Source organism: Lynx rufus, unplaced genomic scaffold (assembly GCF_022079265.1).
Source record: "Lynx rufus isolate CCGP_SWC_20201006 ecotype Redwood Valley unplaced genomic scaffold, mLynRuf1.p SCAF_7, whole genome shotgun sequence".
In the NCBI taxonomy this organism is placed as follows: Eukaryota; Metazoa; Chordata; class Mammalia; order Carnivora; family Felidae; genus Lynx; species Lynx rufus.
The window spans coordinates 58,763,413-58,835,501 of record NW_025814889.1 but is presented as its reverse complement, the minus strand read 5'-3'; the positions used below and the strand labels follow the sequence as shown (position 1 = coordinate 58,835,501).

General features: G+C 36.8%; 1 protein-coding gene across 1 annotated transcript; it reads left to right on the top strand.

The window, feature by feature from the left end:
- The first annotated feature begins 26,305 nt into the window (after window positions 1-26,305).
- On the top strand, window positions 26,306-54,576 carry LMNTD1 (lamin tail domain containing 1). The gene is made up of 8 exons (XM_047067068.1): window positions 26,306-26,409; window positions 29,885-30,114; window positions 32,768-32,966; window positions 43,082-43,268; window positions 43,814-43,933; window positions 45,856-46,070; window positions 46,640-46,811; window positions 54,487-54,576. Exons 1-8 carry the CDS (start codon window positions 26,321-26,323, stop codon window positions 54,574-54,576), a joined length of 1,302 nt encoding a protein of 433 aa, XP_046923024.1. The 5' UTR covers window positions 26,306-26,320.
- Window positions 54,577-72,089: the final 17,513 nt, after the last annotated feature.

The following is a 72,089-nucleotide window of genomic DNA, read 5'->3' as shown; positions in this document are numbered from 1 at the left end:
TCTCATCTACTAGTGTCGCTGTTTTCCTAACCTTTAGGCATCCAAATCCTCAAACTAACTCTGCTTGCCCAAAGGCTACCATCGCAGTATTTCACTCAAACCTGCCCTTTGTAGGTGCCTAGATCACCTTTCTTCCTCCTGTCTGGTGTCATTTAAACTCCCATTTAAGCAACAGCACATTTTAGGGATTTAGGTTTATCCACAGTAGTATTAAAAATGGTCAGCCAGGGGGCGCCTGGGTGGCGCAGTCGGTTAAGCGTCCGACTTCAGCCAGGTCACGATCTCGCGGTCCGTGAGTTCGAGCCCCGCGTCAGGCTCTGGGCTGATGGCTCAGAGCCTGGAGCCTGTTTCCGATTCTGTGTCTCCCTCTCTCTCTGCCCCTCCCCCGTTCATGCTCTGTCTCTCTCTGTCCCAAAAATAAATAAAAAAAAAAACACTGAAAAAAAAATTAAAAAAAAAAAAAATGGTCAGCCAGTCTTCCCAAGGTGTGTCCAAGGTGTGTCCAAGGTGTGTCTGTGCACTTGTGTGTGTATGTGCATGTGCACACATGCACGCATGTGTGCCCCATAATGTCTGCATGCATGAATGACCTGTTTCCTATTGTGCTCTGTGAGATCAAGTAGGTGAGGTGGACAACTAGACAAGTGAACAGAGCAAGAATCCTCGCCTCAGTGTGAAGCTGAGACACTAGCAGATACAAGGAGTCAGTATATTGGGACTAGAGAAATAGGTTCTCACCATCTCCTCCTTAACCCTAACTTTCTCCTCCCAGGAGTTTGCTAAGACATGTTGATGAGACCAGCACAGACCCTGAAATGCCCTACCCTCTCAGAATCTGTTTTCAGAATGCAGAAGCTGCTTCCTAACTGGTCTCTGGAAGAGAGGCAATTGGCCTTGGTCAAAATGTCAAGGAGACCAAGGTTTGTTTTTTCTATCTCCCTCACTGAGTTATTTGCAGACCTTCTCCATACTTGATGGAAAAAACATATTACATTAATTTTAAGATGGTAATTTTTCACAATTTAACACCTCCGTATCATCAATGGCATCCTATGGCATTGGTGTTGCTTGGATTTAATTTCTTATATAAACATTTATTTCCAACAATTACCGAGAACTACTATTGGCCTGGTACCACTTTAAATTAAACTTTATTCTTGAGGTTTTTACATCACACTAGTGGTGTGAATTCAGACCTCATATCTATATAATGAATGTGGTTCAAAATCTCAGGGGAGATTTTTCTTTTCTTTCTCCTCCCAGTACTAAGGTTAAGAAGTACAAGTAGTCCCTTAGGAATCCCAGCTTTATGCCAGGGTATCTTATTAGATTCCCTATCTTGGACTGTTTTTCTTCATATTTGATAAAATAATAGTGTATCTTATAGCCAAAAGAATATAAGAAATTTGGTATTGGAATTGAAAAGGTTCACCAGGGACAAAAATTCTTCACAGTTTATTACTTCTGCACAGCAGCACTGCCTTCTTCAGGTCTTTACTTGTCTTTGAGAGCCTGCCAACACCTCTCAACAAGACCTAGGTAATCACCCTCCAGCTGAATGATTCACTATGCAATTTGTAGGTATAATGGGATTTGTTAATTTGTAATTTCATCAAGATGTAATTTGTGGGTAAAGATTGTGATAAAGCCATAATTACCACTGTGGTGATTTTGTTCATTGCTTTTGCAAATACTTATTAATGTATCTATCTTGTACCCTGAGGAAGGAACAAAGATTCCCAAGAAATGGTCCCTGACCTCAAGGATCTTAGAGTCTATTTTGATTGAATAAAGCATGTGCAAAATAACTGTAATGTAATGTGGAAAGTAATGCTGTGGGATGAAAAGTATGCCCTGTGGATATTCAGGAGAGAAAGGAATTATTTCTAGTTTGAGAAGAACAAAAATACTTTACAGAAGAGATGGGTAATAATATTAACAATAAAAATAATAATTACCATTTAAAATGATTTACTCATGTTATTTTATTTAACCCTGTATAAAATAGATATTAATTATACTTTATTGCTGAGAAAACTTGTTCTGAAAATGAATACATTTTTAGACATAGAAGCAGTATTGGGAAGGGTGTTACTTACTAGTGGGAATAGTCAGAAGAAAGGCATGAATGGGAAAGCAAGACACACATACAGAGATACTACATAGATTAACTTGGTTGGAGCATTGGGTGGGTAAAAGAAAGTAATAAGAGAAGTAAAACTGAATATTTTGTTTTAGTTAGGTAATGGAGGAATAGATGGGAGTTGTCATGGAGATAGAATAAAATAACTTGGCAGACAGTTTATTACAGAATAACAGAGGAGGAAGATTGATCAAAGATGAAGAAGTGATTTGGGGATTAAATGTCTGAGAGAACCTGTCAGAATGGCTAAAATTAATAACACAAGAAACAGGTGTTAGTGAGGATGTGGAGAAAGAGGAACCCTCTTGCACTGTTAGTGGGAATGCAAACTGGTACAGTCACTCTGGAAAACAGTATGGAGGTTTCTAAAAAAGTTAAAAATAGAACTACCCTACAATCCAGCAATTGCACTACCAGTTATTTACCCAAAGGATACAATGATACAGACGCAAAAGGGTACATGCACCCCAGTGTTTATAGAAGCATTATCAACAACAGCGAAACTATGGAAAGAGCCCAAATCCCCACTGACTGATGAATGGATAAAGAAGATGTGAGATATATACACAATGAAATATTGTTCGGCCATCTAAAAGAATGAAATCTTGCCATTTGCAAAAATGTGGATGGAACTACAGTGTATTATACCAAGTGAAGTAAGTCAGGGAAAGACAAATACCATATGATTTCACTCATATGTGGAATTTAAGAAACAAAACAGATGAACATATGAGAGTGGGGAAAAAAGAAAAAAGAGAGAGGGAAACAAACCATAAGAGACCCTCTTTTAATTTTTTTAATGTTTATTATTTTTGAGAAAGAGAGAGAGGACAAGCACAAGCAGGTGGAAAGCAGAGAGGGAGACACAGAATCTGAAGCAGGTTCCAGGCTCTGAGCTGTCAGCACAGAGCCCGGCGTAGGGCTCGAATTCACAAACCATGAGGTCATGACCTGAGCCCAAGGAAATCAGAAGCTTAACTGACTGAACCACCCAGGCGCCCCCCCCGTCCCCCACCAATAAGAGACTCTTAAAGATAGAGAACAAACTGACAGTTGATGAAGGGAGGTGGGTGGGGGATGGGCTAGATGGGTGATGGGTTTTAGGAGGACACTTGTTATGAGCACTAGATGCTGTAAGTGACGGATCACTGAATTCTGCTTCTAAAACCAATATTGCATTGTATGTTAACTAACTAGAATTTATTTTTTTAATGTTTATTTATTTTTTGAGAAGGAGTGCAAGTGGAAGAGGAACAGAGAAAGAGGGGGACAGGGGTTCCGAAGCGGGCTCTGCATTGACAGCTTCAATGCTGAGCCCAATGCAGGGCTTGAACTAATGAGCCAGGAGATCATGACCTGAGCTGAAGTTTGCCACTCAACTGACTGAGCCACCCAGGCACCCCAACTAATTAGAAGTTTGATAAAAATTTGAAAAATAAATGAATGGGAGAGAGTGATACTAGAAGAAGAAACAGTAAACACAAGAGAATATGGTTCATTGAGGCTCTAACCTAACAAGCTTAATTATAAATGTCCTAACACTCCCTTGCAAGTAGAGAAAAGGCTTGGGGGAAGGACCAAGAAAAGTATGATATGTAATCAATGGTGGTAGGTTTATAAAGTTCTGAACATCAAGGATAGTCTCCCTGAATGGATAATCTTAGATGAAGGTGTGTAAACTCAAATCCAATTTAAGGAGGTCCAATGTTGTACCAGATGTGAGCCTCCTAGCATGGACCATGGTGACTCAAGAAGTAAGGGGAGACTAACTGTCACCAGGGAAGACCTTTCAAGGCCAAATGAGAGAAATTGAAAGCAAAATTGAGCCACAAGGAAAAGGATTTACTTAGGCTAAAAGGGTTTGTTTATCCCAGTTCTGTCCTACCGCTAGTTACCAATTTCCTAGGGCACAAGGTTGACTTTTGAAAAGGATACTTTCCATTCCACCCCTTGATAAACAGGCAGAAAAATTGGGCATCACCAACCCAGGCAAAAGGTCTATCCAAGAGTTTTCTGGGTGGGGTTTTGTGTTCTTTCAGTGAAAGAATAAAATGTTATGCTATCAGCCAGTTTAGGGCTCTGTTCATTTTACAGCATTATATGCATAATCTAAAAGTAAAAAACCACCCAATTGACAGACAACAGATTGGTGGCTGCCAAAAGCAGGGAGTGGGGGGTGGTTGAAAAGGTTGAAGGGGGTCAAAAGGTACAAACTTGTGCTTATAGGATACATAAGTCTTGGAGATGCAATATACAGCATGGTGACTTAATAAAAAAGGAAGGAAGAAGGAAGGAAAGAGGGAAGGAAGGAAGGAAGGAAGGAAGGAAGGAAGGAAGGAAGGGAAGGAGGGAGGGAGGGAGGGAGGAAGGAAGGAAGGAAGGAAGGAAGGAAGGAAGGAAGGAAAGGTGGATTATGCTAGCACAGTAGCTCTAAGTTGAGAAGTTTTTCTTTTTAATTATCAAATTTTTGAAATTTGTCTTTAGAAATAGGTCTACCACCACTAATTTTTTATTGTCACACTGTTTCTATTTTATGAAATTTGGATTCCTAAGGTCCTGGATTAAGTCCTCACTGCCATATACTAGCTTTACCTTTTCCATTAAGCACAAGCTGTATGATTTTGATAAGTTACTTAATCATACATTTTTCATGAGCAAACGAACTATTTCTCTTTGTTTACTTTGTGATCTTTTCTCCCAGGAGAATGTCTGTTTAGGTTAGTTGTCATCACTCAATGTGGAACACTCCTTCTGCAAAGAATGTCCCACCAAAACATTTTCAGAGGTACTAATCAGTGTGAATGTGGTTTTTACAAAATAAATGATTATGAGTCTAGAATAGTAACACCACCTTATGCTACTTGTATACTTGTATATTTCTTCAAACATTTAAAAAGACCTTTCATAGACATTTTCTCATTTAATTTGCATAACATACTCTGTAAAAGTAGGAAGAGAAGAGTGAAGTAGCTATAAATGAGCAAGATAATGAAGACAAAGAAATATCACCAAGTAGCAAGATAAATTTGAATCTCACCTTAAATTTGTCATGTAACTTACAGGCTATAGGATTAATTCTTTTGTCTAACCCCGATACTGAAAGAAAAATGGTGGGGTGTGTGTGTATGTGTGTGTGTGTGTGTGTGTGTGTGTGTGTGTTTACTAACTAAAGACACCAAGATAATAAACAGTGAAGTCAAAAGGCATACAAATATTTTGTTTAAACAATATGAGGATAAGTTTTTACTAATGGCTGTCCAGGTAATTTGTACTAACTCTCCTACTAAAAACAACTAGGAAAGCTGGGAAAATGTATCAGAACTAAAGACACCAGAAAACTCTCAAGGCATTCAATTATCCTGATTCCCATGATCCAGAAGAACAAAAGGACCCAGAAGGATAATGCATCTTTACTGTCAAATTTGCCCTAAAGTTGTCAGGTTATTTTAGGAAGAGTTTGCTGACAGTATGAACAGAGAGTTTACAGATTTGAGAATTTAGAGGACAGAAGTTGGAGTAAGAGGCCCAACAAAGAGAGAAGTCCTGGTAACATCTTCCTCCAGACTTTGAGTTTGAACCTTGAAAGTCATACCTTAGGAGTAAGGATAAACCAGAAACAGACTGACTTTCACAGGAACTGAAACCAGCCTCAAATGATCTCAATCCCTGATTGAACTAATTAAGTTAATATGGACTTCCTAGTGTCCCTAGTCACTTAATATAAATTTCTGAAGGAATATAATGTCACTTTAGACCTAAGTTACATCTCATAATTTTTTCATTAACTGTGTTTGGTGCTCCATCAGGAATACTCAGAAATATGAGGAAACAAGACAGGTACCTGAGTGCACACAGAAGTAACACATATAAGGAATTCATACAACACAGTAGCAAAATAATAATAATCATCATCATCCAATTAAAAACAGGTCAAAGAACCTGAACAGACATTTTCCCAAAGAAGACATACAAATGGCCAACAGGTACCTGAAAAGATGCTCCACATCATTAATCATCAGAGAAAGGCACATCAAAACCACAGTGAGCTATCACTTCACACTTGCTAGAAAGGCTTTTATGAAAAAGACAAGCTAACAAGTGTTGATGAGGGTATAGAGAGAAGGGAACCCCTGTGCACTGTTGGTGGGATTGTAAAATACAGGCATAACCTGCAATCAAAATGATAAATTTTAATATTACTCTCTGTAATTTTTATAATATATAGGAAAAAATCAGTATGGATATAAATGACTTGAATAATAATTATTACAATTAAACTAATTGAGACCTATAAAGCACTGCAACTGAAAAAAAAAATCAGAGTATGCATTCTTTTCAAAAATACATAAAAGTTTTACAGAAATGGACCATATGCTGGCCATGAGGTAAACTCGATAAATTCGGGACTTAAATTATTCAGAATATGTTCTCTGACCACAAAGAAATTGGCTAAAAATCACTAAAAAGGGAAAAAAAAACCTAGAACATCTTCATATGTTTGGAAATTAAGCTATAGTTTTTTTTTTAATTAAGTTTTTAGGGGCATCTGGGTGGCTCAGTCGGTTGAGTGTCCAACTTTGGCCCAGGTCATGATCTCCCCATTCATGAGCTCGATGTTCACGAGCATCAGGCTCTGTGCTGACAGCTCAGAGCCTGGAGCCTGCTTCAGATTCTGTGTCTTTCTCCCTCTCTGCCCCTCCCCCACTCATGTTCTCTCTCTCTCTCTCTCTCTCTCTCTCTCTCAAAAATAAATAAAGACACTTAAAAATTATTTTTAAAAAATTAAGTTTTTAAAATATGATCAAATAAGTTATAAAAATATTACATACTAAATTTTAAAAAAAGGTAAAACCATGGTTAGTGGGAAATATATAGCCTTAACTGCCTATATGAGAAAATAAAAATGGCCTGCAAGGCAATTATCTAAGCATCTGCCTCAAGTACTCATAACTGAGCAACAAACTGAACACAAAGAAAGTTTAAAAAAGTGTATAAGAAAAGGAAAATATGTCATTAATCATGTAATAAAGAAGATCAAAAAATCAATAGATGGTTCTTTAAAAGAATTGATAAAATTAATTTAGAAAAAAAGAGACAAATGACTAGTATCAGTGATGAAAATGGAGATGACACCACAGATTCCACCAACATTAAAAAGATATTAAAAGGATATTTTGAAAAAAATTTGGTAAAAGTATGGGTTACCAAAAACCAACATAAAAAAATAGAAAATATGATCAGTCCTATAACTACTAAAGAAATTGAATTTTAAAACTTCTCAGAAAGTGAAGTCTATAACCAGAATGTTTCATCAGTAAATTGTACCTTGGATATAAGGAAGTAATAATGCCAATCTTACACAAATTCTTCCAAATGATGGAAAAAGATGTTTGCCAACTGCTTAATGAGACCAGCATAATGTTTATACCAAAACCTGACAAAAATATTACCAGAAAGGAAGATTACAGGTAATCTAGTATTTCCAAATTGATCTGCAGATTCAGTATAACACCAATAAAAGTCTAAACTGTTTTTTTAATTAAGGCGATTCTAAAAATTCATATGGAAATCAAAGAACCTAGAATAGTAATAATAACATTGAAAAGAACAAATTTGGAAGACCTATACTATACTATACTACACTATACTATACAGTTACATTAATTAAGACAGCATGGTAATAGCACAAGGATAGACAGACTAATAGAACAGAACAGAGACCCAACAATATGGTCACATGATTTACAACTAAGGCATCATTATCTTTCAATACTGTCTTTTCAGTAAATACAGCAGGATCTATTGGATAGCCATGTGAAAAAAGAACTAAACCTTGAATCTTTTGGCATACCATAAGCAAAAATTAATTTAAGGTAAATTATAAATGTGAAAGAGAAAAAAGTATAACTTGTAAGAGAAAAAATAGTCCAATATTTTTATGACCTTGAGATAGATAAACATCTTAAATAGGACACAAAATCATTAAGTTAAAAAAGTTTATAAATTAAACTTCATTAAAATTAACAAACTCTAATGGGGCGCGTGGTTGGCTCCATCGCTTAAACGTCCGATTTTGGCTCAGGTCATGATCTCTTTGTTCCTGAGTTCAAGCCCCAAATCGGGCTCTGTGCTGACAGCTCAGAGCCTGGAGCCTGCTGCTTCAGATTCTGTGTCTCCCTCTCTCTGCCCCTCCCCCGCTCACACTCTGTCTCTATCTCTCTCAAAAATAAATAAACGTTAAAAAATTTTGTTTAAAAATTACAAAGTCTACTTAAAATGTACCATCTGGCGAGTTGTAAGACAAAGTACAGTTTAAGAGAATGCATTTATAATACATAAATCCAGCAAAGAACTTTGATCTGGAATATATAAAGAATTTCTATTAAAAAAAAAACAACCCCTTTCCAACATACACGCACACACATACACACAAATATAAGCAAGAAATTCCTGAAGTGTCCTATAATTAATCTAATTATTGAACCATTAGGAACAAATAAATGCCTGCATTATGCATTCTCCTTGGTCTAGGTGTAAGGCCTTCCACAGCCTGGTCTCCCGTCTCCCTGGTTCTACTTCACACTGCACATCCAGCCTATCTCTCTGTCTCAGCCATTGATATGCCTATGCCATGTCTACCCCTGCATTTTGAGGCTTGCCAGAAAAGGACATTCCACACTGTCTAGCAACAGCAAACAATTATGGCATATTTGTTAAATGAATGCATGCCTGAAATAATAAGTTAATAAATGTCTTCCTTCCTGTTCTCTGACTTTTGAAATCCTATCTTTTGAGGTTCACCTTATCTCACCTCTTCTGTGAGGTGACAAAACAACAGCACAAGTAATTCTGTGCTGAGTTCTTGTAGCTCTTAACAAACGATTCCTTTGATTCATATCATTTTCTGTTACGCATTGTGTTTTTTTCTTATTCAGATACTACTGTCCCATCAAAAGACTAAACTCCAGAACAGCAAGGAACATGTTTGACATCTGTTTATATTATTACAGAGTCCAATTGCCTTGTAAACAGTGGTGCTCAATATTTTTCAGAGAATAGTGTGGTGTAATGGTGAAGAAAGTAATCCCTAAAGTGATACCAGACCTTAACTCTGGCCCTTGCTCTGCTACTTTATAGCTGTGTTACTCTGGGCAATTACCTGACTGCTATAGGCATCAACATGCTAATCTGTGAAAGGCAGATAATAATGCATCCTTAAAAGGGTGACATGAGATCATATACGTAGAGTACTTAACACAAATAGAAAACATGGTAAATAATAGCTGATAGTAGCAGTAGTAGTATTCACTATTGATTATGGCTGACTTTGAATTGTAAGAGGATACACTAAAAAAACTAAGGGGAAACAAGTGTGAACAAAGAACAACAACAAAACTAAGACTATGTTGTAACACTTACCGTATAAGAAGTGGCTGTGTGTTGGGGCGCCTGAGTGGCTCAGTGGGTTAAACGTCCGAGTTCAGTTCAGGTCATGATCTCTCAGTTTGTGGGTTTGAGCCCCATGTTGGGCTCTGTGCTGACAGCTCAGAGCCTGGAGCCTGCTTCAGATTCTGTGTCTCCCTCTCTGCTCCTCCCCCACTCATGCTCTGTCTCTCTCTCAAAAATGAATAAATGTTAAAAAAAAATTAAAAAAAAAAAGAGGTGGCTGGCTGTGTGGGGACTCTCTTCACAGTAACTCTGAGACTCAAAAGATTACTAAATGTATCATGTCACCACAGAATGGTGCTTCAGAATCTTGGCTCTGTAGTCAGATGGACGTGGGTCTATTTCCAGATCCCACCACTTAATGATTGTGTAACTGCAGGCAGGTTGCTTTATCTCTCTGGACCTCAGTTTTCTCATGAGCCTGATAATAGAACCTGTAGCATTTACTTATTGTGAGGATGAATTGAGAGAATCCACAGGAAGTCCTTGTACTTCACCTTGACACCTGATACGCACTGATTAGCCATTATCTACTGAAAGCTCACTTTTCCTCAGGGCTATGTCCCACAGTACCCCTGTTATATCACTGAAATGGGACCATTCCATTTATGTTCAACATCATTCTGTTTTTCTAGGAAGCCATATCTCAAAAGATCATTATGAGACCAGCTTTTTAAGAGTTATATACGCTAACCCTATAAATTCTTTTTTTGTAACTTAAATCCAAGTTGGTTAACATATAGTGTAATAATGATTTCAGGAATGGAATGTAGTGATTCATCACTTACATATAACACCCAGTGCTCATCCCAACAAGTGTTCTCCTTAATGTCTCTTGCCCATTTAGCCCATCCCCCCACCCAATACCCCATCAACAACCCTCAGTTTGTTCTCTGTATTTAAGAGTCTCTTATGATTTGTCTCCCTCTGTTTTTATATTATTTTCCCTTATGTTCATCCCTTATGTTCCCTTCCCTTATGTTCATCTGTTTTGTATCTCAAATTCCACATGAGTGAAATCATATGAAATCATATGCTTAGCCTGGGAAGATGGCGGCCTAGGAGGATGCTGGGCTCACCGCGCGTCCTGCTGATCACTTAGATTCCACCTACACCTGCCTAAATAACCCAGAAAACCGCCAGAGGATTAGCAGAACGGAGTCACCGGACCCAAGTGCAGACGAGAGGCCCACGGAAGAGGGTAGGAAGGGCGGCCAGGCGGTGCGCGCTCCACGGACTGGCGGGAGGGAGCCGGGGCGGAGGGGCGGCTCGCCAGCCAAGCAGAGCCCCCCGAGTCCGGCTTGCAAAAGCGGAGGGGCCTGACGGACTGTGTTCCGACAGCAAGCGCGACTTAGCGTCTGGGAGGTCATAAATTAACAGCTCTGCTCGGAAAGCGGGAAGGCTGGAGGACAAAGGGAGGGTGAGCTGCGGAGCCCCCGGACGACAGAGCTCAGTTTGGCGGGGAACAAAGGCGCTCGCCAGCGCCATCTCCCCCGCCCATCCCCCAGCCAAAATCCCAAAGGGAACCGGTTCCTGCCAGGGAACTTGCTCGCTCCGCGCAAACACCCAACTCTGTGCTTCTGCGGAGCCAAACCTCCGGCAGCGGATCTGACTCCCTCCGGCTGCCAAAGGGCCCCTCCTGAAGTGGATCACCTAAGGAGAAGCGAGCTAAGCCTGCCCCCCCTGCCGCCGTGCACCTTGCCTTCCCACCCCAGCTAATACGCCAGATCCCCAGCATCACAAGCCTGGCAGTGTGCAAGTAGCCCAGACGGGCCACGCCACCCCACAGTGAATCCCGCCCCTAGGAGAGGGGAAGAGAAGGCACACACCAGTCTGACTGTGGCCCCAGAGGTGGGCTGGGGGCACACATCAGGTCGGACTGCGGCCCCGCCCACCAACTCCAGTTATACACCACAGCACAGGGGAAGTGCCCTGCAGGCCCTCACCACACCAGGGACTATCCAAAATGACCAAGCGGAAGAATTCCCCTCAGAAGAATCTCCAGGAAATAACAACAGCTAATGAGCTGATCAAAAAGGATTTAAATAATATAACAGAAAGTGAATTTAGAATAATAGTCATAAAATTAATCGCTGGGCTGGAAAACAGCATACAGGACAGCAGAGAATCTCTTGCTACAGACATCAAGGGACTAAGGAACAGTCACGAGGAGCTGAAAAACGCTTTAAAGGAAATGCAAAACAAAATGCAAACCACCACGGCTCGGATGGAAGAGGCAGAGGAGAGAATAGGTGAACTAGAAGATAAAGTTATGGAAAAAGAGGAAGCTGAGAAAAAGAGAGATAAAAAAATCCAGGAGTATGAGGGGAAAATTAGAGAACTAAGTGATACACTAAAAAGAAATAATATACGCATAATTGGTATCCCAGAGGAGGAAGAGAGAGGGAAAGGTGCTGAAGGGGTACTTGAAGAAATAATAGCTGAGAACTTCCCTGAACTGGGGAAGGAAAAAGGCATTGAAATCCAAGAGGCACAGAGAACTCCCTTCAGACGTAACTTGAATCGATCTTCTGCACGACATATCATAGTGAAACTGGCAAAATACAAGGATAAAGAGAAAGTTCTGAAAGCAGCAAGGGGTAAACGTGCCCTCACATATAAAGGGAGACCTATAAGACTCGTGACTGATCTCTCTTTTGAAACTTGGCAGGCCAGAAAGAATTGGCACGAGATTTTCAGGGTGCTAGACAGCAAAAATATGCAGCCGAGAATCCTTTATCCAGCAAGTCTGTCATTTAGAATAGAAGGAGAGATAAAGGTCTTCCCAAACAAACAAAAACTGAAGGAATTTGTCACCACTAAACCAGCCCTACAAGAGATCCTAAGGGGGACCCTGTGAGACAAAGTACCAGAGACATCACTACAAGCATAAAACATACAGACATCACAATGACTCTAAACCCGTATCTTTCTATAATAACACTGAATGTAAATGGATTAAATGCGCCAACCAAAAGACATAGGGTATCAGAATGGATAAAAAAACAAGACCCATCTATTTGCTGTCTACAAGAGACTCATTTTAGACCTGAGGACACCTTTAGATTGAGAGTGAGGGGATGGAGAACTATTTATCATGCTACTGGAAGCCAAAAGAAAGCTGGAGTAGCCATACTTATATCAGACAAACTAGACTTTAAATTAAAGGCTGTAACAAGAGATGAAGAAGGACATTATATAATAGTTACAGGGTCTATCCATCAGGAAGAGCTAACAATTATAAATGTCTATGCGCCGAATACCGGAGCCCCCAAATATATAAAACAATTACTCATAAACATAAGCAACCTTATTGATAAGAATGTGGTAAGTGCTGGGGACTTTAACACCCCACTTACAGAAATGGATAGGTCATCTAGACACACGGTCAATAAAGAAACAAGGGCCCTGAATGAGACACTGGATCAGATGGACTTGACAGATATATTTAGAACTCTGCATCCCAAAGCAACAGAATATACTTTCTTCTCGAGTGCACATGGAACATTCTCCAAGATAGATCATATACTGGGTCACAAAACAGCCCTTCATAAGTTTACAAGAATTGAAATTATACCATGCATACTTTCAGACCACAATGCTATGAAGCTTGAAATCAACCACAGGAAAAAGTCTGGAGAACCTCCAAAAGCATGGAGGTTAAAGAACACCCTACTAACGAATGAGTGGGTCAACCAGGCAATTAGAGAAGAAATCAAAAAATATATGGAAACAAACGAAAATGAAAATACAACAATCCAAACGCTTTGGGACGCAGCGAAGGCAGTCCTGAGAGGAAAATACATTGCAATCCAGGCCTATCTCAAGAAACAAGAAAAATCCCCAATACAAAATCTAACAGCACACCTAAAGGAACTAGAAGCAGAACAGCAAAGGCAGCCTAAACCCAGCAGAAGAAGAGAAATAATAAAGATCAGAGCAGAAATAAACAATATAGAATCTAAAAAAACTGTAGAGCAGATCAACGAAACCAAGAGTTGGTTTTTTGAAAAAATAAACAAAATTGACAAACCTCTAGCCAGGCTTCTCAAAAAGAAAAGGGAGATGACCCAAATAGATAAAATCATGAATGAAAATGGAATTATGACAACCAATCCCTCAGAGATACAAACAATTATCAGGGAATACTATGAAAAATTATATGCCAACAAATTGGACAACCTGGAAGAAATGGACAAATTCCTGAACACCCACGCTCTTCCAAAACTCAATCAGGAGGAAATAGAAAGCTTGAACAGACCCATAACCAGCGAAGAAATTGAATCGGTTATCAAAAATCTCCCAACAAATAAGAGTCCAGGACCAGATGGCTTCCCAGGGGAGTTCTACCAGACGTTTAAAGCAGAGATAATACCTATCCTTCTCAAGCTATTCCAAGAAATAGAAAGGGAAGGAAAACTTCCAGACTCATTCTATGAAGCCAGTATTACTTTGATTCCTAAACCAGACAGAGACCCAGTAAAAAAAGAGAACTACAGGCCAATATCCCTGATGAATATGGATGCCAAAATTCTCAATAAGATACTAGCAAATCGAATTCAACAGCATATAAAAAGAATTATTCACCATGATCAAGTGGGATTCATTCCTGGGATGCAGGGCTGGTTCAACATTCGCAAATCAATCAACGTGATACATCACATTAACAAAAAAAAAGAGAAGAACCATATGATCCTGTCAATCGATGCAGAAAAGGCCTTTGACAAAATCCAGCACCCTTTCTTAATAAAAACCCTTGAGAAAGTCGGGATAGAAGGAACATACTTAAAGATCATAAAAGCCATTTATGAAAAGCCCACAGCTAACATCATCCTCAACGGGGAAAAACTGAGAGCTTTTTCCCTGAGATCAGGAACACGACAGGGATGCCCACTCTCACCGTTGTTGTTTAACATAGTGCTGGAAGTTCTAGCATCAGCAATCAGACAACAAAAGGAAATCAAAGGCATCAAAATTGGCAAAGATGAAGTCAAGCTTTCGCTTTTTGCAGATGACATGATATTATACATGGAAAATCCGATAGACTCCACCAAAAGTCTGCTAGAACTGATACATGAATTCAGCAAAGTTGCAGGATACAAAATCAATGTACAGAAATCAGTTGCATTCTTATACACTAACAAGGAAGCAACAGAAAGACAAATAAAGAAACTGATCCCATTCACAATTGCACCAAGAAGCATAAAATACCTAGGAATAAATCTAACCAAAGATGTAAAGGATCTGTATGCTGAAAACTATAGAAAGCTTATGAAGGTAATTGAAGAAGATTTAAAGAAATGGAAAGACATTCCCTGCTCATGGATTGGAAAAATAAATATTGTCAAAATGTCAATACTACCCAAAGCTATCTACACATTCAATGCAATCCCAATCAAAATTGCACCAGCATTCTTCTCGAAACTAGAACAAGCAATCCTAAAATTCATATGGAACCACAAAAGGCCCCGAATAGCCAAAGGAATTTTGAAGAAGAAGACCAAAGCAGGAGGCATCACAATCCCAGACTTCAGCCTCTACTACAAAGCTGTCATCATCAAGACAGCATGGTATTGGCACAAAAACAGACACACAGACCAATGGAATAGAATAGAAACCCCAGAACTAGACCCACAAACGTATGGCCAACTCATCTTTGACAAAGCAGGAAAGAACATCCAATGGAAAAAAGACAGCCTCTTTAACAAATGGTGCTGGGAGAACTGGACAGCAACATGCAGAAGGTTGAAACTAGACCACTTTCTCACACCATTTACAAAAATAAACTCAAAATGGATAAAGGACCTAAATGTGAGACAGGAAACCATCAAAACCTTAGAGGAGAAAGCAGGAAAAGACCTCTCTGACCTCAGCCGTAGCAATTTCTTACTCGACACATCCCCAAAGGCAAGGGAATTAAAAGCAAAAGTGAATTACTGGGACCTTATGAAGATAAAAAGCTTCTGCACAGCAAAGGAAACAACCAACAAAACTAAAAGGCAACCAACGGAATGGGAAAAGATATTTGCAAATGACATATCGGACAAAGGGCTAGTATCTAAAATCTATAAAGAGCTCACCAAACTCCACACCCGAAAAACAAATAACCCAGTGAAGAAATGGGCAGAAAACATGAATAGACACTTCTCCAAAGAAGACATCCAGATGGCCAACAGGCACATGAAAAGATGTTCAGCGTCGCTCCTTATCAGGGAAATACAAATCAAAACCACACTCAGGTATCACCTCACGCCAGTCAGAGTGGCCAAAATGAACAAATCAGGAGACTATAGATGCTGGAGAGGATGTGGAGAAACGGGAACCCTCTTGCACTGTTGGTGGGAATGCAAATTGGTGCAGCCGCTCTGGAAAGCAGTGTGGAGGTTCCTCAGAAAATTAAAAATAGACCTACCCTATGACCCAGCAATAGCACTGCTAGGAATTTACCCAAGGGATACAGGAGTACTGATGCATAGGGGCACTTGTACCCCAATGTTCATAGCAGCACTCTCAACAATAGCCAAATTATGGAAAGAGCCTAAATGTCCATCAACTGATGAATGGATAAAGAAATTGTGGTTTATATACACAATGGAATACTACGTGGCAATGAGAAAAAATGAAATATGGCCTTTTGTAGCAACGTGGATGGAACTGGAGAGTGTGATGCTAAGTGAAATAAGCCATACAGAGAAAGACAGATACCATATGGTTTCACTCTTATGTGGATCCTGAGAAACTTAACAGGAACCCATGGGGGAGGGGAAGGAAAAAAAAAAAAAAGGACGTTAGAGTGGGAGAGAGCCAAAGCATAAGAGACTGTTAAAAACTGAGAACAAACTGAGGGTTGATGGGGGGTGGGAGGGAGGGGCGGGTGGGTGATGGGTATTGAGGAGGGCACCTTTTGGGATGAGCACTGGGTATTGTATGGAAACCAATTTGTCAATAAATTTCATATATAAAAAAAAAAGAAAAAAAAAGAAATCATATGCTTAGCATAATGCACTCCAGTTCAATCCAAGTTATTGCAAATGGCAAGATTGTGTTATTTTTGATTGCTGAGTAATATTCCATTGTATACATATACCACATCTTCTTTATCCATCATCAGTCGATGGACATTTGCTAAGCCTACAAATTCTGATTATAATCATTTGACTTGATTTGGAGTTCTTGAGGATGGTATGTAACTGTGATTTTTAAACTTTTCTCCTGATAGAACACCAGTGAAAAGGTTACCACTATAAAATTAGAATTTTTGCTCAAATTGTAGTAAAACTAGTAAATGGAGGGGCACCTGGGTGCCTCAGTTCATTGACTGTCCATCTTTTGAGAACTCCATTTGCAAACAGTGCATGGATTTTCTCATTCCATCTCAGGTGTCTGGATTCTCACCTCTTTCTAACATACAGGGTCTCAAAGAAATGACACAGTAAAATTTCAGACACAGTATTATTATCCACCCCAGTGGCTTTTCTGTTGCTAGTCAAAGTCACAGGTATCCTCTTATAAAAGATAACTCAAATCTCAGGGTCATCAATAGTATTAGAAACATCCTGATTTCTTCTTTATATTCAGGCTTCTAATAGCTCTCTTTCATACTCTTTTAATCCAGTGCTTATCACACAGTGTTCCTATGGGGTACGAGTGTTCCATAAGCTGTAGAGAGAGAGCATTTGACTGTAATATTTTTTTTTATATATTTGACTGTAATATTGAATAATGATTGCCTTTACCCTGCTTGCAGAGGGGGAAAAAAAGTTAATGGATAACATTCACTCAATTCAAATTGTTTTCCAATGATTTTTTACAAGTCTTTGGTTCCAGATACCACTTTTCTGCTAAAGTTTGCCAATAGATGACAGAAGAAAATGAAATTGCAAATTCATATTGATAGAAAAACTCAAAACCAACCATTTGTTCTTGGTTCAACAGTTTGTTCGGTGTTTTAAGACGTGTAAGCTGGTGGTTGTGAGGTTATATGTTATACAAATAATATACGATGGATTTCTTTTTGCTAGTAAAAATATATTAAAATAATGTGTAGATGAAATAAAAATATTGATTTATATTTTTTTTAATATTTTGCAAAGAACATGGTGCTCTGCAAATAAGAATATGATCTGGTCTCTGCCCCCTAAACAAGTCTGAGATAACCTGTCTTAGAATAATAAGCATTATATTCCTTTAAAGAAAATGGATAGAAACTATTGATGGATAAAGACTAAACCTAAAATACATGTACCCTATGTGTGAAATAACTATGCAGTTATTTGTGAGCCAGTGCTAAAACTGATAGGAATGTCTGAGGGTTGAAACCATTGCTTGATACTTAATACCACATAGGCAGATCTAAGATCTTAGTGTTGTTTCCGAATAGAATTTTGTGACAGGAAAGACCCGTGAAGGTATTTGGACAAACTATCTGAAACTGGAACCTCCCCCAAATGGTTCTTTATCCTTTCTGTGAACATCTCCAGTAGGATCTTAACATGACCCTGACTGCAAGGTAAAATAATAGTATCTATGTTTGCAGCTCTGTTACTTATATGTGGATCTTGGGAAGGAGATGAATCAACCTAGTTCATTTTTACACTAGGAAGATGCTTTGCAATAGGAATTTATACTATATTTATGTAGGTGCAAATGTGAAACTGTATTCCTATATATACGAACTCTTGAATCTTAGCTAGTGAAATATGTCATATTTTAAATTGTAATCCTCAACTGCATATTACTGCATATGAATATTCCCACCCATGGCCTGAGAGGGGATGGAAATTCTCTTTATATATACAGTCTGCATTCACACAAGACATTTTATTTATATTACCAATTTAATAAAATCCCCTACTGTGTAAATGTTCTCCATATGTGGAAACAGAGGACTAGAATGCATAAAGCCAGTTCTTTGTGTTTTTCAGCTTTTAAAAAATTATGTGCATGTAATGTTTCCCTGGTTTTTTTAAATTGCTGAATATGGTATTTTGGCTCTTTTAATTTTTCTTAATTAAGGTAAAAGCTCACAAAGTAAAAAAAAAAAGTTTTCATTATCCTGTTTTACCCTATATCTGTCTCATGGGGAGTACTTCAATTTCTCATGCAAAATTCTAGCAGTTTTCCAACAAAGGATAAGACCAAAGAGAGAATTGACACAGGTTCTGGAAGCCAGGGGAGAGAGTCATTGGAGATCAAAGCAGAGAGAAGAGCTGGTTCAGGAGTAAGTGGTCAGGCAGTTACCATGGAAGGAGTTAGGAAGATTTTGGATAAGAATTACAACAGAGAAACAGGGGGTACAGTGAAGGAGTCTTTGTAACAAATAAATGTGAGACCATATTCTGGCTCTGCCATCTATTGGTGGTATAACCTTGGAAGAGGTATTCATCTCTCTGAACTTCTACCCCCTCATTTGAGAAAACGGAGCAATTCCTATCTTCCAGAGCTGTGATGAAAGGATCTGTGTAAAGACTATTGTACTTCATAAACAGCAGGTGCTTCTGCTTTTCCCCTTCAGCTCTTGCTTGACCCTATCCTTCCTGAGCTAGAGACAGCTAGAGACATGATGATGATACCATCAATGTTTAAAGTCTACAGATCCCAAAATGAAACGTGTGTTCTAGCCTTTTTACTCTAGAAAAATCCAAACATTTAAAGAAGAAATAGACATAATGTATAACAAACCTCCTTGTATTCATTACTGAGCTTCAACAGTTACAAATCATGCCCATCTTTTTCATCTCCATCTCCATTCACTTCTTATGATCTGTATTATTTTGAAGCAAATCTAGACATCATATAACTTTATGTAAAAAGCTTCAGTATGTATTTCTAAACAGTAAGGATTATTCTTAACGAATACAATCATAATGCCAAACACACCTAAAATATTTAACTTTTATTCCTTAATATTATTAAATACCACGTTGATTTTGTTGTTATTGCTATTATTGTTTTTTCTACCGTTATTATGTATTTTCAGGTACATTATATAAACCACATGAATACACCATGTGGTATTACCATTGATGGTATAATTTTTCCAAACTGACAAACAACTCTTTGAAAAGTTCTGAACAAACCAATACACTCTTCCTCAATGTAAACAAATAGTTACTTCGTGGAGATTTTAGTATATATTTAAAGTTTGCAAAAATATTTTGTATTTATAGGTAATATGGAATTGGGCTTTGCACTCAGATAATTATAAACTAGTTTTCATCTTTGTCTGGAAAATTATGTAGTATGTGGGAAAATTATTTGCAATATTTAAGAAAGTCTCTGGCTCGTATCCCCACCAATCTTTATGACTACTGTCACCGTTCTTTCACATTTGCAAAATGCCCTCTATGGTTCACTTCATACCCTGTTGAAAACCACTTACTTAGTTTGAGCTTAGTTTTAGTTGCATATATGCTATAACTTTGGGAAAATAAATAAGGAAGATCCTGTATGGGGAATGACTAGTGGAACATTCGCAAACTTAAAGCTTTTCAAAATTTTTCTCAGTTGATGAAATTTTGTTTCTCCAAACTATGTTGCAGAATGTGAATAGGTTCTCTGATAAAACAAGTGAGATCATAATGACTTCATGGTAATATATGTAGTTCAAGTACAGAAAATTTTAACAACTAAGAAACCAGTCAGGTAGAATTAGGGAAACTGGGATAGTGGTAAGAAATAATAAATTCATTTTTACGTATTTCCTAAGAATAAGTATAAATTTATAAATCTCTTTATGCTATGTTTACATAATTGGCCCACAACCCTAATAAGGAATTATGCTTCATCTCCAAGACAGAGAAAATACAGTCAAATGTTTACCCTCCTCTAGCTTACTTGCTTCACTATAACTTCAAGTAGTATATTTCTTGTCATTTCTTTTTTTACTCATTTTTTAAATTCAATTATAATTAATATACAGTGTTATATTAATTTTAGGTGTACAATATAGTGATTCAACAATTCTATACAGTACTCAGTGCTCATCATGATAAGTGCACTCTTAATCCCCTTCACCTATTTCACCCATCCCCCCACCCACCTGTCCTCTGACAACCACCAGTTTGTTCTCTATATTTAAGAATCTTTTTTTTTGTTTTTCCCTTTTTTTCTTGTTTTTTTTCTTAAATTACACATATGAGTAAAATTATATGGTACTTGTCTTTCTCTGACTTATTTTACTTAGTATTGTATCCTCGAGATCCATCCATGTTGTTGCATATTGTAAGAGTTCACTATTTTTATGGCTGAGTAATATTCCATTGTGGATATACCACCTCCTCTTTACCCATTCATCTATTGATGGAACTTGGGTTGTTCCCATAACTTGGCTACTGTAAATAATGCTGTAGTAAACAAGAGGGTGCATATATCTTCATTCATTGTTTAGTACCATGTTGTTTAGCTTCCATGTATTTGTGTTCTTCCAGATTTGTATGTGTATGATAGATTTCTAATTTCATACCATTATGATCAGAAAAGATTCATGATATATCAGTCTTTTTGAATTTTTGAGACTTGTTTTGTGACACAACATGTGTTCTGAAGAATATTCCATGTTCATTTGAAAAAAGAAATGTTTATTATGCTATTTTTGGATGGAATGTTCTGAATGTATCTGTTAGAGCCATCTGGTCCAGTGTGTCATTCAAAGCCACAGTTTCTTTGTTGATTTTTCTGTCTAGATGATATATCCATCAATTTAAGTGGATGTTAAAGTCCTTTACTATTATTGTATTACTATAGATCACTTCCTTTATGTCTGTTAATAGGTGCTTTATGTAATTGGGGGCTCCATGTTGGGTGCATAAATATTTACAATTGCTATATCTTCGTGTTGGATTGTTCTCTTTATCATTAAATAGTATCCTTCTTTGTCTGTTGTTACAATCTTTATTTTAAAGTCTGTTTTGTCCAATATAACTATTTTTACCCAGGCTTTCTTTTCACTTCTATTTGAATGATAATGCTTTTTCCATTCCTTCACTTTCAGCCTGCTTGCATCTTTAGGCTAGAAGTGAGTCTCTTTCCGTAATTTGGCTATTGTTGATAGTGCTGCTATAAACAGTGGGATGCCTGTGCCCCTTCAAGACAGCATTTTTGTATGTGTATTGACTGATAAATGGATTAAAAAGATATGAGATATATATACATATATACATACACACACAACGTAATATTATTCAGCAATCAGAATGAATGAAATCTTGCCATTTGCAACAATGTGGATGGAACTAGAGTGTATTATGCCAAGCAAATAAGTCAGAGAAAGACAAATATCATATGATTTCATTCATATGTGGAGTTTAAGAAACAAACTAGATGAACATAGGGAAAGGGAAAAAAATGTAAGATAAAAACAGAGAGGGAGGCAAACCATAAGAGACTCTTAAATACAGAGAACAAACTGAAGGTTTCTGGAGGGGAGGTGGTTGGGAGGATGGGCTAAATGGGTGACAGACATTAAGGAAGGCATTAATTGAGATGAGCACTTGGGTATTATATGTAAGAGATGAATCACTGTGCTGTACTCCTGACACAAATACTTCACTGTATGTTAATTAACTTGAATTTAAATAAATAAATTAGAAAAAAGAAGTGAGTCTCTTAAAAGCAGCATATAGATGGGTCTTGCTTTTTTATCCATTTGGTCATCCCATGTTTTGATATGAGCATTTAATCCATTTACATTCAAAGTAATTATTGATAGGTATGTAGTTATTGCCATTTTGTTACTTGTTTTATGGTTTTTTGTTGGTTTGTTGGTTTGTTTTGTAGTTCTTCTCCCTTTCCTCTCTTGCTCTCTTCCCTTTTGGTTTGTTTTCTTTAGTGATATACTTGGAATCCTTCCCCTTTATTCTTTGCATATCTCTTACAGTTTTCTATTTGTGATTATCATTAGGTTGATATATAAGATCCTATGCATATGGCAGTCTATTTTAGGATGATGGTCATTTAAGTTTGAACCCATTCTAAAAGCACTGAATTTTTACTGTCCCCTCCCACGTTTTATGTATGTAATGTCATACTTTACATCCTTTTATTTTGCTTATCCTTTAACTGATTTTTTATATATATGATTTTACTGCTTTTTTGATTTAGCTACATTGGCTTTATAAGTAATTAATCTACTGCTTATTATGTTTGTGTGTACCCGTGAAACCTTTTCATTTTGTAACTTTTTTATTCTTGATTATGGCCATTTTCTTTCCAGTCAAAAATTCCCTTTAACATTTTTTGTAAGGCTGATATAGTGATGAACCCCTTTAAATTTTATAGGGGTTCTGTAATTAAATTTAAATTTAAATAGTCTAGGAAACTATTTTATTTCTCCTTCTGTTCTGAAGGATAGCATTGTTGGATAGAGTATTCTTGGTTACAGGTTTTTTTCTTTCAGCATTTTGAATATATCATGCCACTCTCTTTTGGCGTACAGTTTCTGCTGAAAAATCAGCAGATAGCTTTATGGGGTTTCCCTTGTATGTAACTGTTTTCTTCTCTCGTGGCGCTTTAGGATTATTTCTTTGCCATTACTTTTTGCCATTATAATTATTATGTGTCTTGGTGTGGACCTCTTTGCGTTGATTTTGTTGGGGGCTCTCTGTTCCTCCTAGATCTGGATGTCTATTTCCTTCCTCAGATTAGGGAGGTTTTAACCTATTATTTCTTCAAATAAATTATCTGCCCCTCCCCTTTCTCTGTCTTCCTTTTTTGGGATACCTATAATATCAGTGTTATTGTGCTTGATAATGTCACTGAGTTTCCTTGAAATATTCTCATTTTTTACTATACTTTTTTTTTCTTTTTCTTGTTCAGTTTCTTTGCTTTTCATTATTCTGTCTTCCAGCACACTGATCCATTTTTCTGCTTTCTCTTATCTACTGTTGATTCCTTCCAGTGTATTTTTTAATTTCAGTAATTTAGTTTTCTATCTCTGATTGGTCCTTTTTTATATTTTCTGTCTTTTTGTTGAAGGTTTCACTGAGATCCTCCACTCCACTCTTTTTTCGCATCCAATTAGTGTCTTTATGACCATTCCTTTGAATTTCTATGAGGCATATTTCTCATCTCCAAATCATTTTGTTATGATTTTGTCCTGATCATTTGGGATATATCCCTCTGTCTCATTTTGTCTAAATATGTTTGTTTCTATGTATTAGGAAAGTCAATTATATCTCTTGAAAGTAATGGACTTATGAAGAAGAGGTCCTATAGTGCCCTGTAGTGCAATGTCCCTTGTTCATCAAAACCTGGCACTTCAGAGATATCTCCTATGTGTGTTGCATACACACTACTGTTGTGGTTGAGCCACATTTTCCTTCACTCCAGTCGGCTAGGTGGTCATCTTTGTTGTGGGCAGGGTTTGGTCTCTGTGCTATTATGAGGATAGTCTGGGACCACTTTGTGCATGTAGTTGGGTCAGACCAGTCGCTTGCCCTCAGCCTGTTATCCAGAACTGTAGTTGCGCTTACCTGCAGGCTGCTATCCCTGCATTGTCTCCTGAGTGGCTTTTTTTGGTGAGTGAAACCTATCAGACCAGATGTCTGCCCTCAGTCTGTCTGTTTGCAGTGGCGCCCCCAACTACAGGGCTTTCTCTTTGTGCTGCCCCTGTGAAGTTTTTGTCAGTGGGCAGGGCCAGCAGTTAGATCAGATGTTTTCCCCCAGCCCACCACTAAGGCTGCAGTGGAACTGACCTGTGTGATTATCTTTCCCTCTCACCAGAGCAAGAGTCATTTTGGAGTGGTGCTGGCCACTGTCAGGGCTGCTTGTAGAAGGCGCTGCATCAGACATGACTTTGGAAGGATTAAGGCAGGTTGGATGGGGCAGTCTGCAGGAGAATGTGGGGGCAGGGCACATAAGTGTTATCAAGGTAAGTGCTCATCTTCTTGGAGGATGAAACCTAAGCTAGGTACCAAGTGTTCATGCTGGTTCCCACAGATGTCTGGCTATCCATGCTGGGGATAGATGGAGATAATGGTGCCCGCCAGCTCTTTTGTTCTTGGAGAAATTTCTTAAAGATTCCTGTTCCTCTAGCACACATTATGACATTAGTAAATAAATCTTCCTGGTGTACCCCAGGTGCTTTTCAAACTGCTGCTTCTATGCTGTATCTTGTCAAAGTTGTGTGCTGTTTTGTTAAGGGTGGCAACTGTTTCCTGTCACCTTCTGGCTCTCCTGGAGCTGAGCCCACTGATTTTGAAAGTTCCCAGTGTTAAAACCCGGTGATTGTGAAAACTCAAAGTTAAGAATTTCTGATTTTCAAAGCCAAATGTTATGGGGACTCATCTTCCCAGTTCAGGCCCCATATGTCTGGGGTGCCTGGTGTGGAATCTGTTCTCCTCCTTTTCTGTGCCTGTGGTGTCCCTCTGGTATTTGTGGTTAGTCTCACAGGTTAGTTTGGCTCCCAACTGGGGTTCCACCCTTTCTACCATTTTTTTTATGTGGCCTCCTTTCCAAAATTAACTGTTGAGAGTCTATTCTGCCAGTCTTCATGTCATTTTCTGAGTTAGTTACACTGATGTGGCTGCTATCTAGGAGTATCTGTGTGAAGAGGTAAGTTTAGGATCCTCCATGCCACTATTTCATAGGTTCCCTAAGAAATCTTTTTCTTTTGACTAATTAAAGCAGTTACTTTGTTCGTTGGCCTTTGTATTTAACTATTATTCATCATTCCCTGATGGAAGCTATTTTCTAATCTAAATTGGAAGATGTTTATCTTTATTCCTTGAAGAAGGAATTGCTAGTGCCTATCTGGTTCCTGGTACAGAGTGGATGCTTATTTAAATATTTATTAAATGAACCTACTCACCCAGTAATCATCATTGTTAATCTGCCTTATTACTGTGTACAGTCATGTACCTTTCTATGTGTTAATTTTATTCTTATGTCATAATTATCATAAAGCATTAAGTGTGAATCTTTTATTCAAGGTTGGAATCTGAACTAAGTGATTTCTTCTAAACCATACTGCTGGCATAACTAGGAGAAGAATTTAGGTCCTCCTAGCTTTGATTTCACTATTTCTACCAATAGGTTTCTTTCTGCCTGAAAAGTATACAAGTTTTCTGTTCCTGCTGCTTGGCCATTTGTGTGTGTTCAGAGAACATTTGCCAAAACAAAATAAATTAAAAAAAAAAACAATTAAAAACAGTAACTAATGCTCCCAGTATTTATATATAGGCCTTGACCCTCAGATATCTAAAATAGGATATTGAATATTTTGGTATCAAAATTTATCTGGTGAGAGATATGGCTCTCCTAAAAGCAAGTTACCTTATTTACTGTCTGCAAATTGAAAAGCAGGTGCAGCATCAATATAGTAATTGCTCAGAGACTGGAACTTTGTAACTATGGAGACATTACCTCACAGTGTTCTAACAGGCAGTGTTGGCCAGATGTGAAAGTTATAGTCATAAAGGTAGCCTTGCTGGGTTGCCGCCCTGCCTCTTGAGCTGCTTCAAGTGAATGTTACACACCTTCACCTTGATTTGCATAATATCATTAGCCAATACCGGTATTGGCTATGTCAATATTTACATATTTACATTAGAAGCCTGGCTCTGGCACCAGTTTGGGAAAGAAATTATTTAATCTGGCATATGCTTTGAGGTAGTTAGATTAACTGGTGAGGTCACTTGAAAATAAAGTCTACCTTCAAATTCAGCTATATTTATTCCTAATATCATGATTTTTTTTCCCCAGGAAAGAAAAGAGACTTTTCTTCTAGCCAAGATGAAAGACATGCAAGCCAGTCAGAAAACTTCAGTGGCCCTGCAGAGTGAAGTCCATGAGCAGGAAGATAAAATGGAGAATCAAGCACAGTAAGAATGGCATAAGTGAGAGGAGAGAAGGATCTGAGTTTTAGAGGATAATGAGGGCGTACTTGACCTCTTCTTTCAAAATATCTTCTGAAGTAGTTGTAACTAGAATTGATTCCACACATTTTTCTAAAATTAACTATAACATACAACTATTTCCCCAACCACTGTGTTATAAAGTACAGTCCTTGAGTAATACAAAAGTTCACCTGTACAGATCTCTATCATATGAGTCATGGTTGAGATTCCAAAACTTATATCTAGCGTGTTAAGGAAATTGGCAGATAATTTCTTTTTTTTTTTTTATTTTTTTTAATTTTTTTTTTAATTTTTTTTTTTATTTTAAAATTTTTTTTTCAACGTTTATTTATTTTTGGGATAGAGAGAGACAGAGCATGAACGGGGGAGGGGCAGAGAGAGGGAGACACAGAATCGGAAACAGGCTCCAGGCTCTGAGCCATCAGCCCGGAGCCTGACGCGGGGCTCGAACTCGCGGACCGCGAGATCGTGACCTGGCTGAAGTCGGACGCTTAACCGACTGCGCCACCCAGGCGCCCCTAAATTTTTTTTTTTTCAACGTTTATTTATTTTTGGGACAGAGAGAGACAGAGCATGAACGGGGGAGGGGCAGAGAGAGAAGGAGACACAGAATCGGAAACAGGCTCCAGGCTCTGAGCCATCAGCCCAGAGCCTGACGCGGGGCTCGAACTCACAGACCGCGAGATCGTGACCTGGCTGAAGTCGGACGCTTAACCGACTGTGCCACCCAGGCGCCCCTGGCAGATAATTTCTTTAGAACTACTTTACTGACCTTGGGGACAAAGAATTGATAGAGAATTTTGGTTTGGAAAATGCCTGTGAGGATGTGAAATGAAAACTGCAACTCACCCCACCACCACCAAAAAAAAGAAAAACAAAAGCAAAAAACTACAACTCCCTGTTTTTACTAATTAAATCATTCTATCAATTAGAGGATTAGCATAGGTTTTCCAGTTTTTTTTTTAATGGCCTCTAGTATTGAATATACCCAATTTAAATACCTAAATTTTTTTTAAATAGGCTCCATGTCCAATATGGGGCTTTAACTCACGATCCTGAGATTGAGAGTCATGTGCTCTACAGACTGAGCCAGACAGGAACTCCCTGAATATACCCAATTTAAAGTTAATGTTATTTCGCACCTAGGTGTCCTGTGTTTACTGTTCAGTTCAAGTCCATTTTTTAAATGGTCATCTGAGGTCATCTGAGAAACGATTGGTGTCAGTATTACCAATGTAGTACCCCTTAAAATAACATTGAAATGTGGGAATTGAACTTTTATAACTACCTCTGGTTTAGTGCTAATCAATCCCAGAGGTAACAAAGTACTAACAAAGAGCTTAGAAAATTCCATACAATAGAGGCAAAGCTAACTAAGCACTAGGACAAATCCCTTATCTTCCAAAAAGAGTCTAACAAGTCAGGGAGTACAGGGTTTAAATAATGTATCTAGACATGTGTCTCTTCCTGAAATGTTGGAGCTCTTACAAAAGTATGTGCACCTATTAGAAATTTCTTATTCAACTACAAAAATAAGAATACTTTGTGGCCCTAGGCCAGATTTCTTTAATCACAACATTTGCAAAAGCTTATTAGGAATCTTCTGTGGAATTAAATTATTCCAAAACGCTATTGTTTTACTGGAGGAAGAAAAAACTTTGAAGCTTATAAAATGAACACGCTGAAAAGATATAGGCAGTTTGTAATGAAACCCAGATAGATGTAAGGAACTTTGAAAGAGAAAAGTACTTTTCCTGCTTATTCTAGCTAGTATCAGGCAGAAATCATATCATATGATCCTGTCTCAGGTTGGACAGAGACGAAATATTTTTAATTTGACAATTTACCTCTATAGTCTCCTTCCCACTACCCACCACATCATAGACAAGAGTATATTTTCATGGGTTAGAGCTTTTATGACAAAGATGAGTGCTTAGGATGTCAGCAAAATGTCAAATGCTCAAGCTTAACATGTATTGCGCTAGTAGTACAATTTTCAAAGCCAATGCCATTTAATTATTTAAAAAAATAAACTAGGATGTCTGTGCCTTCTGAGAGGTACATTTAGAGAAGTCTGGTTTTGAGTACAGAACTCTCCAGATACAATATTTCTGATGAAGGAACTTACAAATTACAGAACAAAATTATGAATATATCTTGGTAAACAAAGAGATTAAGACTGATATCACTTTGGTGGATTAGGAAACTTCAGGCCCTTGTTCCCTTATGAAAACATTTGGAAAAAAACAAAAAACAAAAAAAAAAAAAACAAAAAAACAGAAGACTTGCTAAAATATCTTCATAGGAACTCTGGAAAATAAAGAGATCAAAACAGTGACAATCCATGAAGGCAAATACTTAGCTCTTGACTTATAGAGGTAGATAAGTGGCCCCCAGTAAAGGGGTGCATAAGCTGACCATTTACCAAGTTTTTCAGAAATCTAAAGGATTTTGGACCCCAGGACTTTGTTGATAATTCAAGTATTAAACACACACACATGCATACACACACACACACACACACACACACACACACAGATTGCTTTGAGGTAACTAAATCTCAATGTGACTCATACAAAGTTTGTCACAAACCTTTTCATGAGTCGTGCCATGGGAATATTGTTTTACTTGTAAAATAATTGTGTTGTAGCTTAGAGGCTTTGTTTAAATGCACACTAGTTAATAAATGCTTTATGCATTTAAAAAAGAAAGAAAGGAAAATCTTTGTTCATAGTAAGATTTACTTATAAAAATAATACTGGCAAATTAAGTCTTTCTTCTCTCTCTTTTCTATATTCCCCTCAGCACACACACACACACACACACACGCACACACATGTACACATGTGCTCTGCATTTATAGAAATTAATTTTCAGACTATATTTGAAAGTAGACATTAACTCTAGAATTTTTATAATTAGAAATAGAAATAGAAAATTAGTTAAGCAACAGGAATTGAAAGAAAACGGTTTAGTAAACAATGATATATTAAACAGGTATTATAATCATGCTTTTTAAGCTAATTGAAAGGGAAATATTATGTAACAAGTGATAAAAGTGGGATATAAATGGTTTCTAGAGTCTCAATTTTGAGTTAAAAAGAATACACTAAAAGGCCTGGAATTAAATTGTAAAATTTTTGGTTGGTGGCATTTTGGTGACTTTTGTTTTCTTCTTTCTACTTTTGTACGTTTTCAAAATATCTACAGTCGCAATTTACTTTTTAGGTAAAAAAGTAAATAAAAGCATGTCTTGAGGCTTAAAGCATCTTACTTAGATCGCTAAAACTACAACTGTAAGATGTCCTTATGCATACAAGATGTATAATTCTTTTAAAAAGCAGAACTATGAGTAATAATCATAGTTCATGATTCTTATGTTTGTATCTATTCGTTTTGACTTTCTTACTTTGTTTATTATACTATTTTATGTGCACAGAAGAGAAGACACACATGATGGTCGCCCAGTGACACAGCGATCTTTAGTACATTTTTTTCCGCAAACAGATTCAGATGCCACACTGCCTTTGTCACAGTCATTAACCTATGACACACCTCTCAGTTACTATATGTCTGACCCTCAGTTTAGTGGAATAACTGTATCAACAACTGGGCAGAACACTCCTAAAACTACTATAGAGGGCCATTCCCAATCAGCAAACAGCTTGGGTAAGTAAAACATGTATCAAAAATTTTAGACTATTTTTTAAAGCATGCAGTTCAATAGGTTTTTTATGTGCCTAGAAGTCAGAATGATGTGTTATGATTTGTCTCCAATAACACAAATCTCTTAATGTCATATGCAGAGTAACTTGATTATCCTTACCATTGATCTTAGCACTGGAGTCATACTCAGGTCACATAAATGTATGTGGCCAGATGTATCATCCCCATGATTAAAATATCTTGAATTGTCATAATGTTCATGGGCTGATGGCTGAGGTGCTCTAGAATTGCTAGATGAAAATTCTAATGCATAGCATTTACTCCCCTTCCTCTGAACACTATCAGAAAGACTAAGCGATGTCTTGTGTATTTGTGCCATTAGAAGACTTATGGCTTATGTAAGGAAAAGACAGATAACAGAAAGAAGCAAAATAAATGGTAACAAAACGGTGGAGAGAAAAAGAACAATAATGAATTTGGAGGAGAAGAAAACAGAAGCAGTTCTATAACAGGAAAAAGTCAGGTTTTGACATTTGCCAACACTGTAAACAATGCACTTTAGCAATACCCACAGGATGTTTGTTTTTAAACAAGTGTAGGGAACTTTGAGGGTATATTAATTATCAAGGTTTACTGAAAAGACCATGGTCTTGGAAACAGAGGACATAGCTCTAAACTATATTTCTACTTCCTGCACTGGGAGATTTTAGGTAAGGGTATTTAACATCCCTGAGTTCCATTACCCACAAGTGCAAAATAGGGATGAAAATGTCAACTTCACAGGGCTGGCCTAAGAATTAAATAAAATATTTATGAAAATTACCTAGCATACAGTAAGTACTAAATAAAAGTTAGTTGTGAATCTGAATGTATCTACAAGCACCTTCTCATTAAATAGGTTAAATTTGGGGTCTGTATTTCAATTACCAGTCAACAAGTTTCCAAACTGGTAGCACAAACACACCCATGACTCTTGATGCCTCTGTTTTCCTCTATTACTCTGTGGACAGTTAAGCCTGGCTGCTGTTTATCTGTGTTTCATTTTGTTTCTGATATTTTCCTATTTCATTTGGGGATTTCACCTAATGCCATTATTACCTATGCTTCATTGTTTGTATGCCTAAAATATATTTTTTACAAAGACCTCCTAAGATCACACTGACCTTTAGCAGTGACCAAAATCCATACACTCAAAAGTGAAAATACCAACTTTACATCTAGGGAGGGAATATTTTTCCTTCTTTGTCACTGTATCATCATGGTATATGTCCTATATTTGGATTAAACTGTGCAATCTTTTAGTATTAGGGGGAAAAACAAAACATAGTGGTTTCCCCTTGCAAGATGAGACTTGAGCTGAGCTGTATTCTTCTCCTTCAGTTACCGTAGATTCAACTTCTATAGATAGATACCTGGGTTCCCTTCTAGATTAAAGAACAACTGGCACTAAAATTAATCCATCTTCTTTCTTTTTAGAATACAAAGATAATGTATAATCTCCTTCCCCAAAGAAATTTAATGATTAAGTAAATACTCACTTGACTGGAAATGAACTAATTGAATTCCATACATTGCTTCTAGACAAAATACTTTGAGGAATTCTTTTTAGGAACTACGTGTTTACTCCTTTCCATCTTTCATCTTGTTTTGGCTTTGTTAAAGACACAAGAATATAAAGCAAACTCTAGATTGCCTTAATCCTTTGATGATTTTGGACCCAGTGTCACATTAACCAAAGTCCCTGAACTACAATAATTGCTATCACTTACTGAATATTTGCTGAATACTAGACACTGTGCTAGACAGTTATCTACATTTTCTTCAATCCTCACATTGCCTTACACAAGGTAGTATAATTTGTGTTCAGGAAAATGGAGAATTAAAAAGTTTAAATCCATTGGCTTACTAAGTGGCAGAGCCTGGATACAATTGCAGGTCTGTGTAAATCCAAGATATTTTGTTCTATCCACTCCATCATGGTCCCTCTCTGAAGTGTTACTCTCTCTGCAGACACATGATTAGGTTTACTCAGCATGGTTCTTTCCATGCAAAATCATAATTTAAAAAAAAAACAAATTTCCAAGAGCATACTAGAGTCTGATTAAGCATTACTTTATCTTTCTAATAAAGAATTTTAGTTCATTAGAGGAAATTTAAGTCTTTACCTGGCACAATTACTAATTGTTGATAGGAAGGATTCATTTGAGGTTTTAATTTATGGGTAATAATTTGGGGAGGATGGCTAATATGAAATAAAATAAAGTTGTGTTTATATATAACATATCCAAATTTGAGAAACTCAAATATTTTACCTCCTGGAAAGCTTATGATGCTTCTAGTACATACGAAAGCTTATAATGCTTCTAGTATTTAATAATCAGTTGAGTAAAAGTCATTATGCCAGTGATATTATTGATAATTTAAGATTATTGAAATAATCTCTAGAAATTATGTGTTACTAAAAATAATCACTATTTTATAGACTTTGGCTTAAAGCTTTTAATTATCCTCATTGAGTTTGACAGTGACCGTAAAATGTATAAAGAATATAATTTTGTAGAAGCAAAGAATAAAGATAGCAACTTTGGGTTCCTTTAATGTCTTTTTATTTATTTCTCTCTCTGTTGCTTTCCTCTTTGACTGATTTCTTTAAAAGGAGTCAACAGCTTCATAATGACAAAGAAACAGCCTCTGTCAGTCCTTGCTCCTGAGACAGCTGTAACTGGGGAAGGAGAAGATTATTTCCTATCTTTGTTTGGTGATTCAAAGAAATTTGCTGCATGCTCATTCCAGGCAGAGAACACCCGGAAGCACTTTTCCATGATTCTTGAAGAAGTGGGCCAATCTAGATCCAGGTACATATTCTATTTGAACTATTTAATATCTTCTCTTGGGATAGAAGCTACTTTATATCAGTAGAGAATTTTATTTCTTTTTTCTTAATGTTTATTTATTTTTGAGAGACAGAAAGAGTACAAGCAGGGGAGGGGCAGAGAGAGAGAGGGAAACGCAGACTCCAAAGCAGGCTTCAGGCTCTTAGCTGTCAGCACAAAGCCCAGTGCAGGGCTGGAACTCCTGAACCATGAGATCATGACCTGAGCCGAAGTCAGACGCTTAACTGACTGAGCCACCCAGGCGCCCCAGAAAATTTTGTTTCTAATCTGTTGTTACATCCATGATTTCATCTAAAACCCTAAACAGCTTGTTGAAATACAACTGTTTCACGTTCTGAACAATGATAAGAAATCAATGTAACTTTCTAGGGAACCAAACAAGGATGCTGATTTTTCAAAGATGCCAGAGAAAATAGCACTACATAATCCCTACAAATAAAGTCAATTATATTTTTTTATTATTGGGAAATCATTCAGATGGATTTAGTATCTTTTTTCTCTTCTACTAGTCTCTTGAGTTCAAGATATAAGGAGAAAGGTGGACTTATTCCTTGATCCATTTTTATGGTTGTTGGTATCTGGCAAAAAGAATTATCAGGATGAAAGTTGATATTAGAACGAAATAAAAGAGTAGACTCATCTATACATTTACTTAACCCTGATTTTCTTGTTCCTTAACAACAGATTGAATTGTGAATTATTAGTAATAAACACATGTTGACAGAGGGTGTTAGAAGGCTAAAAGAAGTTGTTAGCCAGGTTTGATGATCAGACATAAAGGAAACATTTCCCCTTGGGTCACATTTCCTAAAATCACCCACTATTACCATTCAACTGTAGTGAACACCTAAGTGTTCTTTCAACCATCCAAAAACACTTCATCAAATTGTTCATTCAGTATCTATCTACCATGTTAAAAATGATGACTTGTTTGGGGCAAAAATTCAAAAAAGACTTGTGAATATGGTTTTAAGAACTTTCACTCAGGTAGATCAGAAAAGAGCTGCAGGTGTAAGGATTGAGAGAGAGGCAAATAATGTATCAAGGCATTTAGAGAGAACTTTCTCCCAGCCAAGGATGATCTGGGAAGACTTTGTGAAGGAGTTATCATTTAGAATTATCTTAGAAAGGTAAGTAAATTTGGGGTATGCAAATTTGGAGTCTTTGAGAACATCCTAGATCACTAGTTCTCAACCCTACCTACACAATTGAATCACCTGAGAAGTTTTTAATGTCCTGATCCTACCCTAGACTCTGAGTCAGATGTTCTAGTGCTGGAATAGAGCATGGTATTTTTTTAAACTCCATAGTAATTCTAGCACACAGCCAAGGTTGCAAACCACTATCTTACCTAGAGCAAAGGAACAGCATAAACAAACTGAAGGAGGCAGAAAAAGGTAGGATCTAGGAGATATAAGGCATTTTACAGCATTGCTCCACTGAGCAGTGTATCAATTAGTGTAACAGGGCTGTAGGGGCCAGATTTGGGGAGTGATCACAGTGAACCTTGAATACCAGGCTGAGGAATTTGATCTTCACAATGGGCATGGGAAGCAATGGGAAAATTTCAGACAAAGGAGTAACAGGATCATGATTCAGAACGTTTAATTGTGGCAATGAATATTATGAATGACTGTTGGAGTAGCATTTTGTCAAATGCTTTTTATGCATCTACTGAGATGATCATATAGTTTTTCTTTCTCAATGTTAAAGCAACCCTGTGCTCTTAAAATAAATCTCATTTGATCATAATGTTAACCCTTTAAATATATTGTTGAATTTGATTGGCTAAAATTTTGATTCAAATGTTTACATCTATGTTTGTGAAGAGTATTGATCTGTAGTTTTCTTCTGTAATGAATGTCTTTGTCTGCTTTGGCATCAGGGTAAAACTTGCCTCATAGAATGAGTTAGGATATAATTCCACTCTCATTTTCTAGCTGAGTTCCTGTAGGATTGATTTTTTCTTAAATATTTTATAGACCTCATCAGCAAAGCATTCTGGGCCTGAAGTTTCTCTGTGGGAAGGTTTTTACCTACAAATTCTATTTCTTTAAAATAGATATCAGTATATTCCAGTTATCTGTATCTTCTTGAGAGAACATGAATAGTTTGTGTCTTTCAAGCAATTTGTCCATTTCATCTAAGTTGCCAGATTTATATTCATAAACTTGTTCAAGATATTTCCTTATTACCACTTTAGTATCTATAGAATCTGTAGTGATGTAACATTTCTTGTTGCTGATACTGGTCAGGTGTGTCTCCTTCCTTTTTCCTGATCAATCTTGTCTGAGAGTTATCAGCTTTATTAAACTTCTTAAAGAACCAGTGTTGGGGCGCCTGGGTGGCTCAGTCGGTTGAGCGTCTGACTTCAGCTCAGGTCATGATCTCGCGGTCTGTGAGAACAGTGTCCAATATCTTGGAAAACATCAGTTCATATAATTTCTTCTAGATTCTTAGTTGTTTCAGGTGAGAAGTCTAATACAGTTTCTGTTACTGAAACTCAGCTAGAAACAGAAGCCTCTTCTCAATTTGATTGTTTTCAGTAAAATATGCTGTTTATTTCCTGTTATCACTCATTATCTCTAAGGATGTTTAATATATTCCAGCAGGAGGAAAAAATAGTAGACAAACAAGAAACAAAATGAAGAAATTATTAGAATTTTCACTAGCTATGCATGATCTTTCTTTCTACCTCTAAGACCATATATTAACTTCCAGGTCAGTTCTAGATGCCTCAGGAGTGACCAAACTACATTAAGAAGGCTACCTTCCCACTCATTCTCATTCTCTACACTTCCCTAGGCAGTTGTTCATTCTGTAAATCTAGAATCAGGATGGTAGGAAGCTGTGGGCCAAGATGGGCCTCACCAAGATAATGATAACTACATGAATAGTTTTTGTCCAAAATAGCTTATAATGTTACAAATCTGAGGGCTTTTCTCTTGTAATAGCAATGAGCTGAATCAAACTCCCTGAGTCTTCCTAAGTTTGTCTTCTAAAAACGTATAGGTCTTGGGGCGCCTGGGTGGCTCAGTTGGTTAAGCAGCCGACTTCGGCTCAGGTCATGATCTCATGGTTTGTGGGTTTGAGCCACCATTGGGCTATGTGCTGACAGCTCAGAGTCTGGAGTCTGCTTCCGTTCTGTCTCCCTTTCTCTCTCTCTCTGCCCCTCCCCTGCTTGTGCTCTCTCTCTAAAATAAATAAACATTTAAAAAAATTTTAAAAAACCTTATGAGGTCTTAAATACTGTACCCCTTCATCAAACCTCCCACAGCTGTAAACATAGGTGCCAATCTGTACAGAGAATTGTTAGGTAGGTGTCTATTGGAAGAACTGACACTCTAAGGTAATTTTAGCAAACTTTAGAGTTGTAGAAACCTTAATGTAGATAAGTAGCATGAAGCTATCAAGAAGAACCTAAGAACTAGATAAATCAGGGCTTAAATAATGGAAAGTGTTTGTTTTTTAAAAAGTTACATAGCCATATGTCTCTTCAATCTCTTTACTAATCAGTCCCATGCCAAGACTCCTGAAAGAATGATTGGTACATTTTACACTCTCAGCATATCATGACTTATAAGCAGAGGTCTGAAGTCACTTTTCTACTAAAGAAAAGTGGGAAGGCTTATTGTAAAAAGAAAAAGATAACTAGTAAATGCTGTGTGATAGCAGTTTAACAGCCCTGCCTCTGTGAATTTCTATGTACTGTGTGAAGTATTTTCCTATAGCTTTTGGCCAAATATCAAAAGGCAGGGAAACGAAGTGATTAGCCCTGACATGGGTGAAGTTATTTTTTCCTTCAGACAAGCTAATTTATTCTATTTATGTGCATAAAATGAAAATTTAAGATCAATGAATAAACAGTTCACGTAAATAATGGAAGGTTTTTGAAAAGCAACTGTGCATATTCCATTATGTGTATGATAACAAAAGGATAACGGAACTATTCTAGGTTCTTACCTGTTTAAAAGCAAAACTCAAAATAGTGCTCATCTCCCATGCAAAAAAAAAAAGTCTGAAAAACAAAAAGGCATCTTGTCAAGAAATTAAAGTATCTCACAGAGAATTCAGTAACAGTAGGATGAGGATGACATAGAGGAATTCTAGGCAAAGAAGAGTAAAATGTTATACCAACAATTTAGTAAGAACCATAATGGTAATGCAAAAGAAAAAACAGGTATGTAAATTACTCAAAAGTAAACCTCTGCAAAACAGCCATTCTCATATAATGCAATGGAAGTATGAAATTAGACCGCTATTTTTAAAGCAGTTTGGTAGTGCATATTGAGATTTCATGGATGTTTACATTCTCTGTTCTCACAATTCCTCTTCTAGGAGAGGAAACTCAGAGTGATAACCTGACATTTTAAGCCATTTTCTCCTCAAAACAGTTGCTAATTTGAAACCAGCAGCTAAGAAGCTGAGAAGTTAATCATATACTGTTAGTCTCATAAGACTAGGTGAATAAATATTGAGATTCAGGGCCTGTCAAGAAGGAGGACCATTGATAAACAACCCAGGCTTTCAGGTGGAACCTCAAAGGGTCACCCAATAGTAAGAATTTACAAGGCATACAAAATGACAAAAGTTGACCAAAAACTAAGGTTAAAAATGGACATTAAAAACAGGCCTAGGTAGGGGCGCCTGGGTGGCTCAGTGGTTGAGCGCCCAACTTCAGCTCAGGTCATGATCTCATGGTCTATGAGTTCAAGCCCCATGTCAGGCTCTGTGCTGACAGAGCTCAGAGCCTGCAGCCTGCTTCAGATTCTGCGTCTCCCTCTCTCTCTGCCCTGCCCCCGCTCATGCTCTGTCTCTCTCCCTCTGTCAAAAATAAAAATAAACATTAAAAAAAAACTTAAAAAAAAAACAGGCCTAGGTAGTAAAGATACTATGGTTATCTGACAGGGATTTTAAAATAACAATGACTAAATATTCAAGGAATTAAATGACAAAATAAATATTTTATTAGTTTATTCTCTTATGAAATTATCAAAAAGAAATTCTAGAAGTAAAAATTCCAATAAGAGAAATTACTATTTCAGAAATAGTTGGGTTTAACAATATATTTGATGCAACACAAGAGAGAATTATTGCACTAAAGCATTCTCAGAAGAAAATACCCAGGCTGAATTGCAAAGATTTTAGAAAAACAGAAACTAGCACACAATTATAAATAGAGAAAGATTTAAAACAAAATTGAACTACTTGTAACTGAAGTCCCTTAAGGGGAGGAAACACAGATTAAGACAAAACAGTATTGGTCAAAATCCAACATAGAAGTTTCCCAACCTAATGAAAGACATCAAGCCACAGATGCAAGAAGCACTGCCAACTCCCAGAAAGATAAAAGGCAGAAAAATAACAACCCAAATCTCTGATTACATTGTAGAAAAACTTCTAAAACAGAAGACATAAGGAAAATCTTAGAGAAAAAAAGACACTTAAACAAAAGATTGGTAGTGGTTTATCATTAGAAAAACAGAAGACAGAAAACAGAAGACTTTGGCAACATTTCTAGCACACAATTTAAAAATTTATAAGAAGTGTATGTTGGTTTTCTATTGCTGCCATAACAAATTATCACCAATATAGGAACTTAAAATTACATGAATAATACTTTTATTACTGCACAGTTCTTCTTCCAAAAATATGTGTATATATTTAAATGCTATTTTAGAAATACTATTAATTCAATTATAAAAATGTAAAACAACCTTATAGAAGTGGAAAAAATAGTATAAACAGGGAATTCACAGAACAAAACTGTGTGGCCAATAAATAGCTTACTCAACTTCTCTATAATCAGGGAAAACAAATTTTGTACCCATGATATTGAAAATATTAAGAAATTTGAAACTTTCAAGTGTTAGTAGGGATGTGGGGAATAAGAAGAGTGACTATCAACACTTGCAAAGACAGTGAGTAAAGCATGCAATGGCATGAATTATCATAAGTCTTGTGGTAAATTTTAAGACTTCATGGTTACAGTTTAAGCAAAGCTAGGCGGTAGGGGGAAAAAAGAAATTATGTACAGCCTCGTTTCCATGCTATGAAGCTGGTGTTTTGTCTGGAAGTATATGGTAAGATACTGAAGGGTTTATCCTTGAACAAAGATTGCTCTGGAAGCAAAATGGAGACTAGTTAGGAGGGTACAATACTGGAGAAACCAGTTAGGACACTATTACAATATCATACAAAGGTGATGAGAGCCTAATGAAGATAGCAGCAATAGGGATGGAGAAAAGGGGATGTATATAAAAAGATATAGGGATAGAATCAATAGTATTTGGCCAGTATAAGGCAAGGTTAAGAGAGTGCAAAAGTAATGGAAATTCCAGGCATGGCCAACAGAATAAATGATGACATAATTAACTAGAATAAGTTTCCCACTCTTCCCAAATGATGAGTTCAATTTGGGGAATGTTGATTTAGAGGCACCTTCAGGGTCTGTGGTCAATTGTTTCTATGGGTTGAAAGCTCAGCTGGAAAGTCTAATTTAGATTTAGCAGTCATCAGTGTATTAATGCTTACTTAAGCCTTCTTCATAGATGATATCACATATATGGAGTGTGATGAGAATAAAAGAGGGTTAAAGACAGAATCCTGGGGATCAATATCTGAGAGATGGGTGAAGAGGAAAAATCTGAAAAAGAGACTAAAAAGAAAAGAGAGAGAGAGAGAGAGGGAGAGAGAGACTGAAAAGGAGCAACCAGGCTGAAAGAAGGAAAACAGTGGACTTGGGTAAACAAGAAGAGTTCCAAAAAAGAGGCCATATCTGGCAGAGGCAAATACCACCGAGATATTTTTTTTTTAAAGTAACATTTATTTTATTTATTTTTTTTACCTGCTAAATCCCATTTTATTTTTTTTTATTTTTTTATATATGAAATTTATTGACAAATTGGTTTCCATACAACACCCAGTGCTCATCCCAAAAGGTGTACCACCGAGATATTAAGACAAAGACTGAGTTGGTGGGAATGTAAGTTGGTACAGCCACAGTGGAAAACAGTATTAAAGTTCCTCAAGACATTAATATCATAGGATCCAGCCATTCTACTTCTGGGTATATACCCCCAAATGAAAGCAATCTGAAGAGATAGATAGATGGCACTCCTATGTTTATTGCAGCATTATTTACAATAGCCAAGATAATAGAAGCAACTTAAATGTCCATCAATAGATGAATATCTATCTATCTATCTATCTATCGAAATCTTACTCAGCTGTAAAAAAGAATGAAACCATTTGCAACAACATGAATGGACCTAGAGGGTATACTTCTAAATGAAATAAGTCAGACAGAGAAATACAAATATCATATGACTTCACTTATTTGTGCAATCTAAAAAACAAAACAAACAAACAAACCAGAAACAGACTCATAGATAGTGAAAACAGACTGTTGGTTACTGGAGTTGTGAGAGCTTGCGGCCAGATAAAATAGGTGAAGGGGATTAAGAGATACAAACTTTGAGTTATAAAATAAACCATGCTGATGTAATGTACAGCATAAAAAATATAGTCAATAATATTGTAATAACTTTGTAAGGTGACAGATGGTAACTAGACTTATCATGGGGATAATTTTGTAATGTGTAAAAATATTGAATCACTATGATGTACACCTGAAACTAATAGGATATTGTATGTCAATTATACTTCAATAAATATACTGTAATACATATTTGACAGTTGCTAAGAGAGTGGATCTTAAAATTTTTTCTCACAAGAAACAATGTAACTCTGTATGGTGGTGGATGTTAACTAGACTCATTGTGGCAATCGTTTTCCAATGTATACAAATATCAAATCAATATGTTGTAAACTTGAAACTCATATAATGTTTTTCAATTATATATCAGTAAAAAAAATAAGTAACCACTCAATTTATCTCAGTTTACTAACCAAGAGGATATTGGTCATCTTGGTCTAAGGCAGAAGTAGATGGTAGTGGATCGAGGAGTGAATAAGAGGTGAAGAATTATTGACATAGTCTTTCCAAAAGCTTGATTGTAATAGCAGTATGAAGTGGAAGATGGAGGAAGATTGTTTTTTAAGGTGGTGGCAGTTTGAGGATACATATACATTTGGGGAAAAGGGGCACTGTGGAAGGAGAGGTTAGTATTAAAGGACAAAAGAAAAATAATGAATGGACTGAGATGCTGAAGCAGTGGGAGGAGGTGGTGAGCAGAGGGTTTCACTGTAGATGGGAGAAAGGCCCCTCTTCCACTGAAACAAGATGGGCTGGAACAGAGAAGAGGTACAGTGGGTATGGGTGAACCTGCTTCTAAGAGGAAAGCAGGAAAACACACTTCTCTCTAATGGCCCTGTTTTCTTAGTGAGACTATTTGCTGAGAGTAAGGATGGAGATGTGAGGCAGGGTTTTGTACATTGTTGGAGGAATAATGGACCATGCTGGTTTAGCTCATGAAGAACACAACTTGCTAAAACACACACACACACACACACACACACACACACACACACCTTACTGCCAGTTACTAAGGGAGTCATTAAGGGCCCGCCTGTGGTTGAAGACCAATTTATTCTGTGGCAGTAATTTATACGTGTGTGTGTGTGTGTGTGTGTGTGTGTGTGTGTGTATGTGTGTGTGTTTTCTAGCAGTACTCAACCACCAGGCTATATAGACTTTAAACAATTTGAATGTTTGCATCAAACCTCTTTGAGAATGCATTAGTTGAGTGAGACAGAAGAGCTAATGCTAACATTTATTGGGTACTCTTGGACACGGCAATCTCTCTCGAAACATGTCTGTAAAATGTCCTTGTCTGTAAGATGGGACTAAATAGTACTTGTCTCACTGGTACTTGTTGGAAGAATTACATGAAATATTAGTGTTCCTCAGATTGTTTACCATGACCTCCAGTAAGAAATGGGTAGCCTTATTGTGAGGATTAAATGAATATCTGAAAGTTCACAATGCCTTTCCCAAAATATCTGGGGACTTAATGTGTTTCAAAATTCTGAATTTGGGGGATTTGAGGAAAGTAATATGATGACCAGAACACATATTACATAACACCCCATCAGGGCTTAGAAAAGTATCCAAAATCAAACATTAATCTTTCTACAGCCAAACATAATTAATATTCACACAAACCACAAATGAAGACTCTTAATAGCCTCCCAAGAGTTTCAGGTCAGATTATGCCACCGAAAGAATTCAGGTCAGATTTTTCCTCAAATGTATATTTTTGTCAAGTTTTTATTTAAATTCCAACTAATGGACATACAGTGCAGTATTAGTTTCAGGTATAGAATTTAGTGATTCATCACTTCCATAAAATGCCCAGTGCTCATCACAATATCAAACACATTTTTTTTAAGCTTTGGGTTTTTTTTAGAATTTTTTGGATTTTGGAATTGTGGATATGAAATTGCAGTTATAGATACAATCTTTACAAAGTACCCAGCACATAATAATTATTGGTTATTATTACTGGCATTTCACTTTTAAAATGATGGCTATAACCCACAAATGGGATTTCATGTGACCCACACTCTAAGAAATGCTAACATACAAATGTTTAGCCTGGTCCCTGGTACACACTAGGCTTTCAACATGTTGCAGGGAAAAATTACCATTTTATATTTGTATAATATTTTAAGTTTCAATCATTCTTTTTAAGCATGTAGTTGCTATTCATCTTCACAGTAACTTTATCCAAAATAATCTGAATGGTTTAACTTTCCTCTTCATTTAAATGGTAGTTTCATGTCTCAGTGCTTTTATGATGAACAGAAGGAATGTAAATAATGACAAACACATCTTCCTATGGCATTTATACCTTGACACCTAAAGTGCTTTCTAACTTTTCTTTAATTACTTTATGTGAAAGAATTTTGTTGCATAGATAAACAAGCAGAACCAAGAGATCAAGCCATTTGTCTTAGGTTATAAAATACACTATTTCTACATAGACTGTGTCCAATAGACTATACAGCTATTTGAAAGTTGTACTTTCAAAGCATATTATTCAGTCCTTAAAATGAGCTAAAGACAAGTTTCTCTAAAGTCGCCTTATAATCTTTGTGTTTTATTTTTTCAGTGCTCTTGGAGACATTAAAATAGCTGAAGTAAATGTCAAGGGTTTATTCGTGAAGCTCATTAACTCTTCCCTTGACAAAGAACTGGAGATTGGAGGATATATTCTCCAGCAAAATGTGAATGGACAAACAGTCTCTTTGTACCGCTTCCTTCCAAATATCATAATGCAGGCCAATCACACAGTAACAGTGAGTGCCAGATATAAATGCTGTGATGCTCTGAACTAGAATTGTACAGGAAAAACTCATCTACCCAGCCAGACTGGCTCAGCACCAGTTGTTTCTTCATCATTTTATCTCTACGTAAAATGTGGTTTCTCGTTGTTGTTGGTTATTTGTGCCACTTTGTCCATCCCTGGATGTAAATCAACACCCGTAATTCAATGTCCATTGCTTTCCTCAATTTGGTGTACAATACCTTTTGTTTTTATGATTTCACTATTAAAATGAAATACTTAGGTTCCCAAAACTAAGCAAACATAATCCTTAAAAGCAAAGAGATTGTTTGCTTAGAGAACAGGTAATTAGTTGATGCTGGAAGGTTTCCTTTCTTTTTTGTGCTTTCCTTTAAGTCATGTACAGTAGCTTGGTTTACACAGCTGATATTATATATTATGCAGTCATATTTTAAAACCTCATTGTTCAAAATGACACATTTCAATGACCCCCTGACATATACAAAACTATGTGAAGCTGCAATGGCATTTGTCATTAACAAACCATTTTTCTTATAGGTATGGGCAGCTGCATCTGAAGCAAAGCATCAGCCACCATCAGATTTTCTTTGGAGAGAACAAAAAATGTTTAAAACAAGCCCAGATTGTACAACAATTCTGTGCAAACCTAATGGTGAAGTCAGTGTCTGATTCTCAACAATAGCTTTTAAAAGAATGCATAGCTCTCCTTAGGTTCCCCTTCTCCTCTTAGCTGACTCAATTATTTTCCATCCTTAAGAGCTCGGATAGAACCATCACCAACTGCAATAACATGTCAGGCAAATCAACAGCATCCTCTTCCCAGGGCCAAAATGCCAAAGAGCTACTTACAAGTTGGCAAAAATAATTTTCATAGCCCATATTTATAAGAAGTTACTTCAAATTTTAGAATCAGGGATGGATTTTATTTATGATATTTAGGCCAAAGAGTGGAATAAGAAAGGAAAGTACTACATAGAGACCTTTTCTATTCACTTATTCATTTCTCAGTTATTTGTTGAGATTATTGTCCATTCCAATGGCTGTAATAAGTGCTGAGAATATAACATAGAGTAGGATATGATATCTGCTCTTAAGATATTAATATTCTAATGAAAGAATCTATAGTCTAATTTGTAACAACTATAATTTAAATCAACTTCACCATAAATTAAGTGTATTAGTAATAATTTTAGGTAACTTATTCCCAGTATTTGACAATTTTATATTTTCACTCTACCTTTTCCTTAGCATAATAGTAGCGTTAGTATATGCCCAAAAACACACTAATAAAGTTGAAAGCTATCTTTGTTTACAACAAAAAAGTTAATCTTTTTGCAAAAACATTATTTTAATTTTTCTTAAAAAATCTTTTTTTTCTTACCCCCAGTCTAACTTACTATGTCATATAACTACTAACCCAGATAATATGTTAATTGGAATCTATCCCTTTGATTGTCTTTCTTGCTACATTATACCTCATTCTTAGATTGTACTCTCTCTTTTGAGTAGACTTGCTAATTTATTTTTTTTTTAAATTTTTTTTCAACGTTTATTTATTTTTGGGACAGAGAGAGACAGAGCATGAACGGGGGAGGGGCAGAGAGAGAGGGAGACACAGAACCGGAAGCAGGCTCCAGGCTCTGAGCCATCAGCCCAGAGCCCCACGCGGGGCTCGAACTCACGGACCGTGAGATCGTGACCTGGCTGAAGTCGGACGCTGAACCGACTGCGCCACCCAGGCGCCCCAGACTTGCTAATTTATTAAGAGCCATTTAATGTCTTTCTGTAATAACAGCAGTTGTTAGATAGGGAGACCACTCATTAGCTGTAATTTTGAAGCATTTACTCACTTACCTTTAGATCTTTCAGCGGGCTAAAACTGAATTTTGTAATACTTCTAATGATTCTCATTGATGGGAAAAATAGGTGATATAATCTAAGTTATTTACTCAGCCTTGTAAAAAATCATTGGCAGATTATGATTAAGGCATTTCTGTTTCAGATTTTTCATCACATTTATCCACCCATTTATTTGTTCTGCAAACACATTTGGGGTTTCTACTTTGTGTGTACACTGTTCCCAGACACTAAGTGTTGAACGAGAGACCAGATCTCTGAGCTCCTGGAATGCCTATTTGAGTAAATTGTCCTTCCCTGAAATGAAATTAGTCTTTGTACTTACACTGCTCCTTTTACTCTGATTTGAACTACACAACTACTTACAACTGCTTTTTGCACAGTTCTTTATAGTTAATGAAATTTAGTAGCTTAACTGAACCTCACAACACCCTCATATAACAATTCCCTACCACCATCCTCCCCATTTCACATATGAGGACACAGTCCAAGATAATAAGCAACTAATCTGTCTGAGGTTATGCAGTTTGTAAGTTTTAGAATTGGAAACTAAGGCCAGGATGTCTTATTACATCCTCACTGTGTGTTTTATTAATTCACCCATAGTAAGTGAGTGGCATCAAATTGTTTGACTTTGAAATTTTACTGCAATAAGCCTATGACATTTAAAAAAATCTATCCAACTCCATCGGTAGTTGACATTAATGAATCATTTTTGTTAGGCTGTCGCCTGGTACACTCCTATTCACTGGAAACAAGTGTGGGAGAAATTAGAGACTGACATTGAATTTGACAGATGCTCAATAGTAAGTCCAACGTCTCGAAGACACATATTTCATTGGCCAACAGCTATATCTACAACTAAAGAAAAACAAGACAAGTCTAATAAGGATACCTCAAAAAATCAGATGGAACAAGTTAGAGTTTTTCTTAAAAGGTAAAAGTTGTTTGGATTTTTAAAAAAAATTTTTTAACTGAACAAGTAGGAATGACTGAGTGACAAGTAGAGACATGATGAATAGGTAAATCAATAATGACAAAAAAAATCCTATTTCAAATAGAATGATAAAAACCATAATACTATTTGTGTTTTGTGAAAAACACAGAGAAAGCAGGGTTATAGTCATGGGACAGTAAAGGCTGGTGACTTCCGCTAGGCAATATCGAGACCCCTCCGGCCATTTCACTTCTTAGTGGCAATGCTGTTAGAGGCAAGGCTGTGGAGAGGTGAAGAGATGAAGTTATCACCATGTCTTTAGCAGTGCTTCGGTGGAGGGAATAGTGAATCATCTAGGAATTTCATCTTGGATCAAAAGTTGCCTTGTGGCTTAACGTAAGAATTTGTTACACATGTGTGGGCAAATACTTCTGATGTGATAAAAGCACTGCCCACATGGTCTTAAAAAACGTGGTCTTGAAACATGCTTTCACTTTAATTGAGGTTCATTGATAATGAACTATGATGATCCCTTTTTGGTTCACTTTGGACTTAATTTTTTTTTACAGAGAAAAAGAAAACCCACCAACCCTTTTTCCTAATAGCAGTCCTTGGTGCCACAGTCCCAATGTCCCTGCACATCCCTACTGTCCTCTGATTGAACCTCACAATACTAGCATGGCTGGAAGCAGCTTAGATAGACAGCCTAGGCCTCAGTCATCTGGGTCTGATCCAGCCCAGGTAAGGCAAAGTACTTATTCCACTGGAGAGTTAAGAGATGTGGGTGGGAGGAGGAAGAGAGAGGAGGAAGGAGGAGAGAGAAAGAGGGAAGGAGACCTGGTGAAAGGGGTTAAGTGATAAAATTCACTAAGTACTAAAAACTATTTGGGGCATTTGGGTGGCTCACTCAGCTGAGCATCTGACTCTAGGTTTTAGATCAGGTCATGATCTCATGGCTTGTCGGTTTGAGACCTACATAGGGCTCCACAGTGACAGCATGGAGCCTGGTTGGGATTCTCTCTCGCTCACTCTCTCTCTCTGCCCATTCCCCACTCACTCTCTCTGTTTCTCTCTCAAAATAAACAAACTTAAACATAAATAAATAAATAAATACTATTCATTTCTTCAAGTGTAGATGGCTCCTAAAGCAAGTATCATAAATCATTCACTTACATTTGCTTTAGCACAGTGTCTTCTACTGTTCTCAATATCTATTGAATAATGATTTGCTATAATGATTTGCAAACTTTTAATTAGTAGAGGGATGCTTTTTTAAATGAAATATTGGGCAGACTCAATATATAAAATGTTACAAGGAAACCTGTCCAAATTGAAGAAAAGGTAGCAATTCCCACTGCCCACTATACCCTTCTTCCCTCCCATCTTCCCTGGCTTCTTCTCTCCTTCCCTGTGATCTTTGAGGTACCTTTCTGGAATCATAGAATTCTATACCATAGTATGAAAACCACTGTGTGAGTATACTAACACATAATTGGAAGTAGTACCCCCAAAATAGTAACTTTTAGAAGTGGAATGATAAAAATTATGTAAATTCCTGAATATATTAAATTTCATAAAATTAATACCCTACATCTTTGTGCTTGACTTTCTTCATCCATCAAGTAAGAGATTTGGAAATTTAAAGAGCTCTTTAGCAATAATTTATACATATAATTTTTATGTATAATACACACAGACACACACTTTTAGTGCATTACAACTTAGATTTGAGATTCATAAGAAGAACACGAATTATGTTTTTCTCCAAATAATGATAGTAGACACTATTTTACCCATTCTAGACAACTTGTTTCTCAAAGAAATTTGGCTTCAAATTTTCTTTCTTTAATCTTTTTATTCAACTATAATTAACATAAATTTTATTGTATTTCAAATGTACAATATTATTATTTAAATCTCTGTGCATCACTCAGTGCCCATCACGATTACTGTACTCATAATCCCCTTCACATATTTCATCCATCTCCCCACCCACCTCCTCTCTGGCGACCACCAGTTTGTTCTGTATATTCAAGAGTATGTTCATGAACAGACGTTACTCCAAAGAAGACATACATACAGATGGCCAACGTGAAAAGATACTCCATATCATCCATCATCAGGGTTATGCAAATCAAAACCACAATGAGATATCACCTCACACTTGGCAGAAGGACTAAACTTAAAAACTCAAGAAACAAGTGTTTTGAAGATGTGGAGAAAAAGGAACAAAACAAATGGACAAGGAGAAAAAACAGGCAAACCAAAACATAGACTCTTAACTATAGAAAACAAACAGATGGTTACCAGAGGAAAGGTGGGCAGGGAGATGGGTGAAATAGGTGAAGGGGATTAAGAATACTCTTACCTTGATGAGCACTGAGTAATATATTGAACTGAAATTAATTAACACTGTATGTTAACTACACTGGCATTCTAATAATTTTTTTAAAAAGAATATTTTAAAAGATCTATAAGAATTTAGATCTAAAAGATCTAAAAAGATCTAAATCTTCTTTTAAAAGAATCTTTCTGTCTCTTTTATTCCTTGTTCACATGTTTTGTTTCTTAAATTCCACATCTGAGTGAAATAATATGGTATTTGTCTTTCACTGACTGACTTATTTCACTTAGCATTATACCCTATAGATCCATCCATGTTGTTTCTCCAAATGGTCAGATTTTATTCATTTTTAAGGCTGAGTCATATTCCATTGTATATATATACCATTTCTTCTTTATTCATTCACCTATACATGGACCCTTGGGTTGCTTCTAAATCTTGGCTATTGTAAATAATGCTACAATAGACATAAGGGCGCATATCTTTTTGAATTAGTGTTTTTGTTCTCTTTGGGTAAATATCCAGTAGTATTTTCACTATGGTGATCATATGGTAATTCTATTTTCAATTTTTTGAGGAAATTCTATACTATTTTTCACAGTGGCTGCACCAATTTGCATTCCTTCCAACAGTGCACAAGGGTTCCTTTTTCTCCACATCCTCACCAATGCTTGTTATTTCTTGTCTTTTTTTATTTTAGCCATTCTGACAAGTGTGAGGTGATATTTCATTGTGGTTTTCATTTGCATTTCCCTGATAATTAGTGATGTTGAGTATCTTTTCATGTATCTGTTGGCTATCTGTATATCTTCTTTGGAGAAATGTATATTCATGTCCTCTCTCCATTTTTCAGTTGGGTTATTTGTTTCTTTGGTATTCAATTGTATAAGTTATTTTTTTCAAGTTTTTATTTAAATTCCAGATAGTTCACATTCAGTGTAAGATTAGTTTTGGGTGTAGAATTTAGTGATTCATCACTTACTTACAAAACCCAGTGCTCATTCCAAGTGCCCTCCTTAATAACCATCACCCATTTAACCCATTCCCCCACCCATTTCCCCTCATTTGTTCTCTAAAGTTGAATCTGTTTTCCAGTTTGCATCTCTTTATTTTCCCCTATGTTCATCTGTTTTGTTTCTTAAATTCCACATAAGAATGAAATCATATGGTATTTGTCTTTCTCGGTCTTTCACTTAGCATAATACACTGTAGCTCCATCCACCACGTTTCAAAAGGCAAGATTTTATTATTTTTATGGCTAATATTCCTGTGTGTGTGTGTGTGTGTGTGTGTGTGTGTGTGGCACATCTTCTTTATCCATTCATCAGTTGATGGGCACTGGGGCTCTTTCCATAATTTAGCTATTGTTTATAAAGCTGCTGTAAACATTGGGGTGCATGTGTCCCTTCGAATCAATATTTTTGTCTCCTTTGGGTAAATACTTAATAGTACACTTGCTGGATCATAGGGTAGTTCTATTTTTAACTTTGTGAGGAACCTCCATACTGTTCTTCAGAGTGACTGCACCAGTTTGCATTCCTACCAACAGTGAAAGAGGATTCCCCTTTCTCCACATCCTCACCACAGCTTTGTTTCCTGTGTTGTTAATTTTAGCCATTCTGACAGGTGTGAGGTGAAGTCTTATTGGAGTTTTGATTTGTATTTCCCTGATGATGAGTAATGTTAAGCATCTTTTCATGTGTCTGCTAGCCACCTGTGTGTCTTTTTTGGAAAAATGTCTATTCATGTCTTCTGCCAATTTTTAACTGGATTATTTGGTTTTGGGATGTTGAGTTTTATAAGTTCTTTATATATTTTGGATACTAACCCTTTATCAGATAAGTAAGATGTTAAAGTCCCCTAATATTATTATATTACTATTAATTACTTTCTTTATGCGTATGTTATTAGCTGCTTTATGTGTTTGGCTGCTCTCATGCTGGGTGCATAAATATTTATGATTATTATGTCTTCTTGTTAAATTGTTCCCTTTATGATTATATAGTGTCTTTCTTTGTCTTCTGTTGTAGTGTTTGTTTTAAAGGCTAATTTGTCTGATATGTATTGCTACCCCAGCTTTCTTTTCACCTCCATTTGCATGATAAATGCTTTTCAATCCCTTCACTTAAAAAACATTTTTTAACATTTATTTATTTTTGAGAGACAGAGATAGAGCACAAGCAGGGGAGGGGCAGAGAGAGAGGGAGACACAGAATCAAAGGCAGGCTCCCAGCTCTGAACCACCAGCACAAAGACTGATGTGGGGCTCAAACCCACGAACTGTGAGATCATGACCTGAGCCAAAGTTGGATGCTTAACCAACTGAGCCACGCACGTGCCCCTCAATCTCTTCACTTTTAATCTGCATGTGTCTTTAGGTCTGAAATGAATCTCTTATAGGCAGCATATAGATGGGTATTGCTTTTTTATCCATTCCATCACCCTATGTCTTTTGACTGGAACATTTAGTCCATTTACATTCAAAATAATTAGTGATAGGTATGTGTATTTATTGCCATTATGTTACTTGTTTTATGGTTGTTTTGTAGTTCTCTGTTACTTTCTTCTCTTGCTCTCTTCTTTCACAGTTTGCTGGCTTTTTTTAAAGTTTATGTATTTATTTTGAGAGAGAGAGAGCACACATGAGTTGTGGAGGGGCAGAGAGAGAAGGAGAGAGAGAATCCTAAACTTTCAGCACAGAGCCTGATGTGGGGCTTGAACCCATGAACCATGAGACCATGATCTGAGCTGAAAACAAGAATCGGATACTTAACTGACTGAGCCACCCAGGTGCCCCTGCTGGCTTTTTTAGTGATACGCTTGGATCCCTTTCTCCTTATTTTTTGCATATCTATGAATGATTTTTGATTTGTTATCACTATCAGGCTTATATATACCATCTTATGCATATATAGCAGTCTATATTAAGGTGACAGTCACTAAAGTCTCAACCCATTCTTTACTCCTCCTTCTCCCACATTTTAGGCATATGGTATTATATTTTACATCCTTTTATTTTGTTAATATCTTACCTGATTTTTATAGATACACTTAAATTTACTGCTTTTGTGCTTTCTACTTTTCTTACTCCTACTTATGGTCTTTCCTTTCCACTCAAATGTCCCCTTTAACATTTCTCGTTGGCCTGGTTTAGTGGTCATGTATTCCTTTAACTGTTGTTTGTATGGGAAACTCTTTAAGTATTTTTCTGTTATGTTAAGATGATAGCCTTCCTGGATAGAATATTCTTGGCTGTGGGTTTTTTTCATTCAGCACTTTGAACCTATCATGCCACTCCTTTCTAGCCTGCAAGGTCTCTGCTGAAAAGTCCACTGTTAGCCTTAAGGGCTTGTATGTAACTGTTTTCTTTTCTTTTTGGGCTTTTAACATTCTCTCTGTCTCACTACTTTTTGTCATTTTAATTACTATATGTCTTGGTGTGGACCTTCTTGGTTTGATTTTATTGGGGGCTCTCTGTTCCTCCTGGATCTGGATTTGTTTTCTTCCCCAAATTCAAGAAGTTTTCAGCTATTATTTTTCAAATTTTCTTCATTCATTCTCTTTTTTTTGGATCCCTATAATGCAAATATTACTTTTGATGGTGTCACTGAGTTCCCTATGTCTATTTTCATTTTTTATTATTAGTTTTCTCTCCTGTTCAGCTTGATTGCTTTCCATTACTCTGTTTCCTAGGTCACTGATTCATTCTTCAGCTTCCTCTAGTCTATTGCTTATTCCATCTAGTGTAATTTTAACTTTGGTTATTGAGTTTTTCATCTCTGATTGGTTCTTTTTTGTTTTCTCTTTCTTTGTTGAGGGTCTTACTGATGTTTTCTACTCTTTTCTTCAGTCCAGTGAGTATCTTTGTGACCATTACTTTGATTATCTAGCAGGCATATTACTTATCTCGGTTTTATTTAGCTCCCATGCTCTGATTTTGTCCTGTTCTTTCATTTGGGACCTATTCCTCTGTCCCCTCAGTTTGTCTAACTCTCTGTGTATGTTTCTATATGTTAAGAAGATCAGGTACGCCTCCTGCTCTTGAAAGTAGTGGCCTTATGAAGAAGATGTCCTTTGAAGACCTGCAGTGCAGTGTTCCCTGTTACCAGAACCTGGCACTTCAGGAGTGCCTGCTAGGTTGTGTGTGCCCTACTATTGTGGCTGACTCACATTTGCCTTCATTCCAGTTATTTGCAATGACTCTCTGCTGTTTGTGGTCAGTGTTTGGTCTCTGTATTGTTAGTGGGCCAGTCTGGGGCCACCCTTGGGCTTGAGTTGAGTCAGACCAGTTGTATGCCAGCACTTCAGTAGCACTGAACTGCAAAGCTTTCTTTTGTGTTGCCCACTGAGAAGCTTTTGCTGGTAGTCGGAACCTGTAGTCAGTCCTGATATTTGCCCCCAGACTACCAGACTACTGTGGGCTTCAGTTGGACTGGTTTCTATCATTATCTTCCCCTGTCCCAGGAGTTACTTTGCAGTGGTCCTGGCCCCTGCTGGGGCTCTTTGTACACTGCAGGCTTGTGGCACCAGTTTGGATGGGCTCCAGCCAAGGGTATATTAGAGGAGATAGTCTACAGGAAAATGTGGGAGTAGACTGTGGTGCCTGCAAAGACCATCCTGGTCTGCTGTGGGAGGGGCCTTACAGCCACCTGGGAAAACTGCCAAGGTTCACCAGGTTGAAGGGGCAGATCTGCAGAAGCTCACAGGGACCTGGCATGCAGTATTAGTAGGGTTACCTCTGCTGTGGTAGGGGACCATTAGCCACTTTGGAGAACTCCTCCAGAGGCTGGGTGCAGGAGAAGGTCCATAGAAGAGCCCAGGAGTGAGGTATACTTTTAGTAAGCTAGGTGGAGTGTGTTGGCACTGCACTGGTTCCCACAGGTGTCTGTATATCTAGGCTGGGGGACAGGTGAGGGAAATGGCACCCACCAGGTCTTTTGTTCTTGGAGTAGTCGCCCAAAGATCCCTGCGTCTCTTGCACATACTCTGAGATTAGTAAATAAAATCTTCTTCTATATTTCAGGCATTTTTCAAACTGCTGCTTCTATACTATGTCTTAGCAGGGCTGTTTGCTGTGCTGTCCCTAAAAGAGCAGAGACTCCATCCTCCCAGCTCTCCCAGAGCTGAGTCACTGATTTTTAAAATTCCACTGATTGTTAGGCACCTGTGGTTTTCAAAGCCAAACGTTTGGCTCCCCATGTGGGTTCCCTGTGCCTGAGGTGCCTGGTATGGGGTCTGGTCCTCTCCCTGTCTCTATGCTGGTGGTATCCCTCCCTCCCTGGGACAATCCCATGGTTCCATTTGGCTCCCAACCATGTCTACATCCTTCCTACCCTCTTTGATATGGCCTCTTCTTTACATTGAGCTGTGGAGAGTCTGTTCTGCCAGTCTTCAGGTGGTTTTCTTGGTTATTTGCACTGATGTGAGTGTTATCTAGGTGTATCCATGGGACATGGTGAACTTAGGATACTCCTACTCTGCTATCTTCTGCAGAAGTCCTATACTATTTTCTTATGTTATTAAATTGACTAGGTTCTCTGGTATATTATGGAAGAGTTCCAGTAAACATGACCATCTTTGGCTTGTTTCTATTCTTGATAATAGTGTTTCTAAAGCAATAGCAGGATGTTTGCCAAAAGTTACCACTTATCATTTGGTCTGCTGAGAATTTATTCCCATAGGAATTAGCAGAAACATAGGGGAGCGTTCTGCATGGAAACTGGATGGAAATCACAAGATGCACAGAAGGTCCAGTTAACGTAGTGGATTAACAGATTATAAATGATTAAATAAGATATGAAACTCATTCTCTCCCACTGAATGTTCACAACAAAGTAGAACACACACACACACACACACACACACACACACTTGTATGAGGAAAGTATTCCTGATAACTATGGAGTTATGAGAGAGGGTTTCATCAAAGCCCCCTACCAGGAAAAAAAAGCCAAAAATTGTGAAGAGAATCTCCTTAAAAGTCCTTTCACCTGTCCTACAAGGGGTGTGGGGGCATCCACTGGCCCTTCACTTCAAATCTCTTTCCATAATCACTCTCATCTTCTCTTTTAGAAGCACAGTTCCTCCCATACCTTCAGAGATCACCACAACTTCTTTCAAAAGGCTGTCAAGATATCCTACCCTATCATAAGAGAAATCTGATGACAGATACTGAAATAATAAATTTTCATCTCATTATAAGTCCCATTAATATTCCCATTTCACAGCTAAAAAAGTAAGTGATAGAGCTAGAAAATTTCCCCTCTTTGAAATTTTTTAATACTATAAAATATATAAAGTTGCAACACAGTCCTCTTCCTACTTCAACTGAAAATGTTAATATGTTGTCATATCTGCATCAGCTATTTTCTGTTTTAAAATAAATAAGTATTACTTATAAAGCAGAATCCCCCTGTAGTTCCTTCTGTGGTCCTTGTCTCCTCCACCTCTCCCTGAAGCAATATACATGAACTTGGGTGTTGGTGTTGGTGGTGGTGCTTGTATTGTGTTGTTGTTCACCTCAAATCTAACTTGAAATTCTGAAATTTTTCTGCTATGAACTGTGGAAGCTCAGAAAACTTATCTGTTGCTACTAATGTGTCTTCCAAACCTAGAATACATCATTCCTTCTACAAAGAATATGTATTAAAGACATGTTATCAACAAAATTAAACTATTTCTTTACCTTAATAGAAGAATTGAAGGGACACTGAACAAAAGAAAGAGGGAGAGAATATTGACATCTGGGTAAAGCCCATACCATAAACAATTTACTCAAAAATGGCTGATTGCCTATAATAAATCATAGTGCTAAGCACCACAGACACAAAAATAAGGCACTCTCTTTCTGGGAAGAAAAACAAATAGTAAAGCAACAAACATAGTAAGGTAGTGACTTACAAATATTTTTGACCATAAACCACAGTAAGAAATATGGTTTACATCATTACTCAGTATACATATACACATGTACATGTGTAACTGACACAAAAGTTTCAAAAGGCAGTACTTAATTTTCTGAGTTGTTTGTATTTCCTACTGTATTCTATTTCATTTTTAAGTACCTGTCATGACCCTCTAAATTTACTTCATTACCAATAAATGGGACAGGATCTCTGTTCAAAAAACATTGTTTTAGAAACGTTTATAAAGTGACATGAAAGCAATTGAAAAGGCAACTCAAAGGAGATAGTATTTGAACTATGATATTGAAAGATGTATAGAAGCTATTCAAGTTTAAAAGAAAGTGGGCAAAGCATTCTGAATAAAAGAAATAGCATATTTTAAAAGCATATGGAGATAAAAATAAATTCTATGTGTCTAGAGAACAGTGAGAAATTGCATCCAACTGAAATATATGTTGAGATGTTAGTCTGGAAAGTTTGGTGGGGACTATAAAAGTCTTTGCACACCATTATGTGAAAGAGTTTGGACTGTATCAGATAGCTAGGAGGAGACACTGATGGTTTATAAGCAGGTGGCTCATATAGGTAGACCTATTTTTGAAAGAACTTTGAAAACTATATCAGAAATGATATGGAGTAGGAAAAATCTATACCTTCAGCCCAGCCCTCTATTCTGAACTCGATTCATGAGGCCAATTACCTATAATCTCCTGGATGCCCCATGAGTGTCTCATTCCCAACATTTACAAAATTTACCTCATCATCATCTCTCCCTTAAAGTTTGTCAATCCACTTTTTCCCCTTATCTCAGCAAATGCCATTCAGAACCCCAGGACTTGAGAATCTTTCTCTATTCCTTTTTTTCTCAACTCCCACCTATAATTAACCACAGAATCTTGTTTATTTATCTTAAATAACCTCTTCACTTTTCCTGCTTAAATATTTTCATTTTCTCTCCCAACATCCTCATGATGAAGTTCAAACTCATGAAATTACATAAGTATCTTGTAGCCTGACCCAGCCTATCTCAACATTCATCTTGCACTCTGTGTCTCAGCCAGCTTGAAGTTCCTTCAGTTCCTCCCGCATACCATAACTACCCCTAGGCCTTCACAAGTTCTGTCACTCCTCTCTTCACCTGGATAAATATTCTCCATTCTCAACATTTCCACTTATATGTAATTACCTCCAAAAAGCCCATCTTCTGGCCTCCACCAAATTAGTTTTATGTTCCTTATATGTATTCGCTTAGCATCCTATACTTCCCCTATCATACAAAGCCCTTATAGCACTCTACTATAAATTCTCTTTATCGCTGGACTATAAACTCTAAAAGGATAGAAATAACTTTTACACTGCTTACCTTGTCCCCTGCACTAAGCTTAGTGCATGACCCATAATAGTTGTTTAATACATGTTTTCTGAAGGACAGACAGAAATGGAGACACTGAAAGTTTTTAAGCAAGCATCTCATAGATTTAGATATATGTTTTAAAGAAAATTTTAGAAGCAATGCTGAAAATGTTGTGTTGTAGAAAATATTCCAAAAGCTAGAAAGGAAAGAATTGGGGGAAGAAATGAAAGGAAAGAAAAACAAACCAGATTATAAAAAGAGATTAGGAAAACGTAGGTCTAATAAAGTTGTAATTTGAGTTCCACAGGAAAAGAAGTGAAAGATTGGGGCAGAAGTAATATATAAATAAATAATGAAAAAAATTGTCAAAAATTGATGAAAGACACCAAGTCACAGAATCATGAAAAATAAATCCCAAGCAGCACAAATCCAAAGGGAACACCAATGTATATTATAATAAAACTTCAGAAATAACAGAAGTTAGAAGATGATGGAATGATATTGTCAATGTGTTATATACTAAAAGAACTACTAACCTAGAGTTCTATACCTAGCAAAAGTATACTTCAGAAAGTGAAGGTAAAATAAAGGCATTTTCAGGTAAACAAAACTAAGAGAATTCATCGACAGCAAATCCAAGGTCAGGAAATACTGATAGAAGTACTTCAAGAAGAAAGCAAGGATGTACAGAGATGAAGGACAAAATGAAGAAAAATGGAAAGAGTCAAAGATGGATAAACATAAATGAATATGCACTATACAAAACAATACAAATTGTCTTGTAGGGGTTAAAATTTATATAGAATTTAAATACATGACAACTATATTAGTTTTCTAGGGCTACTGTAACAAAGTACCACAAACTTAGAGGCTTAAAACAACAGAAATATATTCTCTCACAATTCTAGAGACCAGAAGTCTGAAATCACAGTGTTCATAAAGGCTATGCTCTCTGAAGGCTCTGGAGGATTATCTTTCCTTCCCTCTTCTTAGTTGGCAATCCTTGGTGGTCCTTGGCTTGTAGATGGCTTGTAGATGGCTTTTTAATGGCCTTCTCTCCTAAGTATCTGTGTCCATATTTCTCTCTTCTTATGAGGGCACCAGTTATTGGGTTACGGTCCCCCCTAATCTAGTATGACTTCATCTTACTTAACTACATTTGCAAGGACCCTATTTCCAAATAAGGTCACATACACAGGTTCCTGGGGTTAGGACTTCAACATATATTTTGGGGGGACACAATTTAATCTATAACAACAGCAATAATACATAATTTGGGAGGGGAGTAAATGGAATTAAAGTACTCTAAATTACATGTTTTGTCCAGTAAGTTGTAAAAATTATAATTTATAGTAGTCTTTAGTAAATCAAGGATTCAAGTTGTAATCTAGGATAGACACCAAAAGAATTATATAATAATGTCATGTTTATGGTCTGACATATGTCATAGTTTCATTATCATTCAGTCAAAATATATTCTAATTTCTAATGTGATTTCTTTGATATATGGATTATTTGGGGATAATACATCACAAATAAAGTGGGTTTATTTCAGAAATGCAAGGTTGGTTTGAGCTTTGAAAATTAATCAAGTCACCTTACATTTTAGAGATTAAAAAAAAATTTGATGTTTATTTTTGAGAGAGAGACAGATGAGTGGAAAAGGAGCAGAGAGAGAGTGGAAAAGGGGCAGAGAGAGAGGGAGACACAGAATGTGAAGCAGACCTCAGGCTCTGAGCTGTCAGCACAGAGCCCAATGTGGGGCTTGAGCCCACGAACCACAAGATCATGACCTGAGCTGAAGTTGGATGCCCAACTGATAAGCCACTCCGGTGCCCCATAACCTTATCATTTTAACAGAATAAAGAGGAAAATTATATAGCCATCTCAAAGATATAGAAAAAGCATTTGATAAAATTAAATAGCCACCCAGGAAGAAAGAACCTTAGAAAATTAGGACCAGAAAGAATTTTCTCAATCTGATAAATGTTATATATAAGAATCCTAAAGCAAATTGCCATAACTAATGGGGAAGATATGAAAGTTTTCTCTTTGAGATCCAGATAGACAAGAATTCTCTCTATGGCAGTTTCTGTTCAACATTACACTAGAAGTCTGGATGCAATAAGGCAAAAAAATATATCTGGATATACAAATATCCCATTACTTTATAATCTAGCAATTCCATTCCCAGGAATTTTATATGCCTAACAAATATATACATAAGTATACAAAAAAAATACAATAACGATCATAGCAACTGCATTTGTTTTTTAAATTTTTTTTTCCAACGTTTATTTATTTTTGGGACAGAGAGAGACAGAGCATGAACGGGGGAGGGGCAGAGAGAGAGGGAGACACAGAATCGGAAACAGGCTCCAGGCTCTGAGCCATCAGCCCAGAGCCCGACGCGGGGCTCGAACTCACGGACCGCGAGATCGTGACCTGGCTGAAGTCGGACGCTTAACCGACTGCGCCACCCAGGCGCCCCTGCATTTGTTTTTTAAACAAAATTGTAATATTTATTTGTTTTTGAGACAGAGAGAGACAGAGCATGAGTGGGGGAGGGCAGAGAGAGAGAGAGAGAGGGAGACATGGAATCCAAAGCAGGCTCCAGGCTCTGAGCTGTCAGCACAGAGCCTGACGTGGGACTTGAACTCACAAACCATGAGATCATGACCTGAGCCGAAGTCGGATGCTTAACTGACTGAGCCACCCAGGCACCCCATAACAACTGCATTTGTAACAGTCAGAAACTAAGAAGCAATCCAATTATTCATCAGTAATATAATGGATAAATTATGATCTATTAATACAACCCCATAAACAATGAAAGTGGATGAACTACTGCCAATGAAATAACATCAGTGAACTTAATAAACATAATATTGAGCAAAAGATGCCAGACAAAAAGGAATACATGTTGTATGATTCCATTTATATAAAATTCAAAAACATACAAAATTAAACCATGGTGTTAAAGATCAGAATAATTATCTCTGGGAGGAGAGGAGTAGTACTTGGAGGCTACACAAACTGCTTCTAGAATACAAACAATGCTCCACTTCTTGATCTGAATAGTGTTTACATGTATCACTGTTTTCTCACTGTTTTCACCATGCTGTGCAGTTATGACTTGTGAACTTTTCTGCATGTTAATTATACTTAAATAAAAGTATGTTATACTTAGATAAAATACTTTTTTTAGAAACTTGATGACAACAATAAAGGAAAATTAGAAAGGAGAAGTAAACAGAGTTAGTTACAGTAATGAGCACTGACATCTTATATCTTGACAAGGAAAGAGAAAGGAAATCTTAAAAAATAGATTGATGAACTCAAAATGAGTGTTAAGAAAGCTTATTTAAGGTAGGAGAAAAATAGTCTTATCTGAAATAAGTGTAGGCCTATCATTATATTGCAGCATGTAGGGATTTGATTTTAATATAGTTCATCATAGCTTAGTCATGTCCAGGAATATCTCTGGCAGAGATGGCTAATTACTGCCCCTAAACCATCATTCCTTCAGATACACAATGCACAAGTCCAGGGAAACCTCAACACATGGCCACCAAGAATAAAGCCTATTTGTCTCAGCCTCTGCTGCAGTTAGATAGGACCATGTGTCTATATTCTGTATAATGGAATGTGAACAGAAATCATGTATGCAACATCTGGATTATGCCCTTGGAGTTGTACTTCTCTGTGTCTCCTGTGTACTGTGATAACAAGGGCTGCAGCTGCCATCTTTCAGGTCAGAGATGAAGCTGTGAGTTTGATGTTAGGATGGAAAAGCCACACGAAATGCCCTGGATCAGCACATCTCCAGGCTAAATGAGAGAGAAATAATTTTGTTTAAGCCCTTGTTAAGTTGTGTCTAAACCAGATGGCCTACACCACATCACTACCATTTAATTTCACTTAAAAAGCTACTTGTTAAGAAGAAAACAAAAGTCACATCTAAAAAGATATAAAGACAATTAAGTACATTTAAATGTAGAATTAATATTAGATATTGACAAGTCATTGTTCTTCCCTTGTGTCATTAATTGTGTTCTTTTTGTTTTGGTTATATTGGTTGTTCTTAGATTCATACAAAGATCTTAATTTTTCAATGGTTCTGTGATATAAGCATAGAGAGATCATGCAAAGTGGCAAAATATTAACTAGTGAAGCTGGGTGACAGATATTCATATTTGGTTGTATTATGCTTTCATGTTTTCTTTGTTTCAAATTTTTCACAATAAAAATTTGAAAAAAATAAACATTTCTGATATAATGTGGTATGCCCTTGGAGCTATTAGCACACAGAGGCAAGGCATGAGGACACCATGAAGGAGGTGCACTTAGGAAGGTTAACCTTTGACAAAGCAGATGTGTTTGCATTGTGTTGCCACCGTTTCTCCTAGGCCTAGAGAGAATTTGCATTCTTTTTGCTGAGATTACCTCACAGAATGTGGACAACACTGTCAGTCTTCTTCTGTAGCTCAGTTAAGTGGCAGGAATTAGTATGAAGATAGTATCTTATAGACATTGTTTTAAGCAGGCAGTGTGGTGTGTGCGATTTAATGTACCTTATTTGCATGCTGTCTGATACCCTTTGCCTATCATCTGTGATCCATATTGCACCCTGTAGTGGGATTCATTTTAATTGTAGACTCTACAGCTACAACTGTCTTCCAGACAATGTTATTATAGTAATAATAATAATAACAACAATGTTCCTTTGTTTCTGAAGATGGCAGAACCACACTATAAAAGCCAATCTGTTAGAAAATAAAGGAAACTAGAACATAGATAACATGCAAGAATTAAACATTTAAAATCTCACCACCGTAAGCTCTATATATCATAAGATCACATTTATGGAGTTTTTACTTTAGTTGGACTGTAGGCAAGTTCTCATTACAGTTCAATAGGTCTGGCTTGTCTGTGCTGGGATCAAAGTATTTCTTCCCTATAAGAACATATTTCTAATCCATAATAATAACAAAGGAAAAAATACAAGTTAGAAATAAATTATCTTTAAGTATCCTCTATATAAGTTCTTTGTTCTCTATATTGATGTTTATACTTGTGTCACATTATTTACATTTATCAATTAAGAATTTGGAATGTTGAGTGTTACATCTCTGGTTTTTACTTAACGTTATATCTATCTATCTATGTATCTATCTATCTATACACACACATACATAGTACTAATCAATAATATAATTAGAAATTATATGAACTGATATGTAGGGGATAAAATCTGACTATCCTTTAGAATAGCAAAGGCCAATTACTTGGACCTCTTACACATAGACTGAGTAGAAAATAATTAGTTGAAGGAACACTGAAAACTGTCAAGGGTTTCTGTCCAATTTTTTGTTATCAAAATAACAGCATCAAAAAATCAAGAACTTTTTTATAAAGGAAATTATATCACATCATGTATTCAGAGGTAATGATTTTTCTTTCTGTTGCTTGCTTTCAGAAAATTTATACTATAACATCACCATATTCCTACAGGACATTTTTCTAAATAGTAGACAAATAAAACCATTTATATGTCTCTTCTTTTTTTTTTTTTTTAATTTTTTTTTTCAACGTTTATTTGTTTTTGGGACAGAGAGAGACAGAGCATGAACGGGGGAGGGGCAGAGAGAGAGGGAGACACAGCATCGGAAACAGGCTCCAGGCTCTGAGCCATCAGCCCAGAGCCCGACGCGGGGCTCGAACTCACAGACCGCGAGATCGTGACCTGGCTGAAGTCAGACGCTTAACCGACTGCGCCACCCAGGCGCCCCAATATGTCTCTTCTTAAAGGTGAAATAAAGTTTTTTTTTTTAATAATCATACAAAGAATTTTAAGATATTAGTTCTAATGACAGAATGATTGGATAACTTCATGGTTAGATCTGTTATCTAAAAACAATTCAACATTATAAGACAGAAGTATTTTAAAGTAATTTACCTTTAGTTATGAAATATTATAATCTCATTTATGGAAAAAAATAATTAGTGAACCATTTTTTCACACAAGTAAGAAATACTATTTCAGGAAGTCAGAGTATTGTAAGATTAAAGTTACTAGGGGGGCACCTGGGTGGCTTAGTTGGTTAAGCATCTGACTCCTGACTTCAGCTCAGGTCATGATTTTTTTTTTTTTCCTGAGGAATGTTTGCATTTTATTTTATTTTATTTATTTTTTTTTATGTATATGAAATTTATTGACAAATTGGTTTCCATACAACACCCAGTGCTCATCCCAAAAGGTGCCCTCCTCAATACCCATCATCCACCCTCCCCTCCCTCCCACCCCCCATCAACCCTCAGTTTGTTCTCAGTTTTTAACAGTCTCTTATGCTTTGGCTCTCTCCCACTCTAACGTCTTTTTTTTTTTTTCCTTCCCCTCCCCCATGGGTTCCTGTTGAGTTTCTCAGGATCCACATAAGAATGAAACCATATGGTATCTGTCTTTCTCTGTATGGCTTATTTCACTTAGCATCACACTCTCCAGTTCCATCCACGTTGCTACAAAAGGCCATATTTCATTTTTTCTCATTGCCACGTAGTATTCCATTGTGTATATAAACCACAATTTCTTTATGCATTCATCAGTTGATGGACATTTAGCCTCTTTCCATAATTTGGCTATTGTTGAGAGTGCTGCTATGAACATTGGGGTACAAGATCTTAAGCCCAGAGTTGGGCTCTGTGCTGGCAATGCAGAGCCTGCTTGGGATTCTCTCTCTCCCTCTCTTTCCAACCCTCTCCCGCTAATGCAAGTGTTCTCTCTCTCTCACTCTCTCCTTCTCTCAAAATAAATAAACATTAAAAAAACAATAATAAAGTTACTAAGGCTGAATGCTTCGGGCTCAAATAACCATCAAGAAATTGCCATCACTCACTGAAATTGAAATAAACACCACTGCTACTGATAATTCTGTCATTAAATTTCAAGAAATTATAGATGGGAATTTTTTTATAAATATTTTTATCTCTAAAATCAGTACTTTGTTGGCTGAAGAACAAGTTTTCAGGGTGCAATTCAAAACCTCCATCCTCAGGCCACTCAGTTTGGAAAGACATACATAAAATATTCACGAGGTTTGTTTCATGCCAACAAATTGCTCCAGAAGGTGAGAAATGATGAGCTAGATTCTTACATCTGAGCCACTGTCTCTGGTATGGAAAATACCTTAGAAACCTATTCATGCCCCAGGTCCACAACTTACTATTCAGAAAGTTTTCACTGTGATGAGCCAAATAGCATGCTGACTCATTGGATTCAGAAACCTATTAGTGACTAAGAGAATCACTGTGTTAACCAGAAACACCCTGCATTTTTGTTCATCTTTCTTTCAGATCACACTTTCACATCCAGCCTCTGGATATTGTTTCTTTGTAATCAAATACTGGCAATTTAACTTGATAATTCTTCTGAACTTTCAGAGAAAAAGAAAGGGTTAGATATAACTGAATAGCTTTTCCTGTAGCTGTTTTTTTTCCAGAGGAGCTCATTATTGTCTGTACTTTGAAAATTATTTTGCCTTCTTATCTTTTATTTTACAGGAATAAAAGAACATCTCATTTCTGGGCTAGAACTAATTGGTACTTGGTATTATTCAATTGAGTGCTATTTCAGTTTGATACTCTCATTTTCTGTGTAGAAATTAAACAAAGTGACTTTCAATGTCTGCTTAAGTATATAGAACTGAAGGAGGCCACCATATCTCTCACCTCATTCATCACCGGGGTGAAGTTAGCTAAACTGAGAGGCTAAGCATCATTTACTTCTGTCCACACACCATCTCATGCCTGCCTCCTGATGCAGCCTGATTTCTGTACCTCCCTTCACTAGCTACTTCATTATTATGGCAGCTGTGAGTGTAGAAAATAGAGAATTTGAGGAATTTTACAGGCTGGTAAAATTACCCCACAATCTCAGTTTTTAAAAATATATCTTTCAGATGGATATTTCTTCTCTCAAAGTTTTGATTAATTATGTCTTGAAATATAAGTTTCCTTTTAAAATGATTCACTGAAAACTTGGGCTTAATAATCACACAATACTTTTCAAGTAGTTTTCAAACCCCTTGTTTAAAGTTACCATTAAATAATGTCCTTAAACTTTAGATTTCTTCTTCAAAGAAAGAAAATTCTTTTTTATAGTTTATTCTAGGATTTGTTTTAATGTGAAAAAAATCACTGCTTGGAATATTGGATTCTCAATCTCTCTCCTTTTGGCGGGGGGTTTGCAGGGACCACGAAAAATAAGACATCCGAGTTACAAAAGCAATAGGCAACGAACTTAAAGGTAAGTAACAGTATTGCAAATTTTCCTTCTCTGCAGAAAAATAAGACGACTAAAATAATTCGTAGATATAAAAAGCCATCAGAACATGGATTGTTCTCATATATTCTATAGTCTTTAATTTTCTGTTAAATATTTATGTTGCTTTTGGATGCATCAGTTTTTATCTTCCCTGTTGTATGATAAACTTTCTAAGAATGGGAAACAAGGAAATTTCACATCTTTACTTTTTGCCCTATATCCTCATGCTATCCTTATTGGTGGATAAGTAAGGACAGTTAGAATCCAGAGTCACTTCAAATACTCAAAAAACATTCTGCAACTATACCAATACATTTTGGTTCCTATGAGCAACAGATTATTAATAGCATAACAGAAATTGTTCTGGTTTAAGAGATTGCAGATGCTCTATAGTTTTATGTCTCTTAAATGGCAATAAAAGGGAGGATTAGGAACTCTGACCTCTGCTATTCAGTTGATAAATGACCCTGTATCATTTAACCAGTCACTTTCTACATTGCCTCATCTCTTTCATGATATTAACAGCTAAGTAATTGAGGAAGATCTCAATGGCTTTCTGTTTTGTTGGTGGTTGTGTTTAAAGTGTTCCCCAAAGAGCTGATGACAAGTGATTTTTTGTGGTCAAGGATTCCTTTTGGTCAATATTCTTCTCTAGTTTACATCCTTTGCTGCTCTAGTGCATAACTGATCTATTTATATGTTTTCTTGCTCTTTTTTTGTGAGTAGGCTTTATGTTTATTCCTTGGTTTAAGAATAAAGCTGGAGCCACCTGATCCCTAACTTGTTAGTATTCTAGACCCTACTGGCAGAAATGGCCTAATTTTACCACTTCACACAACCTACTGGCCTTTGATAGTGCCCCCTACAACCCACATCTGTGTACCAACCTTTCAGTTTTTCTTAGATTGCTCAGCTGGCCCAATTTATTTCAGCTTGTCTCTCTCTAGATTTTCTCTAATCATCATCATCTTCTATTTTTCTGAATGTCACCTTCTCTTTTACAAGTCTACTTTTACTCTCTATTTTTGTAGCATCATTACCCTTGAGCTTCCAACTTCCTAAAAATATGGTGGCCCCAACCTCCCTGTTCTTCTGAGAAGCTTTCTTCTCAGACACTTATTATAGGACATCAGGAATGTAGAGATTTCTTCAAAATACCTCATTTTAGAGCAACTGAAGTCTGTAGAGACAAGTTACCAAAATTCACCTTATAATCAACCACAGAACCAAAATTAAATCTAAGGTCTTTTAACTGCAGAGAACTGGAGAATCCAGCCTTGATCCCCACTGATATCATTCCTGCCCTCAGAGGTCTACCTTCCCTGGGACCCATTTCCTCCAGTTGATATAACCCTGAGCAGAGTGTAGTTGAAATGCAAAGGAGAGAATCTAAAATCCACCACAGACATTACCAACCAGCACTTCTACAATTCAATTACCTTTCATTTCTGTAGCCAGGAAAGAATTATACCACATATAAGTTGGAAAGTGGACATGTTATTATATATAAAAACAAGGATTTGTTGTTTTTGGGTTTGGTTGGGGGAAAAATGTTTTGAATCCTCTTATTGGATATTGGATAATATAATTTGGGGAAAGGTTTTTGGCCTCTGTTGGTTTTCTTCAGTTCTTATTTTGCTTAACCACCATGGTCACAAATTTGTTCATTGATTCCCCTCTGTAGGAGATTCTTTGGTAGACTTGATTTTTTTTTCCCACCCTGTTTTGAAAAGTTTCAGGTGGCTTACAGTTTTCTCAGAGCCTCCACCCCCATCTGGTGATATCTTTAGGACTGACCATCAGTGTGCCCTCAGAATATTTCTGAAGACTTTATTGGGAGCAAATTTTTACTGTATCTGTCAGTGAATAAATTTTATATGGTAGTCAGCTCTTAGGCCAGAATGTCTATTTATGGAAAATTGTTCAGAGACTAAGTCATCTTTCAGTTCTCATTGATATTCATGACCTTTCCTTGGCGACTTATAATGCCATATGCTCATATAGCATTTCATGGTTTTCACATTATCTTGTTTGAGCCTATGAAGTAGATAGGCTGATATTATCTCGTTTTATGGTTGAAAACACTTTAGCTCAGAGAGATTCAGTGACTTGCCTAAAGTCACTTAGATAGTAAGTGACAGAGTTAAGACTAGAATCCTAGCATTAAGATTGTCTTTGTCTTATTGACCCCCTCCCAACTCATCTGAAAGGAAAAATACCTCTTCTTATTTAGAAGTAGAAATAGGAAAGAGACATTTTTACTCACAGAAAAAAAAATAGGAGTTGGCTACCATGAGAATCTTAAGACTGCTCCATACAGCAGAAAAGATTCAGGTCTTATTTCCAAAACTGCTAATTTAACAGACTGCTAATTGTTGGTATAAACAGCAAAGCAAAGTTCATTCTCAAGGATCTTTGACTGCTAATCACATTTTTGTGCTACAACTGATTAAAACCATGCAGTTGTACTTGGAGTCACAGCTCTCAAATGCTCTTTGCTCAGTACTTTGCAAGGAATGTGTGGGAGTTCTGCTGTGTGACTAATGGGCAGTGTAGGTGGGTGATGCCACAGAAGTTACAGAAACAGAAATTTCCATGAGTTAGAGTTAGAGAACTCTGGAATGACCAGGTAATTTCCCTGTGTCTGCCACCTGCCATATGAACTCTCAGACTTGCCAGGAGACACTGAGGAATCTAGGGTAGAAAATAGAGAGGGGATAAAGGGTAGGGACAGAAGCAGGATTTGTTACCTATCACCAGCACTGTCCTCAAGAGTATCCAATTACTTAGGACCTGACAAGAAAGCACCAAAATTTGTAAACACAGGATATTAAATTCACAAGTGGTAACAGTGCCTATACCTAGGAGGCACTCCTAGTAAAGTACTGGTGATGGAGTCCTTCTGTGAACTAACCTATGTTCACATATCTCTTAGTGTTCTGAATGGCCCAAAGTGGACATGAGATGAACTTCTAGCCCTCCAAAGAAACTTCTTTGGGACCCTGACAAGAACCATCCATAACAATTTCTCCTCCTGGGGTCACTTTTTGTGAGCAATGAGTCCGTATTTAGCAGCCCGGAAAGAGGGACTAATATTTAACACTCCTTAATGTGAAACCTTGCTAAAGAAGTCTTAAAAATCTAACGGTTACATTTTCTGGTGTCAAATGTTTTTATTTTTTAATCTATACTTAGTTGTATATTCCTGCCATTTACTCATTAATATTTTTCTCCTATCACCTCTCACAGTGTTATGTTTCCAAAATTCTTCAGTTGAAATGTCATGAATATTTGTTTCCCACAACCTCCTTCCTTCAAAGTCTGCTTGACACCCTGTTCTCTATCTTCCCAGCCTAATCTTACTGTGTCACAGTTAGGTTGTAAGGAGGGAGTAAAAAGACCTGCAATCTATATTCACACTGGGTCAGAGGTATTCCAGAGTTTAAAGAAAACTAGATGCTTATGCAAACATCTCCAGTTCCACTTTCATAAAGGAGACATAGAACATAAACATCTCAGAGTGTGAGGTCTCCTTCTGACTCCTAGAGAAGACTCAAGCAGTTGCATACACAGAGAAAGGAAACTTTCCCTTTTTTATTACATTTTTATGTTTTATCTCATATATTTTAAATCCAGGAAACATCTTAAATATTTAATGAAAAAGATAGTTAGATAATATTCAGGTACCATCAAGAAGGAAATGAAGGGCACAAACATTTAGAAATGGCTCATCAAACTGGTTGCCTCAGAACAATTTTGATCTTCATATTCAAGGCCAGAAGTAAACAATATCCATGACCAGCTAATGAAATAGGTATGCTTCTTAAGAATCAAAGAGCCCCCTACATCATAAATCATCATTAAAACTGTAACCTAAATAAGCACACGTTACAGAGTTGAGTTAGAAAAGAGAAAAAAATGAATCCTTTCACCTTGGTGAAAGTTGAGGTATCACAAAATAATTTCCTCCCTCCTATTATTGTCCTTCATCCCTGAGTAAATTCAAGATCCGCTATTTCCAGGGCTTAATTTAAGATTAAGCTGAAAGAGGGGCGCCTGGGTGGCGCAGTCGGTTAGGCGTCCGACTTCAGCCAGGTCACGATCTCGCGGTCCGTGGGTTCGAGCCCCGCGTCAGGCCCTGGGCTGATGGCTCAGAGCCTGGAGCCTGTTTCCGATTCTGTGTCTCCCTCTCTCTCTGCCCCTCCCCCGTTCATGCTCTGTCTCTCTCTGTCCCAAAAATAAATAAACTTTGAAAAAAAAATTTAAAAAAAAAGATTAAGCTGAAAGAAAGACTTTAAATATCTTTCCTTTATATCCCATAACAATTTCAGCATATTTAACATCTGTGTTATATTTCACCATGCACTGCCATTTATTTTATTTTTCATCAGGACAATAATATTCAAATCTAGAGAATACAAGGATACCCAACATGTCACAGCCAGCCTTTCACAAGGGAGAAGAAGCCAGCAGCAAGCAAGAAAATGGTTTATTTTAGAAAAGATAATTCCTCAGGACTTTACGGTAACCATTTCTTAAAGAAGGAGATAAAGTTTGTGATCAAGTTAAACCATTTGTTTTCTAGGCTGTAAAGAAAAACATTGGTCAAAAGCAAAAGCATCCCAGTTTTCACTTTATGCATATAATGTTCCCCAATAACTAATTTCAGTCTTTTATAACCTGCCCAGCTCTTAGGTCTACCATTTCTGCCATTTCTGCAGGTGTATTTTCTAAAAACATGTTTCAGAAATTCTGAATCTGTGGTCTGATTCTTTACACTTGGAATCTGTTCTGTATCATTAAAGCACAGATTAATTTAGCTTCCTAATGACTGGAAGTAATAGGTGATGTTTCTATGGAGTAACTAGTTGGGTGTTTTTAAACCCGCCTGCACTTACCCCAAATTCATCAAAGATAGTGTCTTTTAGGTGCAGTACTAAGTCCCAAATCTCATGTATATGAAATATCAAGAATGTTTCAATTAAATAATCTGATGGAGCTACTTTTTTATTCGACCATTCTTACTCCTTATTCTCTGATAATCTTATTCTATACCTGCCACAAGTATAGAATTTGAAAAATAATGAAATGTACTCATTTTTAATGTTGACCCTCTTTGTAGTCAGAAGGTATGATTGCTTCAGTTTCTGAGAACAAATCCCATCTATATCATGTAACCCTGCATAATTTAATTTAACTTACATTGATTTATGTGTATTTATATAACTTGTGAAGAAAAATGGAGCATACACAGTCCTGGAATGTGAGGAGTGAGAGAAGTATGGATTTTTCCCAGTATCTGTTTTAAAAAAAAAGAAAAGTAGGGGCACCTGGGTAGCTCAGTCAGTTAAGCATCCAACTTCGGCTCAGATCATGATCTCACTGCTCGTGGGTTCGAGCCCCGCATCAGGCTCTGTGCTGACAACTCAGAGCCTAGAGCCTGGTTTGGATTTTGTGTCTCCCTGTCTCTCTGCCCGTCTCCAGCTCACACTCTGTCTCTGTCTATCAGAAATAATAAACATTAAGAAAGAAAGAAAAGTAAAATAACCCCAAAACTCATTCAGTGGTGACTACTGAACTGTTTCATTACATTCAAACACCAAGACTAAGAATATCTTATTTTTAAAAAGTCATATACCAAAGCACTCAAACATATACCAATATTCATAGCAGCATTATTCACAATAGCCAAAAGGTGGAAACAACGTAAGTGTCCATCAACACATGAATGGATATTTTAAATGTGATATATGCATATAATAGATTATCCACCCATTAAAAAATGAAATTCTAATATGTAATACAACATGAGTAAACTTCAAAAATGTTAATGCTAAGTGAAATAAGCCAGACACAAAAGGGTAAATATTCTATGATTCCATTTATCTCAGGTACCTAGAAGAGGCAAACTTACAGAAGTGGAAAGTATAATAGAATTTACAAGAGACTAGAGGAAAGAGTTAATGCGAAGTTATATTTAATGGGTATAGAATCTATATTTAGGATGATGAAAGCATTCTGGAAATAGTGATGGTGGTTGCACAATATTGTGAGTGTATCCAATGCCACTGAATTATACGTTTAAAAATAGTCAAAATGATAAAAAAAAAACCTTTAATAAAACTGATTAGTTTTTCCAAGGTGAAAAGTAAAAGTCATATGCAAGTCTAAAGCATCTGAGAAGATATACATTGCTTAACAAAAAAAATTGTCAGATATTTTTGGGTTTAATATAAAAAAGATTCACATTAACCCCTGCATAGTGAGGCAGCATAAATATTTTCTAGTCACCAGGCCACACTGATCACATTATTTCCTCATTCTTTGGACATTTAGGAATAGACTTGCCATTTTCAGAAAACTGCCAATAATACTTTATGCTACTTTGAACTATTAAGTAGTATCTTTGAATCGTGTGTTGGCTAAATTGTGTAGGCTGTTCTGTCTTTTTCATGGTTACTATAGAAATTGTGTAGTCCTGGTGTTATGAGAAGACCACAGGGCATCAGAGTACACAATAAAAGTTAACTTATTTCATGGTTTACAATGTCTTCCAGCTGTCCCCTTTTGTGATTATCATGTTAACATTGAGAGTATAAACATACAACCAAAAGGGTTCTGGTAACTATCGCCAATAAGCGATCTCACCCATAACAGATTTCCAACCTCCTTCCCTCAAAGATTTGGATAGAAACGCATGAAAGAAGTGGCATGTAAGCTTCAGGTGTTTCCAATTATTTCCCTCATGTGAGCAAAGGTTTCCTAATGCAAAACACGTTTCAGCTCAGATAGTTTTCCTTATATTTAAAGATTATGTAGTTTCAGAAGAATTTCATCTACATATTCCTAATTCATCGACACTTCATCAATAACATAATATCTCCTCCGATCATTTCCTCTCTGGGTGGTTGAAAATATGGCACATTTAAGGACTGTTTACTTTTGCGAAGTGCACTTTTAGAAAGTGTATAACCTTTTGCCCCTGCAAAAAAGAGAAATAAATGCTCAGTGCTGGGATTTGTAGTAGATTCCTTGCCAGTTAAGTCACCACAGAGTGTTCTAGTACAATGCCTCAACTATCTTCCTGTGCAGG

Bases quoted from the DNA above. Each gene is read 5' to 3' on its own strand.
- LMNTD1 (XM_047067068.1), top strand. From the start codon at position 26,321: ATGAAAGACATGCAAGCCAGTCAGAAAACTTCAGTGGCCCTGCAGAGT. The intron at 26,410-29,884 runs GTAAGAATGGCA...TTATGTGCACAG, and splicing joins AAAATGGAGAATCAAGCACA to AAGAGAAGACACACATGATG. The intron at 46,812-54,486 runs GTAAGGCAAAGT...CTTCTCTTTTAG, and splicing joins CTGGGTCTGATCCAGCCCAG to AAGCACAGTTCCTCCCATAC.